The 72,089-nt window shown below is 46.1% G+C and overlaps 2 protein-coding genes across 2 annotated transcripts; both read right to left on the bottom strand.

Moving 5' to 3' along the window:
• Positions 1-737: 737 nt before the first annotated feature.
• LOC147121939 (low-density lipoprotein receptor class A domain-containing protein 1-like) lies at positions 738-5,867 on the bottom strand. The gene is made up of 4 exons (XM_085982517.1): positions 4,380-5,867; positions 3,693-3,830; positions 3,479-3,607; positions 738-1,357 (listed from the first exon to the last, which is right to left on the bottom strand). Exons 1-4 carry the CDS (start codon positions 4,585-4,587, stop codon positions 1,209-1,211), a joined length of 624 nt encoding a protein of 207 aa, XP_085838643.1. The 5' UTR covers positions 4,588-5,867; the 3' UTR covers positions 738-1,208.
• A 17,441-nt stretch (positions 5,868-23,308) lies between these two features.
• tmem59 (transmembrane protein 59) lies at positions 23,309-62,320 on the bottom strand. The gene is made up of 8 exons (XM_085982516.1): positions 61,989-62,320; positions 50,268-50,373; positions 47,843-47,937; positions 41,805-41,954; positions 32,743-32,824; positions 29,398-29,521; positions 26,706-26,823; positions 23,309-24,279 (listed from the first exon to the last, which is right to left on the bottom strand). Exons 1-8 carry the CDS (start codon positions 62,175-62,177, stop codon positions 24,127-24,129), a joined length of 1,017 nt encoding a protein of 338 aa, XP_085838642.1. The 5' UTR covers positions 62,178-62,320; the 3' UTR covers positions 23,309-24,126.
• Between the last annotated feature and the right edge of the window lie 9,769 nt (positions 62,321-72,089).

The raw sequence follows: 72,089 nt of genomic DNA, 5'->3' as shown, positions 1-72,089 counted from the left end.
ACAAGTATCTTCAATTTAGCAGGAGCATCCGCTTTACATTCATCCAGAAAATTCTCAAAAGTACGATACCAATGCTTCCATACCCTGCCAGCTGCTGGTGTATTCGGGTCCAAGTCCAGACGAATAGGTCTAAGGATTTTCTCCATGATGGGTGGTTCCCTGGATCCTTAACTTCCGAGTTTGTCTGAAGGTCTAGTATTTGTCAGTGTAAATATTTAAGTTACTTAAATTGATGTAAGAAAAAGGAGACTTACCATCAAGTAACTTTAAAGTAAGCTTTAAGTAACTTATATACACAAGAGAGGTCTTTACCATGCCTCTGGTAGAAGCCTCTTACAATACTGAACAGACCAGTATTTATACCAGTCCAACAGGAAGTGACATATGACAGGAAGTGAGGTATGTACACAGTTCATAGTTCATAGTTCACAGGAAGTGATGACATAACTTCCCGGAAGTTATCATTTTTATCACACCCACTAGTGTTTTTTTCCCCTTATTATTCCTTATCTCCACCCAAACTGTTTCACTATCCTGCTCCTTTGACCCAATATCATTTCTCTGCATTGTGCTGGGGATACCCTTTTGACAGCGCTACAATCAATTTAATGTCGAGTAACCTAAAGTTTTCGCTACAGACATCGTGAGGTCTTTGTGGGCAGCTTTCCTCGTGCTCAGTGGCGATTGCCGCTGCTGACTTTAAATTCCGGGCAATTGTTTCCCACCAAAAGATAAATATCTATTGTATGCATTACATGAAAAACTTTATTTCAAGGAAGCTTAACATAATGCAGCAAAAATCAGTTTACAGCATGTAATTGTGGAATAGCTGAAACTTAGCAACAGCAAACAAGGAGAAAACACTGGCACGAACGAATGGAATTTGATCAACACCGGTTACTGTTACTTTAAAATGTTATCACCACTTAAAGCTCTAAAGTACAATGATGATATTGAACAATGTTATCACAATTCAACAGCAGAGAGACTTGCAAATGTGTACATTTGGAGTCCATGACAACTTAAAAATGTTTTGTGTGCATTGACATGTTGCATTTTCCAAAGCCATCAGCAGAACAAAGCTGCATTTCTTGGGTAAAAGAACCACGAAACAGAAAAGTGTGTTGTTCTGGTTCAGTAATATGATGTTGTTGTTATTCGGGCTGCCATTCCCATTTGTGTAATGTCATTACAGTCCACTTCTGGTGTCAGTTTTCAGTACAGATGTACTCGTCCGACCAGTCCGCACAGTGCTGCACATCATCTCTGCACAGCTGCCTGGGAATGCAGTTACAATACTGAGAGACGGTAGACTCGCAGCTCCAGTACTGCGGTCCACATGGAGGACAGGCAGACACTGAAAACAATATTTTAAAAATCAAACAATAGTAACAACCGTTTGACACTAATCAGTGCATATTAGGGATGTTAGGGCTAGGAACAGAATGCTTTCTGTTTTGGGCATCTAATGGCAGTATCAAACACTCCTGGTCAAGTGCAGCATGGTTAGATACACAGTATAACCCCCTCTGCTCTACCCCAAAATAGGAGCTACTCCCAACCTCAGAGTGCCCACTGCACCAAGAGCCTGGATTAAAGATCCAGAGACGCGAGTTCAAATTCCACCACGGCAATTTAATTAAAAAAATCTGGAATAAAAAACTAGTGTCAGTAATGGTGACCATGAAACTACCGGATTGTCGTAAAAACTCATCTGGTTCACGAATGCTCTTTAGGGAAGGAAATCTGCTGTCCTTACTTGGTCTGGCCTATATGTGACTCCAGACCCACAGCATTGTGGTTGACTCTTAACTGCCCTCTGAAATGGCTTAGCAAGACACTCAGTTGTACCAAACTACTACAAAGAAGTGGGAGTACCTTCACCACATGGACTGCAGCAGTTCAAGAAGGCAGCTCACCACCACCTTCTCAAGGGCAATTAGGGATGGGCAATAAATGCTGGCGTTGCCAGCGACGCCCACATCCCATGAATGAATACATTTTTAAAAAGTCTCCCACTTCTCGGTTTCCCACACCAGCCTCACATGGTCTGTGACCTCTCTGGTGGATGAGATTGCCTTTGCCCTTTTTACATTTTTTCCCCTATGTATTGCAGCTTTTCTGTAGCCAGTATCATATCTAAGTTGTTATTATGACTTCTGTTCTATAATTATTACAAGTAGTTTATCTTTTAGTTATTTCTGTATGTGACCTGGAGAAGATTAGTCACATTCTTTATCCCATATCCGTGAAAAGGTAAACTATCAACACCAGAAATGAGTTTTCAGTCATCTATAGTGTTTGCAAAATGTATTCAAACAAATATTAGGCTGTAGGTTCTTCCCTAATAAACAGTAAATCATATTCCTCTGGGTTTGCTTGGGCAAGAGGATCCAAATGAGCTGATGTGATCTTGGCTGAGAGATGCAGGTACTTCACCCGAAGAGGCAGAATTGGAGGGTGAGTTTTGCCCAGCTTTAGAGGCCAGTGAAATAGAGGCATTTATGAATGTCAATCTTCTTGGCAGACCTCGAGGCCCGAGTACGCACGCAAGCAGGAAAGGAGAAAAGTTACTCCAATCGTCATTAAAGGTTGCTTTCCCCAGTGCTAACTTCCAAGAATTATACTTGTATAATGTGATCTTGTTTTCTTTTCATTGTTTATTGTAAGCATGTTCAGGAATGCATTTCTAACAGATTCTAACCTTTGTATTTGCAAAATTCATTAAATTGTTATAACAAGATACACACAACACCATAGGAGTTCATTAAAATGCTTGAAGTGGTAGACAGAATGGTGAGAATATGTAATGAAGGAAAAGCAAAGGAAGAATCGAAGGAGGAGAGCAGTGAAGAGATACTGATGATTGGTGAAGCAGTCAGTGAAACTAATAAAAGCGGTGCAGGGTAAAAAACAATGTTTGAAAGCAGTCTCAGCAATGGTACCTGAGACCTCTGCATCTGGGGTAAATACAGTCGTTCAACCAATGCCACACGTTTGAAAAACAGACCACTAAAACGTGAGTTAATCATAGTGTATAAGTGAGATAACAATGCTGCCTCGGGACCCACTAAAACAACTGGCAGCTCCATATGCAGCACCACCAAGGGCAACATAAACATCGCTGGCAGAGGCAAATGTGTTTCCCATCTGCTGGTGGGTTTACTAAGTGAGCCTATCCATAAGAGTCTAATTGTCACTGGCCCATGTGTACTTTCCCCAGCCAAGGTGCAGTGACTTATAAACAACTGCAAGCCCACAGTTGTTGCTCCTGATTGTTATCTGGTGACTCCGACTAAAAAGCGTGTGTGAATGGATCTCAAAGTGAGGATATGATCAGGCTTAGCTATGATACTGAACACTCACTCTAAGCTCGGGTAGGTGAGGTGCCAGAGGTCTCAAACCGTAGGGTGGGGGAAAGCAATGTAAAAGTCTAATGCTCTTGATCTACTAGGTCCTGGTATGGATTCATACTCACAGGGTCCAGTTTCATCCGAACAGTCTCCACAGTTGTTGAACCCGTTACACACTTCATCAATGTAAACCCGCGAGCTAGGATCGCCACATCTGAACACGAGATACCTCGGCAGATTGTGCGGCAAATCACCTGGCAGGACGGAGCAGGGCATCAGCTAAATCCACTTCAAAGGAAATTTAAATACAAAAAGAAAACTGCAATAAGGTTTACCTACTGCACATTGCAGGATCCTCATTCGCAACATCCAAACAGTCCTTGATCCTGTTACAAACTTGAGAAGATTGCAAACAGGTGATACCGTCGTCACACAGGAATCCTGAATGATTGTTTGCAGTTATGCAAAATCTGCTCTCTGGAAAATATATATTTTGAGTTTTAACATTGTTTGCTCTTCCACCCTCTTTTCTTCCAAACAGGCGGAATTTCCCTTTGGAGTATATAACAATTGCAAAAAAAGTACCAAAAACTGCCCAGCAAAACAAAGGCTAAGTGTGGAACTAAGAAGATCCCTAGTTTGTTCCCTGTCTGCGCCCTGGCGCAATCGCCGGAAACTTGCCATGCCGACCTGGGAGCATGGCCAGTATTATGGGCGTGGACTGCTTCGGGCAAACGGATTTTCGAACCAGCGCAAATGATCGGACACTCGGGCATAACGTGGTTATGGGCACGACTCACTTAAGTTTAAAATTCCACAATCTGTAGTGCTATTTAATTCCCAGGATACCTGGGTGTAAATAAGAACATAAGAAATAAGAGCAGGAGTAGGCCATTCAATAAGATCCTGGCTGATCTTCTATCTCAACTTCACCTTCTCGCACTATCTCTATAATCTCTTGATTCCCTTAGTATCCAAAATAAGAACATAAGAAATCATGCGAAACTTCAATCCTGTGTGTCTAACCTAGAGTACGTGCTGGGATGCCAAAGACCACAGTACACACCAGGGCAAGGACAATAACTCCCAGTATCAGCATCACAACCGCAGAGACCCAGCAGCACTGCCTGGAATAGCAGCAACAACGAGAGTCACTCCGGCTACAATCGCAACAATCTGTTAGGGTGAAGAAAAACACACAACATATCAATTCACATTCTCGTACAAAACCCATCCTTCAGTGAAATGTCCGGCGCATCGAAAACGCAGCCTGAATTTCCCACTCCCCACCTTTACCTCTCTTGTTGCTGCTGTTCGATACCATGGACACCGCTGAACCAAAAGAAGTGACATCAAAACTTCGCTATATGTTGGAGGAAAACAAAAGTAGAGATGGTTAGTAATGAGTATAACCCAGCATTGAATATCTCAGTACTACTGTAGGGGGTCGATTCTCTTCGATACCGTGCTGATATTTTCCGGGTGAGTCTTATTAGATCTCATTCTCTTCAGCCATAAAGGCTCGGGGTCGTGCGGCAGGGACTGGAGAGAATTTGGTTCACAGCTGCAATCCAGCGATTTCCGTTCTTTCAATGCTAGCCCGTCACTTAGCTACTAAGTAAAACACAGATAAAGAAAATAGATGGATGTCGTTTGTGCCAGGACTTCACCAAAGGAAATATTGTCCAGAACTCCAGCACACAAATCATGCGCCTCCCACGCCTGCCAAAACCGCCCCAGATTACAATCGAAATGGAACGAATTTTAATTCTCAGCAAGATTTAAACTATGATGGCACAGGAACTGAAAGAGTCTGAATACAAATGGGTTACAAGGTAAATGTAACTTTTTAAAACTGATTTTCCATATAGCTCATGTTTCAGTCCATTAGTTTAGTTTAGAAAATTAAATTTAGGTTTCAAAAAGATAAAGATTTTTCGTGGGCGGAGCATCAAGAACAATTAGATCTTCCATTAGATGCGGCGCATCTGTAGCTTTCAGTGAACCGAACAAGAAATTGAACGCAAAATAACAGAAAATGCTGGAAAAACTCAGCAGGCCAGGCAACATCCGTGGAGAGAGAAATAGAGTCAACGTTTCAGGTCGAAACCCTTCTTCCGAACCGAGAAAAAAAGACAAGAAATGAAAGAGATTAAAAGGCTGCAATTTCCGGACTCAATATCGAGTTCAACAATTTCAGATCATAACCTTGGCCCCCATTACATTTTTACATATATTTTATCCACACCTTTGTTTTGGCCCTTCCCCCTTTTTTTCCTCTCCCACATGGCAGCTGTCTCATTCTGCTAGCGCATTTCACACCTAATCTAGAGCCGTCTTTTGTCTGCACTAGTCCTATCACCATCTCGTCTCGTTTTGAATACCTCTTAATGTCTCTTCACCTCGCTTTTGTTTTCTCATCCCCATTTCCCAGCCCCCAAACTAGCCTTTTAATCGGTTTCATTTCCTGTGCTTTTTCAGTCCTAATGAAGGGTTTCGACCTAAAGCATTGACTATTTCTCTCTCCACGGATGTTGCCTGGCCTGCTGAGTTTTTCCAGCATTTTCTGTTATTTCGGATTTCCAGCATCCGCAGTATTTTGCTATCGAAGAAATTGAATGCATTTGTGGCGAGGATCACAGCAGAGGTGACAGTTTGAATGATCTAATCTAAATGTTTTGGATTGATTTCATGGCAACTGTCGTTTATATCGCCACACCAAGCCCAACTAAACCTTCCATCACAATCATTCGGTCTTGAACATCTCTAGTTTGCCCATTAACTAAAGAACTTGGCCTTTATACAGTGCCCTTTATGTGGGGATTTCTAAATGAGGCTTTATTTTACCACGCTGACCATACAATGTTGCAAATGCCTTGCAGTGTTAAAATGGTGTCTTCCTTACTCAACCCTCCCCCCTCCCCCCCCCAAATCGCTTATGAGTCAGATGGCTGTGTTCAATTCCACTCGAGAGACTTTAACACAAAATCTACCCCAACACTTAGTGCAGTACTAAGGGAGTGCTGTCGGAGGTGTCCAATGAGACGTTAGGTAACTTCAGTTTATTAGTACCCGTTAACCCGTCTGGCCTCACAGGTGGATGTAAAAGATTCCATGCCGCTATCTTTTACAGCTCATGTATACTGCAGTACCGGCAGTGACCACAGCTGTATATAGCACTGTGTAGTAATCTGTACAGATCAGTTCCACTGTGAGCCACATTGAGTAAATACCTGTTGTACCGTTCTCCTGCAGTCTGTGTCTTATAATACACGGACACAACATTGGCGACAAGGCAAGTTCGAACCTACCTGCACCTCTGCATCACCTCCCGGGGATTCGTTCCTGGAGGTCAGTGGATTGGAGGTCAAGGCCAGAGACTCGGGCATCGACCACGGGCAACCGCCCAGTCATCCAGCAGAGACTCGCGAATTGCGGGGGAGGCTGTCGAGAGCCAGGCTTGGCTTTCCAGTCGAGGTGGTCCAGTGACATGGGCTGGCAACAGGTAGTGCACAGACCCTTCCCGGACAGCGGCGGGCTAGAGCCTGACCGAGCAGCACAGCAAAGGGCCGAGCAGCGTCGACGGGGGAAGAGAGAGGGCAGAGCGCACAGGGCGCAGCCGGTGGTCCGGGGCCAAGCAGCGTTGAAGAGAGGGAGAGAGAGACGCACAGAAACCCGCGAGGCGCCGCCATTGCCATGAGGACCGCCAAGAGCGGCATTGGCAGCAGCGCAGGAGAAGCGCACGAAACCTACAGGGCGTCGCCATTGCCACGAGAACCGCCGGGAGTGGCGTTGGCAGCAGCGGGGGAGGAAGGAAAGCGTGGGAGACGCCATTTTAAACCACACCCAAAATACCGAAGAGTGGCAGTATCACCGCATTTGACAATGAAGTCGAAGATTGGACTACATATGTTGAACGAATAGAGGTATACTGCAAGGCAAATGAGGTGGCAGATGACAAGAAAGCGTCGGTATTGTTAAATTTAATGGGTGCAAAGACGTATGGTTTATTACAAAATCTAGTAACCCCACCGCAGCCAATGGAAAAGAGTTTTGAAGACATAGTAACGATACTACAGGAACATTTAAACCCCACACCGCTGCTGATAGCAGAAAGATTCAAGTTTCACAAACGGAACCAGCATAAGGATGAAAGCAATGCTGATTATTTAACAGAACTGCGCAAACTATCAAAACACTGCCAGTTTGAAGCGGGACTGGCAGATACCTTAAGGGACAAGTTTGTGTGTGGGCTTCAAAGTGAAGGAACCCAGAACCGGTTTTTATCTGAAAAGGACCTTACGCTGGAAAAGGCTTTCAGCATTGCGGTATCATATGAAGCAGCAGCACGGGGCGCTGCAGAGATACAACAGAGACCGCAAGAATATGGCACAAACGAAATGTCATATGGAACAGAGAAGTGCTATTGCTGTGGCAGAACAACACACGACCAGAATGATTGCTGGTTCAAAGACAAAGTGTGCAGACAGTGTGGAAAAGTAGGACACATAGCATGAGTCTGCAGGTCAGGAAAGAAAACCAGCAATAAGAAACCTAGCAAAGGAAAGTACAAGGTGGTACATAAGATGACGGAGAATAGTTCAGACGAACAAGAGTGATAACGACTCCGAAAGCAGGGAACTGAGTTGTCTGAAACTACATAATGACATCACAACGGAGGATCACCGAACCATTTGGGTCACACTCAAGATAGCAGGAGTCAAGGTAAAGATGGAATTGGACACAGGATCAGCCCTAACAGTCATAAACCGACGGGACTACGAGCAGCTATTCTCACACATACCCTTGAGAGACACAAAAATTATTTTGAAGACGTACACGGGGCAAAAAGTCTACCCCAAAGGAAAAATAAGGGTGAACGTTATATATAACGGCAAGGAAACACCAAAACTAGACCTGTATGTATTGCAAGATGGAGGACCACCATTACTGGGACGTGAATGGATCCGGAAAATACAACTGGATTGGCATTCCATACAGGCACTGACTGTGGCTGACAAAAAGGATGACGACGTCACACCTGGGCGACTGTCAAAGATCCTAACTGATGCGAAAGAAATGTTCCAGCAAGGACTTGGAACACTGAAAGGCATGACAGCGACGATTAAAATTGAAGAAAACGCAAGCCCAAAATTTTTTTAAGGCCAGACCGGTACCTTATGCGATCCGCCCAGCCGTCGAAGCAGAGCTGGAGAGTCTGGAACGTTCAGGTGTACTGTCCAAGGTAGACTGGAGTGAGTGGGCTACACCCATCGTCCCTGTGATGAAAAAGTCATTGAGCAGCACGCCTGGGGAACCAAGGAAGGTTCGCATCTGTGGGGACTTTAAAGTAACAGTGAACCTGGTCCTTCACACCGTACAATATCCACTTCCGCGGATTGAAGATATTTTCGCCTCGCTATCTGGAGGGAAATGCTTCACTAAGATTGATCTGGCCCAGGCGTATCTGCAAATGGAGGTAGAAGAAGCATCAAAAAAATACCTCACAATCAACACCCATAAAGGTCCCTACCAATACAACTGGCTGGTATTCGGGGTAGCATCAGCTCCGGCTATTTGGCAGAGGGCAATGGAACAAGTCCTGCAAGGGATCCCAGGGACCCAGTGTTATTTGGACGACATCCTGATCACGGGCGAAAATGACAGTGATCACCTTGCCAACCTGGAGCAGGTGCTCACTAGATTGCAGGAATATGGGCTCCGAGCTAACCGCCCCAAATGCGAGTTTTTTAGAAAACAGATCTCATATTGTGGCCACGTTATCGATAAAGAGGGGTTACATAAGTCCCCAGAGAAGATTGAGGCAATAGTCAAGGCTCCAGCACCGGAAAATGTGTCACAACTGAGGTCGTTCCTCGGGCTGGTAAACTACTACCATAAATTCTTGCCAAATTTGTCTACAATACTACACCCACTGAACACCCTACTGCAAACTGGGGTGCCATGGAAGTGGAGTGACGAATGTAGACGAGCTTTCCAGAAGAGCAAAACACTAATCACATCGAAAGAGGTATTGGCCCATTACAACCCGGCATTACCAATTCGGTTGGCATGTGATGCGTCACCCTACGGCATTGGAGCGGTGCTGTCACACAAATTCTCGGACGGCTCAGAGAGGCCAATAGCCTTTGCATCACGATCACTAGCCTCAGCTGAGCGTAACTACGCCCAGATTGACAGGGAGGCCCTCAGCCTAGTGTGGGGAGTGAAAAAGTTCAATCACTATCTGCACGGGCAGAAATTCACCTTGCTGACTGTCTCCATTTTTAATCCGAAGGGCGGCATTCCGGTGATGACTGCGCAACGACTACAAAGATGGTCACTTTTTCTAGGGGCGCACCACTATGAGATTGAATATAAGGGCACGAAACAGCATGGAAATGCTGATGGGTTATCACACCTGCCACTGCCTACTGCAGAGGAAGCACCAGCAGTGGATCCTGTCGAAATATTCCATTCGACTATAGTTGAATACTGATGCGCCATCAATTACTCAAAAGACTGAGGTTAAGCGAGTAACAACCAGGCTTTTATTAACTAAAGAATGAAGGTCTTGTCTCGAGTGGTCGACCCGTCCAGAATACTAAGGGACTGGGAGGTAGTCACTTATATACCTGGAATAGTGGGAGGAGTCAGCCGAGGCATGTCCAGACCTGTACCTAGTGGAATACACATACAGACAGGTATAACAGTGGTTTACCACATTCACCCCTTGTTTAAAAATGAGTCCGGCGGGGTGAAGTGTATTTAAAAGTTTGTGTATTGGAGTCTCTCCGGAGGTCTTGTCTGCCGCTGTGATCGACGTGGCGATGGCAGGGGTGGTGGGGCTTCCGGCGTCGCATCCCATGTAGGCTGGGGCCCTGGAGTGTAGTCCTCGTGGGTGACGGTCCAAGGCGAGCCGGCTGCTGGGGTTGGATATCGGGTCGTTGGGGGGGGGGGGGGGGCTGGTAATGGGTAGTGGGTTACAGCGGTCCCCGAGGGTGCGAGGTCTCGTATGGAGACTGTGTCCTCCCGCCCGTCCGGGTACGCAATGTAAGCGTACTGGGGGTTGGCGTGGAGGAGGTTGACCCTCTCGACCAGGGGGTCCATTTTATTGGCCCTCACGTGTCTTCTCAGTAGTACCGGCCCTGGGGACGTCAGCCATGGCGGTAATGATGTCCCCGATGTGGACTTCCTTGGGAAGACAAACATTTTCTCGTGAGGGGTGGCATTGGTGGCAGTGCAGAGCAATGACCGAATCGAGTGGAGCGCATCGGGGAGCACCTCCTGCCAGCGGGAGGTCGGAAGGCCCCTAGACTTTAAGGCTAGTAGGGCGGCCTTCCAAACTGTTGCATTCTCTCTTTCCACCTGTCCGTTCCCCCGGGGGTTGTAACTGGTGGTCCTGCTTGTGGCTATACCCCTAGCGAGCAGGTACTGGCGGAGTTCGTCGCTCATAAGCAATGAGCCCCGGTCGCTATGGATATAGCTGGGGAAACCGAACAGGGTGAAGAGGCTGTTAAGAGATTTAATGACCGTGGCACTGGTCATGTCCGGGCAGGGGATAGCGAATGGGAAACGGGAGTGCACGTCAATGATGTTGAGGAAGTACACATTGCGGTCGGAGGAGGGGAGAGGCCCTTTAAAATCAACGCGCAGGCGTTCGAAAGGGCGAGTGGCTTTTATCAGGTGGGCTCTGTCTGGCCTATAAAAGTGCGGTTTGCACTCAGCGCAGACTTGGCAGTTCTTGGTCATGGTCCTGACCTCCTCGATGGAGTAAGGCAAGTTGCGGGCCTTGATGAAGTGGAAGAACCTGGTGACCCCCGGGTGGCAGAGGTCATTGTGGAGAGCCCTCAGCCTATCGATCTGCGCGCTGGCGCAGGTGCCACGCGATAGGGCATCTGGGGGTTCATTGAGCTTCCCAGGCCGGTACAAGATCTCGTAATTGTAGGTGTGATATACCTATCAATTCATCCAATGAAAAGTGACGAGTTAAGAAAGTAACTATAGGTTTTTATTGGCTAAATAACTGAGCCCACCCTCGTGGGTGATCGGATCCAACAAGGAGGAATACCAGCCAGTCGACCACTTTTATACCTGGGCAGGTAGGTGGAGCCATGGGCGGAGTCAGCAGTGGTCAGCCCAGGTATAACAGCGTGACAAGAGGCGACCTCGTATAGTGATACAACAGTGTGAACAGTGATAACCATAGAGTAACGATATAACAGTGATAACTATAGTGTAACGATAGTGAACGACAAAAGTGGTTTACCACATTCACCCCTTGTTTAGATTTGAGTCCGGCGGGGTGAAGTGTACTACCAGTTCGGGTATGTCAGTCTGTCCGGAGGCCTCGTAAGCCTTTCTGATCGTCGCAGCGGCGGTGTTGCATTCTCCGGTGTTGATGCTGGTGTCTGCGTGGTCGGCGAAGGCTCGTGGGGTTCCGGCATGCCGTCTACCTGAGCTGGAATGGGGCGGGGGTGGGGGGGGGGGGGGTGGGTAAAGATGGTGTCTCCGGAATGCCCGAGGGTGCAAGGTCTCGTAAGGAGACTGTGTCCTCCCGCCCGTCTGGGTATGCCACATAGGCGTACTGGGGGTTGGCGTGCAGGAGGTTCACCCTCTCGACCAGGGGGTCCGTTTTATGGGCCCTCACGTGCTTTCGCAGCAGGACGGGCCCCGGAGAGGTCAGCCAGGTTGGTAGTGTGGTTCCCGTAGTCGACTTCCTGGGGAAGACAAACATTCGTTCATGGGGGGTGGCGTTAATGGCAGTGCAAAGTAGTGACCGGATGGAATGCAGCGCTGCCGGGAGGACTTCCTGCCAGCGGGAGGTTGGGAGGCCCTTAGACTTTAAGGCTAAGAGGACGGCCTTCCATACAGTCGCGTTCTCTCTTTCCACCTGGCCGTTCCCTCGGGGGTTGTAGCTGGTGGTCCTGCTTGCAGCAATACCTCTCGCTAGTAGGAACTGACGGAGTTCCTCGCTCATGAAGGAGGAGCCCCGGTCACTATGTATATAGTTTGGGAACCCGAACAAGGCGAAGAGGTCGTTCAGGCATTTAATGACCGTGGTACTGGTCATGTCTGGGCAGGGGAAGGCGAAGGGGAAACGGGAGTACTCATCAACGATGTTGAGGAAGTACACATTACGGTCAGAGGACGGGAGGGGCCCCTTAAAATCGATGCTCAAGCGCTCGAAGGGGCGGGTGGCCTTGATCAGGCTTGCTCTGTCCGGCCTAAAGAAATGCGGTTTGCACTCGGCACAGGTCTGGCAGTTCCTGGTCATGGTCCTGACCTCCTCGATGGAGTAGGGCAGGTTGCGGGCCTTAATGAAGTGGTGAAGTCTGGTGACCCCGGGGTGGCAGAGGTCGTTGTGGAGGGTCTGAAGTCTATCAATTTGCGCGTTGGCGCATGTAATTCGTGATAGAGCATCAGGGGGTTCATTCAGCTTACCTGGCCGGTACAAGATATCATAATCATAGGTGGAGAGTTCGATTCTCCACCTCAAGATCTTGTCGTTCTTGATTTTACCCCTCAGCTTGTTATTAAACATAAAAGCGACCGAACGCTGGTCGGTGAGGAGGGTAAATCGTTTGCCTGCCAGGTAATGCCTCCAGCGTCGTACAGCCTCCACGATCGCCTGGGCCTCCTTCTCGACCGACGAGTGTCGGATCTCAGGGCCCTGTAGGGTCCTTGAGAAGAAGGCCACCGGTCTCCCCTCCTGGTTAAGGGTAGCGGCTAGGGCGAAGTCGGATGCATCGCTCTCCACTTGGAAGGGGATGGACTCATCCACCGCGTGCATTGTGGCTTTAGCAATGTCTCCCTTAATGAGGGAGAAGGCAGCGCACGCTTCCTCCGTAAGGGGGAAGGATGTGGACTTCATGAGGGGTCTGGCTTTGTCCGCATAATTGGGCACCCATTGGGCATAGTAGGCGAAGAGCCCCAGGGTTCTCTTCAGCGCCTTTGGGCAGTGGGGGAGAGGTAACTCCACGAGGGGGCGCATTCTTTCGGGGTCGGGGCCGATGAGTCCGTCCTCTACTACGCAGCCGAGGATGGCAAGGCGTAAGGTGTTAAACACACATTTCTCCTTATTGTCGGTGAGGTTCAGCCGTTGGGCCGTACGGAGGAATCTCTCCAGATTAACATCATGGTCCTGCCCGTCGCGGCCGCAGATGATGACGTTATCTAGATAGGGGAACGTGGCGTGCAGCCCGTTCTGGTCAACCATCCGGTCCATCTCCCTTTGGAAGACCGAGACCCCGTTAGTGACGCCGAAGGGAACCCTAAGGAAGTGGTAGAGGCGGCCATTCGCCTCGAAGGCGGTATACTGGCGGTCTTCAGGGCGGATAGGGAGTTGGTGGTAGGCCGACTTAAGGTCGATGGTAGAGAATACTCGGTATTGTGCAATCTGATTGACCATATCAGATATGCAGGGAAGGGGGTATGCGTCCAGCTGGGTGTACCGGTTTATGGTCTGGCTGTAGTCGATGACCAGGCGGTTTTTATTGCCGGTCTTAACGACCACGACCTGGGCACGCCAGGGGCTGCTGCTCCCCTCGATGATGCCCTCCTTCAGGAGACGCTGCACCTCAGAGCTAATGAAGGCTCTGTCCCCGGCGCTGTACCGCCTGCTCTTGGTAGCGACGGGTTTGCAGTCGGGGGTGAGGTTAGCGAACAGGGAAGGTGGCGGGACCTCGAGGGTGGATAGGCTGCAGGTGTTACGTGGTGGGCGGTTTAAAGGCTGCTGGTTGTCGACTGAGTGGGGGGAGGGGTCCGCCGTACGCTAGAGTGACGCTTTGGAGGTGGGATTGGAAGCCCAGCCCTAGTAGGACGGCAGCGCAGAGCTGGGGGAGGACGAGGAGTTTAAAATTTTTATACTCCGTGCCCTTAACCGACAGGGTCACAACACAGTAGCCGCTGATGTCTGTGGCGTGGGACCTCGATGCCATAGAGATCCGGTTGCGCGTTGGCCGGACAATGAGTAGTGGCTCACCGTGTCTGGGTGGATGAATCACTCCGTGCTTCCGCTGTCGAACAGGCAGGTCGTGGCGCGGCCGTTTACTTTGATGTCCATCATGGACTTGGACAGGTGGTGCGGGCGGGCTTGGTCCAGTGTGACGGAGGCTAGTGTGTGGCTCAGCGAGCTGCTGTAGTCTGCGGGTGAGGCGGTGGTCGAGTCCGGAGGCGAGGTGGCGGTCAAGCGTGGAGGGTAAAATGGCGGCGCCCACGAGGTTGGACAAAATGGCGGAGAAGATGGCTGCCCCCACAACTCACATGAGGCACTGCTGGTGTCGGTTGCCTGGATCAAAGATGGCCGCCCCATGACTCACACGTGGGGATGCTGGCCTCTGTGGCCTTGATGGAAGATGGCCGCCCCCACAACTCGCATGAGGCACGGCTGGCCTCTGTTGATCTCCCTCTGCAGGCCTTAGCAAAGTGGCCTTTCATCAGGCAGCTGGAGCACGTCGCGTTTCTCGCTGGGCAGCGCGCCCTCGGGTGTTTCGGCTGGCCGCAGAAGAAGCAGCCGGCGGCCCGATCGCGGGGGTCCGAAGTCGCAGCCGGTACTGGGGGTGGCGGTCCCGATCGGGTCCGGGACGCCGACGCAGAGGTAGGTCCCAGGGGCGGCGCTGCGAGGGGTATCGTGGTCGGGGTCGGTCCCGAGTCCCAGGGTCGCAAATTACTGTACCTGGAGTACGCCTCGAGGTCCCGATGGGCCACTTCCAGGGAGCGAGCGAGGGCTGCAGCTGTGTTCAGGTCGAGGTCCTTTGCTTCAAGCAGTCTTTGCCGTGCGTAGTCGGACCGCAGGCCTTTCACGAAGGCATCGCGTACATTATCTTCAGTATTTTCTGCCGCTGATACCGCTTTAAAGTCACAGTCCCTGCCGAGTGCTTGTAGCGCCCGTAAAAATTCATCTACCGGCTCTCCTGGCTGTTGCGGGCGGGATCTTAGGAGGTGTCTGGCATACATGGAGGTTACCAGGCTCCGGTACTGTTGTTTCAGCAGGTTGATGGCGGCCTCGTATGTTTTAAGGTCCCGGATGAGCGCGAATACTTTAGGGCTCACTTGGGCGGTCAGAACTCTTAGCATGGATTTCTGAGGCACGCCGGATTCTCCCAGGTAGGCTTCAAAACAGCTCAGCCAGTGTTCGAAGTCGAGGGCTGAGTTTGCTGCCTGTGGGTTTAGGTCCAGGTACGGTGGTCGGAGGGCTCGCAGCCAGGCCGGCTGCTGTGGCTGTTGTAGCTGGGCGTCTGGCTGGTCGCTTGGCTGGTCGTTTGACTGCTCAAGTGTCGACATTTTAAAATTTAGCCAATAAAATTGATATACCTATCAATTCATCCAATGAAAAGCGACGAGTTAAGAAAGTAACTATAGGTTTTTATTGGCTAAATAACAGAGCCCACCCTCGTGGGTGATCGGATCCAACAAGGAGGAATACCAGCCAGTCGACCACCTTTATACCTGGGCAGGTAGGTGGAGCCATGAGCGGAGTCAGCAGTGGTCAGCCCAGGTATAACAGCGCGACAAGAGGCGACCTCGTGTAGTGATACAACAGTGTGAACAGTGATAACCATAGAGTAACGATATAACAGTGATAGCTATAGTGTAACGATAGTGAACGACAAAAGTGGTTTACCACAAGGTGGAAAGTTCGATTCTCCACCTCAAGATCTTGTCATTTTTGATTTTGCCCCTCTGCTTGTTGTTGAACATAAAAGCAACTGAACGCTGGTCAGTGAGCAGGGTAAATCGTTCTCCGGCCAGGTAGTGCCTCCAATGACGCACAGCCTCCACAATAGCCTGGGCCTCCTTCTCGACCGCGGAGTGTCTGGTCTCCGGGCCCTGGAGGGTTCGTGAGAAGAATGCCACAGGTCTCCCCGCCTGATTAAGGGTGGCGGCCAGAGCGAAGTCGGACGCATCGCTTTCCACCTGGAAGGGGATGGATTCGTCCACTAATGTGCATGGTGGCTTTGGCAATGTCCTCCTTGATACGGTGGAAGGCCAAGCGGGCCTCTGCCATCAGGGGAAAAGAGGTGGTTTTGATCAGCGGATGGGCTTTGTCTGCATAGTAGGGGACCCACTGAGCGTAGTAGGAAAAAAACCCTAGGCACCTCTTCAGAGCTTTTAGGCAGTGGGGGTTCCATAAGGGGACGCATCCAGTCCGGGTCGGGACCGATGACCCCGTGTTCCACAACACAGCCAAGGATGGCGAGGCGGTCTGTGCGGGATATGCACTTCTCCTTGTTATATGTCAGGTTCAGGAGTTGGGCGGTGCGGAGGAATTTCTCGAGGTTTGCGTCATAGTCCTGCAAGTCATGGCCGCAGATGGTCACATTGTCTAGGTAAAGGAAAGTGGCCTGCAGCGCGTTTTGATCGACCATCCGGTCCATCTCTCTTTGGAAGACAGAGACCCCGTTGGTAACACCGAAGGGAACCCTAAGGAAGTGATAGAGGTGGCCGTTTGCCTCAAAAGCAGTATACTGGCAGTCTTCAGGGTGGATGGGGAGCTGGTGGTACGCTGATTTCAGGTCAATGGTCGAAAAGACGCGGTACTGCGCGATCTGGTTGACCATGTCAGCTATGCGGGGGAGTGGGTAGGCGTCCAGCAGGGTGTAGCGGTTTATTGTTTGGCTGTAGTCGATGACCAGGCGTTGTTTCTCGCCGGTCTTAACGACCACAACCTGGGCTCGCCAGGGGCTGGAGCTGCCCTCAATAATCCCCTCCTTCAGGAGCCGCTCCACTTCGGTTTTGATGAAAACCCTGTCCTCGGCACTGTATCGCCTGCTCTTTGTGGCGATGGGCTTACAGTCGGGGGTGAGGTTAGCAAACAGTGGGGGGGGGGGTATGACTGAGTGTGGAGAGGTTGCATCTGGTGCGCGGCGGGCAATTTGGAGGCTGCTGGATGCGGACTGTGAGTGGGGGGAGGGGGCCACCGTACGCCAGCGTAACGCTTTTGAGGTGGCACTGGAAATCCAACCCCAGTAGGACGGCAGCGCAGAGGTCGGGCAGGACCAGGAGTTTAAAATTATTGAACACAGTCCCGTCTACTACTAGTGTCACCACGCAGTAGCCGCCAATGTCCGCTGACTGGGACTCGGAAGCCATAGAAATCCGCTGGTGCGCAGGCAGGACTGGGAGAGAGCAACGCCGCACCATGTCGGGGTGGATGAAGCTCTCTGTGCTCCCGGAGTCAAAAAGGCAGTTTATTGCATGGCCATTTACCTTAATGTCCATTTTGGACCGAGCTAGTTGGTGCGGTCTCGTTTGGTCCAGCGTAACAGAGGCCAGCGTAGGGGTCGGTGTGTCGCTGCGGGTATCAGAAGGGGGGGGGGGGGGTTGGCGGTCTGCTGCGTCCCAGCTGGTGTCCAAGATGGCGGCGTCCATGATTCCCATGTGGCTGGAGTCGTCCAAGATGGCTGCTGCTGCGGTGGTTCGCACATGGCTGGGGAGGCCCAATATGGCGACCCGCACTGCCCACACGCGGCGCTGTTGGGGGCCCAAGATGGTGGCTCGCACGGCCCACACGCGGCGCTGCTGGCGTTCGGGGTGGCTTTGGCCTTGCAGACGCTGGCGTAGTGTCCCTTTTTCCCGCAGCCCGAGCAGGTCGCATTCTTCGCCGGGCAGCGCGCTCTGGGGTGTTTGGCCTGGCCACAGAAGTAGCATTTCTGGCCTTGGGATACTGCTGTCTGGCTTTGGGACACTGCTGCGGTAGTTGGGCCGTTGTTGGGCTGTGGCTGGGGTGGCACGGTGCTATGGGGCTGTCCTACCGTGTCCCAGGTTGTCGTTCCCCGCGGCGTCCACGGTGCAGAGGAGTAGGCTTCCATGCCCCGGTAGGCTGTGTCCAGCGTTAGTGCGATTTCGGAGGCTTTGTCGAGAGTGAGGTCACTCTGCTCCAGCAGTCGCTGTCGGGTGTAGTTGGACCTGTGGCCCGCTACGAAGGCATCCCGGATCAGTTCCTCCGTGTACTTAGCGGGTGTTACCGCCTTACACCCACAGGCCCGGCCAAGCACGGACAGTGCTTGGAGGTATTCCTCAGTCAACTCCCCAGAAGGTGCCAGGCGTATACTTCGTTCACAGGGCGCGTGTACTGGGTCTTGAGGAGCTGGAGGGCGGCTGTGTACGAGGTCGCATCCCGGATGACTGAGTACACTCGGTGGTTCACCTTGGAGATCAGGACAGTTTGTCCGCATCCGTTACGACTGCAGTGGAGGCAGTCAGGAATGTCTCGAAGCACGTGAGCCAGTGAGCAAACTTGGTGGAAGCGTCCGCTTCCCGACTGTCCAGGTCCAGGCATGCTGGTGTGAGGATCTTCTCCATTATAAAAATTTAGTTAATAAAATTGATGCGCCATCAATTACTCAAAAGACTGAGGTTAAGCGAGTAACAACCAGGCTTTTATTAACTAAAGAATGAAGGTCTTGTCTCAAGTGGTCGACCCGTCCAGAATACTAAGGGACTGGGAGGTAGTCACTTATATACCTGGAATAGTGGGAGGAGTCAGCCAAGGCATGTCCAGACCTGTACCTAGTGGAATACACATACAGACAGGTATAACAGTGGTTTACCACAAATACCTACCAGTAACTAACGCTTGTATCGAAAAGGAAACCCGAAATGACCCGACACTGTCTCGGGTATATGATTTGACGGTGAAGGGATGGCCAGCACATGGCGACTCACTGTTGCCAGCATTCTCGACAAGGAGAGAACAGCTGTCAGTGTGCCGGGGGACCTTGATGTGTGGATCCAGAGTGGTAATTCCACCCAAGTTAAGAGCTTCATGAGGGTCATCTGGGAGGAGTAAAAATGAAAAGCTTGTGTGGTGGCCGGGAATCGATAAACAAATCGAGGACCTGACCAAGAGCTGCTCAGGATGCCAGAAAGTCCAAAATGCACCACCACAGGCCCCTCTACACCCATGGGAGTGGCCCTCATCTCCATGGCAACAGGTGCATATTGATTTTGCTGGTCCATGCATGGACTCAATGTTTTTAATAGCCATGGATGCGCACTCAAAATGTCCTCCACCACCATGGAGAAAACGATTGCAGTCCTACGGACCATTTGCCAGAACAGATTTGCTCCGACAATGGACCACAGTTTGTGCCCGAAGAGTTCCAGAGGTTCTTGAAAAAGAATGGGGTAAGGCATTACACATCCGCCCCGTATCATCCAGCCACAAATGGATTGGCTGAGAGGTTCGTACAAACCTTTAAGGAGGCAATAAAGGTTATGTACAATGACAACATTCCGCTGCAGCACAAGGTGGACAATTTCCTGTTCGCCTACCGGAATGCGACACATGCAGTCACCAACCAGGCCCCAGCCATGATGTTCTTTAACTGAAGGTTAAGATCTTGCCTGGATTTGCTCAGACCAAACGTACGAAGAGATGTTGAGAGTAAGCAATTCCAGCACATCCATGAGAAGCCAACAAGGAGCTTCAATGTAGGGCAACCAGTCTTGGCCCGCAACTACCGAACAGAAAAATGGCAGCCAGGAACGATATGCACACAGCAGGGCCCACTAATGTACACAGTGGACGTTGGGGAGAGCATCGTGAGACGCTATGCTGACCAGATCCTAGAGTCACAGGAACAAGTCAACCCCATGCCTCGCCCATACGTACCTGGTGATGAACCCGACGTACAGGTCGCATCTACCCCAGAAACAGTAGCATCGGAAGCTGATGAACCAGCCGACGACAGGGGGGCCAGAATCGCCTCCGCACCAAGAGCAAGACACTCGGGAAAGGCGCTGTCCAGAAAGGATCAGGAAGCCTCCCCAAAGACTGAATATATAAATAGACTATTTTCAGCTAATGTTCTATGTTAAATGAGTGTTATGGTACGGTTAATCTAAAAGGGGAGGAATTGTAATGTATATACCTTTAAGGGGGGGAACTATCTTTTACAGCTCCTGTATACTGCAGTACCAGCAGTGACCACACCTGTATATAGCACTGAGTAGTAATCTGTACAGATCAGTTCCAATGTGAGCCACGTTGAGTAAATACCTGTTGTACCGTTCTCCTGCAGTGTGTGTCTTATTATACACGGACACAACAATGATCACATTGGTGTTTGAGATCTGTGTGCGCAAATTAGCAGTCATGTTTTCTGCATCACAGTGACTACACACTTCAAAATGATTTAATTGGCTGTAAAGCCCTTTGAGATGTTCAGAGGTTGTGAAAGGAATTATATTAATGCAAGTCCTTTTCTTCTTTTAACTCTTCCAGCAATCCCAATGACGCTGCACCTGATTTTACCAGAGATACTTGTAAAGTTAAGCAGCAATCTGAGCTTCATCGTGTGATCCATGTACAAATAGTTATCTTGAGTTATGCAAATCTGTTTTCAACTTAATGGGCATGGTGGTAAATATAACTGGAGCACTGCAGTCTCAAAATAGGCAGAGTTATGCTTCAAGTTTAGGTAAAATTTTAAATGGGAATAATCTGACCTTCCCCCTCTCCCTCCACCCCTGTGCAATAAAAGACACGCAGGTTCCACTGGGAGGTTTAGAAGCTCACTTACCCCAACAGGCGGAGAAGCTTGGTCAGGGCAGTCACGTTTCAGGATTTCTGACCCCTTTTCGATAGAATGGATTTGGAAAAGCATTACATTTAAATGTCAGGGTTCAAAGCAATGTACTCTCAAGTTTGAAAAAAGGGCAATGAGAAAATTCTGATGGGCTGGGCACTGAAATTGTGTCCTCAAAGTCTATAGACAATATGCAATTGGTTAACTTGTCTCCGTAATTGGTAAACACTTCAAACGCATTGTGTTCAGAGGTCATTGGTGCCCCACAGAAATCGTCAGATTATGAACACTTGTAGATAAAAAAGACAGAAAACATTGAGTCGGGTTTTTAAAAAAAAACTTTGCAGCATTCTGGTTAAGAGTGTTAGAATGCAAGAGAGCAGGTAAAAGTTACTTTGTTTAAGTAAAGCAAGATAAATAACCCAGTGATTTCAGAAGTGTAGCACGTTCATTATTATGCAGAGAAGTTGTACTGATTGAACAAAGTAATCGTGGTCATAATCTATGTTCACTTGCTGTGAAGTAAAGGAGCTTAACAATTCATAACTGACCTTATCTTACAAAGTGCTTTCTTAGTCTACCTTCAAAAAGATTAGAGATGCATACACAAAAGACATGAAAATCCAGTTCATATCACACTGATGTACTACAGTTACACCCTTGGGTTACGCCATCATAGTTAGATAATGGGCAGTTCTAGGACACCCCAAACGTAAATCGCTCAAACGACATGGCTAGTACTGCTGTAACCAAGAGATTGTTTAAGGCTAGACCCAAACTTGTAACAAGGGCATTCAGGAACTGGTGAAGAATCAGAAGAGCATCAAGATTCAAACAAACAGCTTGACCGTCACAAACATGGAGACCTTGTTGGGAAAGGGGGCGGGGGGGGGAGAGAAAAGAGAGAAACTTTGAAATACTTTGCCATTCAGAGGAATTGAAGGCAGAGAATGGTCACCAAATGATTGGAAATGAGTATCAGGACATTGTGGCTTAAATTTAATAACAGAATCTAGAAAGGGTTAATGAGTACATTTCTGAATATTATTCATATGTGTCTTCCTCTTTAAAACACTGATATAATGCATTTTTGAAGATTTTCTGCACACCAAGAATGTACTTACTCCTGAAGGCAATGGGATATTATCCTGGCAATCTGATCATTTCAAATGCCACCCCATTAGAGAATTCAGTGAGGCCGCATGCCAGCTCTTTGTTCATCTGAGGCAGTGGATCTAGCAACATCGGTTCAGCCTCCTATGCTGAAAAAGAGCCAAATGATCCATTTCTGCCACTTCTATTGAATATCAGATCTACCCTGCCTGCTTGGAGAGTTCTAATGTACACTGGCCCAAGGCTAAGAGGCCCCAATATTAAATTCTGTATACAGAGTAAACAGCTGTTGGGGAGACCTGTCCCACGGTTTCAGTATATTCTTTCCCTTTAAAGTCATAGAAATTATTTTTAACTCTCAATTTATCTATCCTTTTGAAACTTCTGGTCTAGTTCATGATGCACACAATGGTTTTTTGGCCTTTTTTTTCCCCCCCATTGGTCATCTTACTTATGTTATCTCTGGAACTATGTTCTTCAATGCTGGCAATTTGTCATTGCCTTGGACATCTCCAAAGCCTTCACAAGAACATAATTAGAAGCAGGAGTAGGCCCATACGGCTCCTTGAGCCTGCTCCGCCATTCAGTAAGATCATAGCTGATCTTCGACTGCATCTCCACTTTCCCGCCCAATCCCCATATCCCTCGATTCCAAAAATCTATCTCAGCCTTGAATATACTCAACAATTCAGTATCCACAGCCCTTTGGGGAAGAGAATTCCAAAGATTCACAATCCTCAGTGAAGAAATTCTTCCTCATTTCAGTCTTAAATGGCTGACCACTTATCCTGAGATTATGCCCCCCTAGTTCTCGACTCTCCAGCCAGGGGAAACAACCTCTCAGCATCTATCCTGTCAATCCCCCCGAGAATCTTACATGTTTCAATGCTATCACCTCTCATTCTTCTAAACTCCAGAGCGTATAGGCCCCATCTATTTAACCTCTCCTCATTAGGACAACCCTCTCATCCCACGAATCTATCTAATGAACCTTCAATATGGCATTCTACATGACAAAACAAGTTACCATATGGTCACATATGAAACTTTTGTTTAAGGCTATTCATTTTCCTCTCAAATTAACTTGAGGATTCCCTAGGGCTTGGTTTTCTACACGCCCATATCAACAAATTCCATACTCATCCAATTCTAATTGCTGATTGTTCCACTCCAACATCCTTCAGATCACACGGCCTTAGTGCAGACAATACAGAGATCAGCAAATTCTGCTTGTTGTTGGGGAATAGAACCAAACATTTTAAATGTACTTTAAAAAAAACAGTAGAATAAGCGCAGTGCTGCAACAACTGACGAGAGGTGATCAAACCAATATTTATTTTATGATTCCTTGAGCAAAAGAAAAAAAAAAAATCTTGTCCACAAAACCAATGACAGGAAATATTACATTTGGATCAAAAACTACAAACACAAAAGCTGGAGTTTGATTATAATAAAGTAAAAATTTTACAGCAACTCAGAGCAAAAATATTTTAACTTGGAGGAAAAAAGGAAATGCACTAAGAAAACTCAGCAGAGCTGTAAAATAAAAGCCACAAGGTTTATTACCAATGAACTGCTGACCAATGAACACTTTAAACCATGTTCTGAGGTTACTGTGGCTCAATATTTACATAATGTATGTGTGAGCAACTGTTTCATATATCCAAGAGCATGATACGCCATGATGCAGGTACAGAAAGGGGATGCGAACAGGAGGGAAAATGTCAATACACCAGGTCATAAATTGATTAAAACTTCAGTTAAATGTCCATACTGATAGTAGAAATAGAAAACGCATCATATATTAAATGTTACAGGCAATGACATTTAATCTGTACAAAGGAACAACCAGTGCGATCGAAAAGGTCAGCTGCTAACAAGTTTTCAAACATGCGGACAAGAGTGGTGTGCAACATACAACTGTGCTATAGCTCAGATACCTTTAATAAAACAGGCCATATCTATAGGTCAATTAAAAAAAGTAGTTCCAATTACTCTTTATATCCAGGAATGTAACAAAAACAATATTTATCTTAATTTTGAAATTTCACCTCAACCAGACATTTGGCAAAAAGTACCATTTCAAATTTCAGAACAAAAAAGAGTCCAAATTTAATTCTGATGGTCTAAATCGTCGACTGGTCCAGGTTCACTTTAGTCGGTAAAGGTCCTGCCATGTCCTTTTCATCCTTGGATTTGATGATAATCAGAGAGGATGCTGGATACGGAGTTAGCTTCAATTCATTCATGAACTCCATGTCTCCGTATATGCTCAGTTTCTGTAACAGCAAGTCATACCTAGTCACTGAAAGCTTATGGATTTCTTCATTTGTCAATTCCACATGGGGATTTAAAAACATTTTTTATAAAAGGGGATTTTTTTTTTTTTTTTTTTTTAAAAAGCAGTATTTTATTCATTTATGGGTCTCAGCAGTGGCAGCAGGTTGGTGCAGCTGGTATGTCCTCACTCACCACCAGCACACCTGTGCAGGTTCCAGCAGGAGTTGCTGGCTAGCAGTCAATAGCGGGAACGTTTCACTGTCCAGGCGCACAGATGAAGAATGACTGCTCAAGCAAGGTATCAGAGGCTGCAAGCACCTATACCCTAACATGAGTCTTCATCTGCCGAACAGGAGGAGAGAAAATAAGGGAGAAAGAGAAGAGCCCTTCCTCCCAAGAGGATAATAGGACGATGTGATAAAATTGTAAAGTTACATTCAGCTCAGTGCTGGACTCAGTACCCAGCACTCACTCATCCTCCACGAATGTGTGACTGTTCAAGCTAAAGGCTGCAGATGATGCACTTCAGCTACTGGATAATTAAGTTTAAATTCATTTTCCGATCAAAAGAACTGCCAGGTACAAAGAATGTTTACAAAAACTGTAATTGTACTTTCCCAGTTTTGTCAACCTAGTTAATATCTGATTGAAATGTAACAAGTGAGTTAATGTAAATTACAAAATTAGGCTATACTGGTAAAAACCTCAACAAAAAAGCTTCAATAGAAAGATATGCAAATATCATAAGATTAACACCTGGCCTGAAAGCAGAAATGACCATGTAGTACTGTACTGTTAGTCTCAGTCTAAGGGCTGCAAAGCAGAGGCAACATACTTTCCTTTAAGGGGATACAGAACTGGGATTTTCTCATCAATGCTGCATTTCAATCAGTTCCCTTAAACCATCAGTTATAGGAACACTGCTCAGCCAGTGCATTCAATGGCAAGTGAAGGGTCAAACATTAGGAACAAAAATCAGAAGCAGGTCACTGCCAGGCACAGTTAAAACCAGAGTCAAAGTGCAACCAGTAAAAAGGTGGTGGGAAGAGAGAAGTGCACCTTGAATAAGCAAGTACAAGGAAACTTTAAAATATACACACCCATCTGAATATTATGGAAAGAGTTTTTCTTCCCCTTTGGAAGCACACTCATGCCATTTGCTCATTTCACACCCCCCACCCATTACCTCTTAAGTTGAGGGATTCCACAATTATGGAGCCTTACAGCAGAGTGAGATTTTGGCACAGTAATAAGTACTATTCTTATTCAAGGGAGTTCAACTGAGAGTTACGGTTGAGGAGTTGGCCTATAAATTGGTATATTCAAAAACATTTAAAATCCAACACTCCATACATCAGCAACTAAGCCAGCTGTGTGGGTCCTAGGCTTATGGTGTGTGACATGCAGGATGTCAGCCATCCTGGATCTTCAAAGTATCCAGAGGGAGTATGCTTGCATGGTGCCAAGTCTCTTGAAAAACTAACTGCAGGGCTTGAGGATCATCTGGAAATGCTGCTCATTGTGCAGGAGGAGAAAATGCATCTTCCAGATACTTTCCATGAGGCTTTCCCTAGCCAGATAGAAGGAACAGCAATATTTCGGCGGCACCCCTAGAATATGAAAAATAGGCAGAAACAGAGGGAATCCATGGAAGCAGAACCGTTGCAACAGATTTTTGGTACTGGAGTTGGACATGGATGGAAGTTCAGGGGCAAGTAACCAGGATCAGGTCAACGGCACACTGGTTACTCCAGGGGAATGGATAAGTTAAAGGACAGAGGTAGGGGACCCACCCAAGTAAAACTGACTAGAATAAAATTGCACTTCACCGTATTAGAACTCACCGATAATACATCTCTACCCACCTACTTTTGAGTGTTCCTACAGATAAATTATTTCACAGCAGCCAAGGAGAAGATTAAAAATCATGTAGAAAAATTGTGTTTTTTTTAAAAACTAGACTCCCTAAAATGATTGTAATGGGCTGGTAGGAGTTCAAATCACCAGGCAGAGGATGGGTTTTGCAATTACAGAAATAAATCCACTTTAAAAAAAACATGATGGAGCTCCTCTTCTATACACAACTGCAAATCACTCTGTTCCGATCTGTCTCCTCTACACCCCGACATGAGTAATGGTAAAATTCCCATCAAAAGTTCTTACTGTACTTTTCTTGTCTTAAGATGTTTGACAATTCAGCGTTGAGGGCTTCTTACAGGAGATACTACAAGGTGCCACGTGTAACAGCACCATGTGAAAAGAACGATCAAACATGGTGCAGAGCGCCAACCGCTTCCAAGTCCCCTACCCGTTTTCACATATACACTCCACAAATGCTCAACCTCCTTCAGCCTGAGTAACTACATTCAATCTGGAGGCATTTTCCTCAAAGGAGGTAGTATTAAGAAAATCACATCAGCCTTACTTCAGATGGAATGTGCTGCTCCACAGCCGTGGCAGCAGTAGCACAACAGATCCACAACAGCACCAGCACAGAGAGCACCAGGGTGGTGGTTAATATCCAGCGAGGTATCCCCGCATTCCTGAAAATAAAAACAATTAGAAAGTTTAGTAATCCTGTATTGTATAGCTCATTAGGGCTGGTGTAGGTTACTGAAAAACATGGGAACAAAAAAGCTTCTGTGAATGTATTTCTTTTGCTCTTTAGTCATTCCTTGCCTAAGGCATACAGTTTCCAGGCTTTTGCTGCGCAAGGTTGTACCGAGGCTGCAGCAAGAGCGGCCAAAGCAGGTCACCTGTCCTGCTTCCTTTCCGGTGGTGAAATACCCAGTCTCTGCGCAATGGGACAGTAGGGATTTGGCAACAGCTATGTTGCCAACTTGGAAAGTGCCCTCATACTTTCTGTATGGCACAAGGCACCATCATTTTTTCGTCTTAATTGACTCATTAAAAGGGAAACAAATTAAAGTTACAAATTTTATTTAAAGTAAAATTAATTCAACTTGTGATGTTTTACAATAGTCAATAGATCAAAAAAGTCTTGCTATAACAATTTTGTAATTATTTCTGTGCTTATACACTTTTTCTGGAAGTGGTGACTTACCCTGGGGCACAGTTTTCTAGTTATTGCCGATCATCTAGCTGCCAAAGTTCAAATCTAAGCCCAGAAAGAGAGTGCCAGTGGTCTATTCCCCATGGAGGAATCACAGCCGAGTTTGAAACAGTCTCCACCAGAGCTTAAACCTGCTACAACCTGACATCTACTCCCTTCTATTAGAAATCAGTGGACAACAATCAGAATCAGGAACCTTAGTTGATGAGTCAAGTAAATTTCAACTTGATCCTACAAGTTCAATATCACAGGAACAGAAGAACAAGAGTAGGCCATTCAGCCCCTCGAACCTGTTCCGCCATTCAATTAGATCATGGTTGATCTGGATCTTAAATCATCTACCCACCTTGATTCCGTAACCTTCAATACCCTTGCCCAACAAAAATAGGCAAGGGTTGCTCAGATGCGCCAATAAAGTTGGTAGGCATTTGGAGTGCTCGAAGAACCCGTGTTGAGCAGGCTGATCCCTCGCCCAGTTCTCCAATGCACTTCTGAATCCCTCCTCAGAGCCATTTGATGTGCGTTCGGAATACAGCAATGCTCTTTCCTGCTTATGCAACAACTCCATGGAACATTACTGGAAGATGGAGCTACCATAGCCCCTGCACACCGAATCTGATTTAAAGCAACTGGAATAGCCACACTTCCCAATCCTTGGAGCACTTGCTGAGTGCAATAACAGTGCTAGATTTTACACACTTCAGCTAGCCAAGGGCAGGGGAAAGGGCAAAGAAAGAGTAGAGAAGAGTTAGGGTAAACCACTTGGAGACACACGAGATTTCAGGGGAATGGATTGAGGAAGGGGGAGAATGCATCTCAAAAGTGAGCAGGGAACACGAGCCAATATCATTGCCCATTTTCCCAGGATTCAAATGCTGCCTCCTGTCAGAACTACATACACTGTCATCAGTGCTGTAAAGAGGGTCTCATTCTGGGATTTAATTAATTTGAGGAAAATTAAGAACCAGCAATAGGTGGCAAAACCGGTTAACTACTTACTTGAGGGCAAGTGTTCAAAATAGTTAAAAATCAATCTATCTAAAGAGACACTGACTGTTAAAACCGGGTTTGCTCATTTTATGAATCACAGGGTCTCAAGTAACTTATTTGAATTGTTGACCATCTGTGATTAATTTGCATTATACTGTGAAAAGTATATTCCCAGTAACTAGCTGCAGGAACACAATGACAGTGACCAATTCAAAAAAATACTAAGTGTGTTTCCCATAGTGCTGCCAGATAATATGCCACTTTGTAATGGCATGAGCATGATACCACATAACATTCAATGCATTACTTTGTTGGAGTTGCTGTAAGTTAATACAGTCGGACCAATCAGAGCTTATTCCTATTTGGCAAGGTTTGTAGATTGGAACATGCTTGTAAATTTTGGGTCTAGGTCTGAAAAACAGTATGCCCTTTCTAATTTGTTTAAAATACTTCTGACTGTCTGGTGTCACATACTATCAAAATTTTTATTTACAGTATGTAAAATGGATAAACAGCTCCCTGATGGAGTAGCATTAAGCAGAACGTCCCAGGTTCAATCCCTGGTTTGTCCCAAGTAAGCTGATCTCAGCCAGGATGGCTGCACAGCTGCTACAATTGGCTTTAGCATGCCTGGGCTAAGGAAGGGAAGAGTCATCTAAAGTTCCTGCTCCTGATTGTTATTCAATGACCCCATTCTGGAAAGCATTTGTATATTGATAGGATCCCCACACACTTGTACATGCTGCCAACGCTTACTGACTGGGGTCACATCATTTTCTGCTTTCAAACATGGCAACTATAATTTTCCTTAAAAGAAACTAAGAGTCAAAGGTTAGATTAGATAGGTGCCTGAAATCAATTGTAATTTGACTGATTTATGTCATCCATTCTTATACTACCAGTATGTAATTTTCAGAATAATTTTATTTAAAGCCAGAGGCTGAATTCCTGTGCACATTATATAACCCTCTACAAGCAACAATTGAGACTGACAGTGCATCACATCAATTGTCTGCCTTGATTTGTCTGAGCCACAATTCACCAAAACACCTACCTTGACAAACACTCCAAGACACTTTGGTTTTCCTGTTCATGACCCTCTTTCAAATACAACCCATTTCCATGTTCCTTTCTGAAAGCTTTTCGAGTATCATCATAAATAGCCTTGGCTATATGATCTATTGATAAACAACATGAGACACAGTTTTTAGGCACAGTCCTGACTGAAACTCTGTGCTAGTAACATTATTGTTAGAAACCTGGATGAAGGGCCAATATCCAAAGCTCAGGGTACCAAGGCTGAAGAGAGCAGGAAAGGAGACAAGGTAAACCAAGTAGTAGGTTTTAAAGACCTGATGATGGTTAGAAGTGGATGAGACTGAGGAAGGCAAGGAGATCCACAGTTTTGATCTGCAAGAGAATGAAATGAGTCTGTGATGAATCCCAATTTCAACACAGCGAGGATAGAGAAGCAAAAGAGAATGTACAGAATGGTGTGTTAGGAGGAACAAGACAGGAAAGCTCAGAGCAACAATGACCACAATAATGTCTCAGTAGAGAGAAACAAGATTGCTACACAGGCATTATAGTGGTTAGAGATGAATAAAAGAATCACCTATACGAATTCAAGCTGTGCAGAAGCGCAAGAGGGGTGCTGGAAGAACCTTTGTGGTTATGGGAGCAGTATTTCAAGTCCACAGCAGTTTTGGTGCATCATAATTAAACAACTTGCATTTATATACTTTTACCAGAGAAAAACATTCCAAGATGCTTCATATTAACTTACAGCACAGAAGGAGGTCATTCGACCCATCGTGCCTGTGCTGGCTCTTTGAAAGAGCAGTCATCCCACCTCCCCACTATTTGTCCATAACTCTAAGTTGTTTTTAATCTGTGTTTCATGTGGGGTAACTTTAGCTTTTGTTCTCATTTTTCTGCAGCTAACTTTAGAAACTTGTAACTAGAAATGAAAGTGCAAATTTTTATCTTTTCTGATTATTTCCAAAATCTACCAGAGTCATTAGTTTATGGTGACTAAATAAGTCAAATTCATGGAGGTTTTTACCCTTACGATTCCATCCCGTTTTCCAGAAAATCTGCAAATTAGTAACCTCGCCTATTATTTCTTCATGCCGTTTTCACATACCAGAGTTGTTCCAACACCATTAGCGGGATGTTCCAGTGTGTAGTTGAATGGACAGTGTAGTCCATGCCATCACTTTGGACTGGCAGCGGACAGAGCTCTGTGCATATATACTCAAACATATGCAGAAAGCATATGGTATAATCAGAAAAAAAGAGACACCAAGCTAAATGACAAGATATTAAGAGGGGTGACCAAAATCTTAGTCAAAGAAGTGGGTTTTAAGGAGGGTCTTAAAGAAGAGAGGTGGACAGGTTTAGAATGGGAATTCCAGAGCGTGGGCCCTAGATGACTGAAGGCACAGCCACCAATGGTGAGGCAAAGGGCCACAGAATCAGTGTTCAGGGAGGGGTTGTAGGGCTGGAGGAAGGTAGAGGTATGGAGTGGTGAGGCAATGAAGGATTTAAACACAAGGATGAGAATTTTAAATAAGAGTTGTTGGGGGACTGGGAGCCAACATAGGTCAACGAGGACAGGAATAATGGGCGAGCAGGACTTGGTGCCGGATAGGATACAGCTTATTTCCTCCTCCTATACCAACAAAAATAAACAAAGCTTATGGAACAGTGGGTTACATTTAATTGTACAGGGCGGAGACCAGAAAATTCAGGCAATTAGCCAAGCAAAACAGTGATCAAACTGAATGCAGACAGTGGTTTCCCATGGTTACTGCTGCACAAGTGCAGACTTGCAACATGTGGAAGAATTCTGGCATAGACTGGACTCAAATTAATCTAGGATATTGTGAAATATGCAATACAGTACAAGATTTTAAAAACTACCAAAATTATCTATACAAGGTTATGAATTTTAATTTTATTCAACCCATCAATAAAAAGCAATGTGCTACAGGAAAGTCCCATGCAAATAAAACTACATCAATGTGTGGGTCCCAATACAATTATAGTGACTACACTTTTTGGATTACAATCTACAAAACCAGCTTAGTCGTTCATGTAAACACCTCTATAATCTATTCTGGAACTCTACGATGTCCTCTTATTATATGAAGTTGTTAAGGCTCCAAAAGCCATGCGTTGGAATACCTTTAAAGTTAAAATGGTGTCCACCCCATACTCGAACATTAACACTTTAAGAGCCTTTTATTCCTGTTCTATTTATATAGCTGCAAAACACCAGTTTACAAACCAACTTGGCTGTTTTAGATTGGTGGTACCCCTAGCATCTCATTTTCAGGAGGAACTACATAGCCTCCATCGGGTACACTAGGTGAAAACAGAGCAGTAACTATATTTATGAGAAACATGAGCAGCATGATGATACTTCTCTCTTCACCACCCCCCCCCCAAAGCCTGCAGATGATGTTGCTAGGGGGCAGCATGTAGATGAGGAAGACAAGAGGCCAAGAACAGATCCTTGAGGAACTCTAGGGATGATGGTGAGCTGGCTAGCAAAAGAGGTCATTGGCAAAAATGCTCTGGCTACATACAATTGGATTGGCAAGAGTGAAACCAAGCAAGAGCAGTCCCAGCAAGCTGAACTACGAGGAGATGCATTGGAGGATGCTGTGTTTTGACCATATCAAAGGTTGCAGAGAGGTCAAAGAGGATAAGGAGGGATGGTCACAGTCACCAAGAATCTTATGCATAACTTTAGAGGGAGCCATTTCCATGCTATGGGACGGGTAGTAACCTATTTTGGAGAGATTTAAATAGGGAGGTGCAGGAGAGATGATCATGGATCAGAGAGGCGACAACACATTGAGAGAGTTTGGCGAGGAAGATGAAGTTGGTAAATGAGGCTTTAGTTTGCAAGGGAGGTTTTTTTGAGAGGCAGGGGTGGTGACAACACTCTTGAAATGGAGGGGGGGGACAATGAACAATCCCAGCTATGATCAGTTATGTCAGCACAAACCTGGGTTCACACTGGGACTGTCCTGGTCTGTAAAGTTCAAGCTGGCAGTGTATTTAGCCACAGAGTTACCAGGGTAGATAAGCGTGACTTTAAAAAATAAAAAAAAATAAAAGATGTGCCTTGCTGCTGGACTGGATCCTCCTCTGCTCAGTGTGTGGCAGCAGTATGTTGCATTTCAGATTTTTTAATCTTGGAATGCTGCAATTCAGGTTTGAATACTGTCAGCAAAACATTTAGCATTTAAACTTCTGCCTTACCACTGGGTTGGATAGCCACAACTATTTTCTGCCAAGGTAAATAAAGCCGCTTTGCCATGTACCTGAAAAATACGCCTTTTGTTATGCAACAGATATTAGTCCGGAGACTGGGAACAAAGTTTACCTGACAGTGCCTGAGAAGTTTCTTTTACATCATCTGTTTGCAGCTCAAATTGTGGAACCATAAACTGTACATCAGGCTCAGACTTAAAGGAAAGGGGAAAGAGAAATCACATTTATTATAGTTTAAAAGTTTCAACTTACAGGTAAAAACACAAAAATATTGTACATCTTCTGGAACAATGTGAAAGTCATTCATGAAATCAAAGACAGACCTGGGCAGAGGAAATTCAAAGTATTTAACTGCCAAATATTAGAGCTCACTACAAAAACCTTTGAACCCGGAGACTTCTGGCAGGTTCAGCAAACAAAAACCTTGGAACCCGGAGACTTCTGGCAGGTTCAGCAAAGTGACCATGTCATCCACGGTGATGCTGGTTCAAAAACTAATGTGACAATAATAAAACTAATCAAGTGCAAGTAGCTTTTCTACAATAGTAACCCTAAACTACAAGTTACCTAAAACATGATTTTAAAATCTAACTCTGCTCATCCCCTCATCTTCCCTCCACATTCTTGGTCCTATTTTAACTCATTTTTTCCAGTGTAATATAACCTTTATAATGTTTAATATATTATTTTGTTCGAGAAACAACTTTCAATTATTTTATGTACCATCTAGGTTTTCCTTCCTGGCTCCCACCAATCGTTTAGAAAGTGGAAGCAACTTTCAAAGAATCAGGTTTTCAACTACTGAAAGTTTTTCTACAAAGCCCATTTTCAGTCAATCAAATCACCTGACATCATACATGCCTTTAGGTCAATCGCTAAAGGGCTGTTTTGCCACGACTGATTCAAAATTTGTGTAACGGGCACTGATGTAAAAATGTCAAATACATGCTCCGATCATCAAATGCACACTTCAGTTTATGGCATTGCAAGTGTTAATTGAAACATTGCTCTCATCCAGTGCCAGAGGTAAAAAGTTTTTGAAGGATTACCCAATGGAAAATTTGTAGCAAGAGCTATGAAAGGAAGAAGTAAGAATAAGAGAGAAATCTTTAACAGTTAATTGGAGAACGAACAAATAAGCTGGTGTGTACGTATACATAATTCATGAAAAAGTGAGGGATGAGATCACTGTGCAGTTGACTAGTGTGGTTAAAAACATATACCTTCAACATTCATAGTTACTTGTACTTGGTTCATGGATCACAAACTTGAAACAATTACTTTTCAAAAGTTAGAACATAAGACATAGATTGATTTTGATTCGGGACCTAGTGATATGATTTCTGAGTTTAAATTTATAAAGTCATTCCAGCAAGAGTAGAATATTGATGCTGACAAATGTATGTGCATAAATTAGCCTCCAAGAACATTCAAGTACGCCAGGGCTACGCCTCATTGACAGCCAATCAAAGCACTGATATAGAAACCACTGAAGTGATATCACTTTTGTAGACAGTAAAGTATTGAAGGCTACACCTGAAAACTCATTAAACATCAAGATTCAACAGTGTGCCTTAGAGACAAGCAGCTCCTGGCTTCAATCCCCAGTCCACACCGAGTTAGCTGATCTAAGCCAGCGGAGAAATGAGCTACGAAGGGATTGGACAGAAAGGAGTGGGGAAGTCCTCACGCCTGGTAGCTGCTAGAAAAAGCATGTGTAGATGTCAAGTGAGGACACAATCAGGCTTAGCTGTGGTGCCCACTAAACTCACTCTAGTGTACACGACTGGTCTCACATTAACATCAGCCATTTGGGCAAGGTATCAGAGGGTTGCTGGCATCATGTAACCGTATCACAGGAAGACTTTGGGGAGATGGGGAGAAAACAGAGTGGTGCAGGTGATGGTGTGAAAATAATCAAATTTCTGATACACAACTCAAAAAACAGCCATTTTATCACATGCAAAGATTATAAATTGTCAAAGTTTTGTCATTGAAGTGTATTGTGTTTACTGTAGTTTAAAATGGCAGCCAAGGTAAAGTTTGAGTTAATTTATAGCTCAAGTGCGCTTACTCCAAGTGATTACATAAGGATATTCTGAGATTACATAAGGATATTCTGAGTGTAAAGTAGTTGGGAGGGTTTCTGGATACTCCTCTGAGCTGTGGGTGTGAAGGCAACATTTTTGTATAAAAATTTGCTACGGTATCAGAATTTAGTGGTCAACACTAATATTCTGGTAGTCAGAGGTCCTATCAATCACTTTGTTCACTTTCAGTTCTGTTATTGACTTCATTTCCATTTTTCTTCTAATTACTCTTAATATTTTCCTTCTTTCCCTTCAATCGCATTTATTTCTTTGGTGACATAATAGCTTCCCTCCCCCAACGATGCAGTGAATGTAAATTTACTAGGGAGATAGAACAGGTGGACATGACATTGGATCATTAAAAGGGGAGATATATTAAATAAACTCAGAGGAAACAAGCCCTGGTCCGGATGGATTGCATCCGCGCATTTTTAAAGCATCTAGGGAAGAGATAGCAGAGGCATTACCACACATATTTAATAATTCGTTGAAAAAGTGTAGTGCCAGAGGACTGGCGGATAGCTAACATAATACCTACATTTAAGAAGTGAGATAGAACATGCCAAGAAACTATAGACCAGTCAGCTTAACATCGGTGGTAGGAAAAATAATGGAATCCCTACTAAAGGAGAAAATAGAAAACATCTAGAAGCCAAAAATATAATAAAGAAGTCAGCATGGATTTCAAAAGGGAAAGTCTTGCTTGAACAACCTCATTGAATTTTTTGAAGAGGTAACAGAGAGCATAGATAAGGGTAATGCAGTAGATGTAACTGATCTAGATTTTTGAAAGGCCTTCGATAAGGTGTCACATAATAGACGAATGAATAAAGTCAGAGAATGCGGAGTCAGGGGACAAGGAGGTGGATAGCTAGCTGGCTTCAAGACAGAAAGCAGAGTGTTGGGGTAAAGGGTAGCTCCTCAGAGTAGCAGAAGGTGGGTAGTGGTGTTCCACAAGGAGCAGTGTTGGGACCACTGTTGTTCATAATTTATATTAACAATTTAGACTTTGGAATCAAAAACACAATTTCTAAAGTTGCGGATAACACCAAATTTATGGGAGGAGGGGGAGGGAGGAGATAGTCAATACGGAGGAGGACTGTAATAAATTACAGGAGGACATTAATAAACTTGTAGAATGGGCATATAATTGGCAAATGAATTTCAACACAGATAAATGTGAGGTATTACATTTTGGTAGGAAGAATAGGGAGGTCACTTATTACTTCGAGGGGGCGAGTCTGGGTGGGGTAGAGGAGCAAAGGGATATCGGAGTACAAATAGACAAATCACTGAAAGAAGCAACACAGGTTAACAAGGCCATAAAAAAGCAAACCAAGCGCTTGGGTTTATTTCTAGAGGGATAGAATTGACAAGTAGTGAAGTTATGCTAAACTGGTCACCATATTATAGAAAGGATATAGAGGCACTGGAGAGGGTGCAGAGAAGATTTACAAGGATGATACCAGTGATATACCTATCAATTCGTCCAATAAAAAGCGACGAGTTAGGAACGTAACTAAAGGTTTTTATTGACTAAATAACAGAGCCCACCCTCGTGGGTGATCGGGTCCAACAAGGAGGAATACCAGCCAGTCGACTACCTTTATACCTGGGCAGGTAGGTGGAGCCATGGGCGGAGTCGGAGGTGGTCAGCCCAGGTATAACAGCGCGACAAGAGGCGACCTCGTATCGTGATACAACAGTGATAACGGTGATAACAATACAACAGTGATAACTATAGTGTAACGATAAAAGTGGTTTACCACATTCACCCCTTGTTTAGATTTGAGTCCGGCGGGGTGAAGTGTACTACCAGTTCTGGTATGTCAGTCTGTCCGGAGGCCTCGTAAGCCTCTCCGATCGTCGCAGCGGCGGTGCTGCATTATCCGGTGTTAGTGCTGGTGTCTGCGTGGTCGGCGAAGGCTCGTGGGGTTCCGGCATGCCGTCTACCTGGGCTGGAATTGGGGGGGTGGTGGGGGGGGGGGGTAAAGGTGGTGTCTCCGGAGTGCCCGAGGGTGCGAGGTCTCGTAAGGAGACAGTGTCCTCCCGCCCGTCTGGGTAAGCCACGTAGGCGTACTGGGGGTTGGCGTGCAGGAGGTTCACCCTCTCGACCAGGGGGTCTGTTTTATGGGCCCTCACGTGCTTTCGCAGCAAGACGGGCCCCGGAGAGGTCAGCCAGGTTGGTAGAGTGGTTCCCGTAGTCGACTTCCTGGGGAAAACAAACATTCGTTCATGGGGGGTGGCGTTAACGGCAGTGCAAAGTAGTGACCGGATGGAGTGCAGCGCTGTCGGGAGGACTTCCTGCCAGCGGGAGGTTGGGAGGCCCTTAGACTTTAAGGCTAAGAGGACGGCCTTCCATACCGTCGCGTTCTCTCTTTCCACCTGGCCGTTCCCTCGGGGGTTGTAGCTGGTGGTCCTACTTGCTGCAATACCTCTCGCTAGTAGGAACTGACGGAGTTCCTCGCTCATGAAAGAGGAGCCCCGGTCACTATGTATATAGTTTGGGAACCCGAACAAGGCGAAGAGGTCGTTCAGGCATTTAATGACCGTGGTACTGGTCATGTCTGGGCAGGGGAAGGCAAAGGGGAAACGGGAGTACTCATCAACAATGTTGAGGAAGTACACGTTACGGTCAGAGGACGGGAGGGGCCCCTTAAAGTCGATGCTCAGGCGCTCGAAGGGGCGGGTGGCCTTGATCAGGCTTGCTCTGTCCGGCCTAAAGAAGTGCGGTTTGCACTCGGCACAGGTCTGGCAGTTCCTGGTTATGGTCCTGACCTCCTCGATGGAGTAGGGCAGGTTGCGGGCCTTAATGAAGTGGTAAAGTCTGGTGACCCCGGGGTGGCAGAGGTCGTTGTGGAGGGTCTGAAGTCTATCACTTTGCGCGCTGGCGCATGTAATTCGTGACAGAGCATCGGGGGGTTCGTTCAGCTTACCTGGCCGGTACAAGATATCATAATCGTAGGTGGAGAGCTCGATTCTCCACCTCAAGATCTTGTCATTCTTGATTTTGCCCCTCAGCTTGTTATTAAACATAAAAGCGACCGAACGTTGGTCGGTGAGGAGGGTAAATCGTTTGCCTGCCAGGTAGTGCCTCCAGCGTCGTACCGCCTCCACAATCGCCTGGGCCTCCTTCTCGACCGACGAGTGTCGGATCTCAGGGCCCTGTAGGGTCCTTGAGAAGAAGGCCACCGGTCTCCCCTCCTGGTTAAGGGTGGCAGCTAGGGCGAAGTCGGATGCATCGCTCTCGACTTGGAAGGGGATGGACTCATCCACTGCGTGCATAGTGGCCTTGGCAATGTCTCCCTTAATGAGGGAGAAGGCTGCGCACGCTTCCTCCGTAAGGGGGAAGGATGTGGACTTCATGAGGGGTCTGGCTTTGTCCGCATAATTGGGCACCCATTGGGCATAGTAGGCGAAGAGCCCCAGGGTTCTCTTCAGCGCCTTAGGGCAGTGGGGGAGGGGTAGCTCCATGAGGGGGCGCATTCTTTCGGGGTCGGGGCCGATGAGTCCGTTCTCTACTACACAGCCAAGGATGGCAAGGCGCGAGGTGTTAAACACACATTTCTCCTTATTGTAGGTGAGGTTCAGCCGTTGGGCCGTACGGAGGAATTTCTCCAGATTCACGTCATGGTCCTGCCGGTCGCGGCCGCAGATGGTGACGTTATCTAGATAGGGGAATGTGGCCTGCAGTCCGTTCTGGTCAACCATCCGGTCCATCTCCCTTTGGAAGACCGAGACCCCGTTGGTGACACCGAAGGGGACCCTAAGGAAGTGGTATAGGCGCCCATTCGCCTCGAAGGCGGTGTACTGGCGGTCCTCGGGGTGGATAGGGAGTTGGTGGTAGGCCGACTTAAGGTCGATGGTCGAGAATACGCGGTATTGTGCAATCTGATTGACCATGTCAGATATGCGGGGAAGGGGGTATGCGTCCAGCTGGGTGTATCTGTTTATGGTCTGGCTGTAGTCGATGACCAGGCGATTTTTATCGCCGGTCTTAACGACCACGACCTGGGCACGCCAGGGGCTGTTGCTCCCCTCGATGATGCCCTCCTTCAGGAGACGCTGCACCTCAGAGCTAATGAAAGCTCTGTCCCCAGCGCTGTACCGCCTGCTCTTGGTAGCGACGGGTTTGCAGTCGGGGGTGAGGTTAGCGAACAGGGAAGGTGGCGGCACCTTGAGGGTGGATAGGCTGCAGGTGTTACGCGGTGGGCGGTTTAACCTTCGCTGGTTGTCGACTGTGAGTGGGGGGAGGGGTCCACCGTATGCTAGGGTTACACTTTGGAGGTGGGATTGGAAGTCCAGCCCTAGTAGGACGGCAGCGCAGAGCTGGGGGAGGACGAGGAGTTTAAAGTTTTTATACTCTGTACCCTTAACCGACAAGGTCACAGCACAGTAGCCGCTAATGTCCGTGGCGTGGGACCTCGATGCCATCGAGATTCGGTTGCGCGTTGGCAGGACAGGGAGGGAGTAGTGGCTCACCGTGTCTGGGTGGATGAAGCTCTCCGTGCTTCCGCTGTCGAACAGGCAGGTCGTGGCGTGGCCGTTTACTTTGATGTCCATCATCGACTTGGACAGGTGGTGTGGGCGGGCTTGATCCAGAGTGACGGAGGCTAGCGTGTAGGTAAGCGAGTCGTTGTCGTCTGCGGGCGAGGCGGTCGTCGGGTCCGGGGGCCCGGTGGCAGTCGGGCGTGGTGGGTAAAATGGCGTCTCCCACGAGGTAGGACAAAATGGCGGAGAAGATGGCTGCCCCCATAACTCACATGAGACACTATTGGGGTCGGTTGCCTTGATCAAAGATGGCCGCCCCCATGACTCACGTGTGGGGATACTGGCCTCAGTTGCCGTGAAAGAAGATGGCCGCCCCCACAGTTCGCATGAGGCACTGCTGGCCTCTGAAGATCCGCTCCTGCAGGCCTTAGAGAAGTGGCCTTTCTTCCTGCAGGTTGTGCAGGTAGAGTTCCTGGCTGGGCAGCGCGACCTCGGGTGCTTCTCTTGGCCGCAAAAGAAGCAGCCGGCGGCCCGATCGCGGGTGCCCGATGTCGGAGCCGGTACCGGGGGTGGCGGGCCCGGTCGGGTCCGGGACGCCGACGCTGAGGTAGGTCCCGGGGGCGGCGCTGCGAAGGGTATTGCGGTAGGGGTCGGGGTAGGTCCCGGGGGCGGCGCTGCGAAGGGTATTGCGGTAGGGGTCGGGCCCGAGTCCCAGGGTCGCGAGCAGTACCTGGAAAACGCCTCCTGGTCCTGATGGGCCACCTCCAGGGAGAGAGCGAGGGCTTCAGCTTTGTCCAGGTCGAGGTCTTTAGCTTCAAGCAGTCTTTGCCGTGAGTAGTCGGACCGTAGGCCTTTCACAAAGGCATCGCGGATATTATCTTCCGTATTTTCAACAGCCGTCACCGCTTTAAAGTCACAGTTCCTGCCGAGTGCTCTTAGCGCCCGTAAAAATTCAGCTACAGACTCTCCTGGCTGTTGCGGGCGGGATCTTAGGAGGTGCCTGGTGTACATGTAATTTACCGGGCTGCGGTACTGCTGTTTCAGTAGGTTGATAGCGGCCTCGTACGTAGTCGTGTCCTGGATGAGTGCGTATACTCTCGGGCTCGCTTGGGCGTTCAGAAGTCTTAGTTTGGATCTCTGCGGGGCGCCGGATTCTTCCAGGTAGGATTCGAAGCAGTCCAGCCAGTGTTTGAAGTTGAGGGCTGCGTTTGCTGCCTGTGGGTTTAGATCCAGGTACGGTGGTTTGAGGGCTTGCAGCCAAGCCGGCTGGTGTGGCTGTGCTTCTGGGAGGGCTTCTGGCTGGCCAGTAGTAGACATCTTTAAAATTTAGTCAATAAAATTGATATACCTATCAATTCGTCCAATAAAAAGCGACGAGTTAGGAACGTAACTAAAGGTTTTTATTGACTAAATAACAGAGCCCACCCTCGTGGGTGATCGGGTCCAACAAGGAGGAATACCAGCCAGTCGACTACCTTTATACCTGGGCAGGTAGGTGGAGCCATGGGCGGAGTCGGAGGTGGTCAGCCCAGGTATAACAGCGCGACAAGAGGCGACCTCGTATCGTGATACAACAGTGATAACGGTGATAACAATACAACAGTGATAACTATAGTGTAACGATAAAAGTGGTTTACCACAACCAGAAATGAGGGTATACCCATCAGGAAAAATTGAACAGGCAGGGTCTCTTTGCTTGAAAAAAGGCTGAGGGGTGACCGAATAGAGGTCATTAAAACTAGGAAAGGTTTTGATAAGAGTAGAGACAGAGAGTGTTTCCACTTATGGGGAAGAGAATAACTGGAGACCATCAATATAAGACAGTCACCAACAAATCAAATAGAGAATTCAGAACAAAACTTCTTTACCCAGAGGGTGGTGAGAATGTGGAACTCACTACCACAGGGAGTAGTTGAGGCAAATAGTATAGATTCATTTAAGGGGAGGCTAGATAAGCATATGAGGGAGAAGGAAATAGAGGATTGTGCTGATAGAGTTAGATGAGGAAAGACTGGAGGAGGCTCAAGTGGAGCATAAATGCCAGCATACCTGTGGAATACTCTCCACAGAAGGCTGTAGAGGCCAAGTCACTGAATATATTTAAGAAGGAGATAGATAGATTTCTAGACACAAAAGGCATCAAGGGGTATGGAGAGAGAGCGGGAATATGGTATTGAGATAGAGGATCAGCCATGATCATATTGAATGGCGGAGCAGGCTCAAATGGTCGAATGGCCTACTCCTGCTCCTATTTTTCTATGTTTCCATGGACTGGTTGGGCCAAATGGCCTGTTTCTGTGCCGTATATCCCATGTAAATCTCCTTTCAATACATAAACCAATAATTTTGTACATTAGAGAAAAACAAAAACTACAAAAGGTGGAAATACACAGCAGATCCATCAACATCTGGGAAGAGGTTAACATTTTCCATGTAGACCCTTTGTCAGGATAGCTAAAGAATCTAATCCATAGATGTTAGCCTATCTTATTTCAGATGCTGGTGGACCTGCTGTACACTTTCATCACCATTTGCTTTTATTTGTGCACCTCATTTAATTCACCAGCGAGTGCTGAATGTGCAACACTGTTACCTGGAATACAACTACTTTGCCGTCATCAGTTTGCAGGTAGAAGGTCCACGAGGTGAAGAAGCTCTGAGCCGAATTCATTAAGTCACTGCAGAAAGCAGACATTATGCTGATGGGGTAAACAAAGTGGATTTTTGGCACCATGGACATGAGCTGTGGGAAAGAGGATAAACTGTCATGCAAAATATAACAAAATCATATACTGCAGTCAGAGTTGAAACAGAAAAGGGAACAAAGTTTATATTTAGAGATGATCACTTGTTAACAATCCCTACGTAATTGAAATTACATAACATGGCTGATACAGCATGTGTTCTAGATTAGATCTGTAGTTCTTAAATTTTTCAGGCTGGGACCCACCATCAAATTCTATGAGTCTCCCATAGCTGACAAGCTGTGGATACGGTCTTAAAAGCATTCACTGTATTCATTGTTGCTTTTCTTTTTCATATCTATACTCCCCTCTCCTCCACACCTATGAACATTATCTTTTCGCTCCCTCACCATTACTTTAAAAAAAAAATTAAGCTCTCCTGTTAGTCGCTGCAACATTTTCTCCCTTTATTAACTGTAACTTTCCCCATGAAGAGACTGTAGTCTGGGAGTCAGTCAGGGGGCAGATTGGCTGTAACACCTCATAAATCAAGGTAACAGCCAACAATCACTGTCTACAATTATAAATGAAGAATGGTCATTCAGGCAATGTACTCAAGGAAAGCAGGCACCTATAGAACTGTGTCCCAGCAATGAGGCACTTCCTTCAGGAGACAAGAAAATACAAAACTTCATTATCCTGTAATAGTGCTGAAGGAAGCCAACAGCTGCACTCCTCCTCCCCAACAAAAGATAAACAGAAACAATCTGCCCTTCCCTGCTGCATTCCAAAAAACACCTTACGCCTACAGGGCTCCTGCAAAAATGAGCCCAAAAGCAAGAGAACATCTACACACACAAAAAATCTATGGGTCCTGTTGGCAGTGGAAAAGGCTGAAATTTACCACATTATTGGGAAGCACCAATTGAAAATGTCGGCTATTCAGCTGTTATGCCTCAGTGCTTGCACACCCCATATTCTGAATTCCAAGAGTACCCCTTTGTCCACCAGCCTGCAGATGCCAACATTTATGCTGCACTCTCCAGTCAACAGTTGCAACAGGATGTCAAGCTGGTGGACCAGCAAATAATAATTTTTTTTTTTTTTTTTTTTTTTTTTTAAAAACACATTTATTGCACTTATGAGCATGCACAATGCAAGGACCTACTGCTCCCAGGCAAACAGGCTATGGGTTATGGAGGATACATTTGGATTGAAACATTTAACCCCGACAGATCAGGAACAAAAACCATGCAATCTACACACTTTTGAGGAGCTGGGGCTCAGACTTGCTCAGGAGGTAGAGAGATAGCAGGGAAGGTGGGCATCAAGACTCAAATTTGGATTGCACTATGACATGACAATTTACTTGAGGTATCAGATATGGCCATCAGCAACATTCCCTCTAATTTATTTTTGGGTACATGGCCTCTTCAATGGGCCGCTCAACCCATTCAAATTTCCACACACGCACAGTTTTTCCATTTAAAAGCAGCTGAGCGGCCTGCGCAGGACCTCTAGACCGCTGTGCAGCTTAATAGGAACATTGGCAATCAGTGTCTGCTTCTACAAGTATACCAAGTTGGATACTGTTGAGGGGGATGACTCACCAGGGGAAGGCAGCAGCAGCCAGCTTCCTGGCACCAGGGACGTTTCTGCTGCTCAGAAAGGGAGGAAAAAGAGTGGGAGAACAATAGTGGTAGGGGATTCTATCGTAAGGGGAACAGATAGGCGTTTCTGTGGCCGCAAACGTGACTCCAGGATGGTTTGTTGCCTCCCTGGGGCCAGGGTCTGGGATGTCACTGAGCGGCTACAGGGCATTCTTAAGGGGGAGGGTGAGCAGGCAGAGGTCGTGGTCCACATTGGGACCAACGACATAGGAAGGAAGGGGGATGAGGTCCTGCATCAAGAATTTAGGGAGCTAGGTAACAGATTAAAGAGCAGGACCTCGAAGGTTGTAATCTCTGGATTACTCCCAGTGCCACGTGCTAGTAAGTATAGGAATGGGAGGATAGAGCAGATGAATGCGTGGCTAAAGAGTTGGTGTAGGGGGGAGGGTTTTACTTTCCTGGATCACTGGGCCTGCTTCTGGGAAAGGTGGGACTTGTACAAGTCGGACGGGTTGCACCTGAACCAGAGCGGGACAAATATCCTTGCGGGGAGGTTTGCTAGCACTGTTGGGGGGGTTTAAACTAACTTGGCAGGGGGATGGGATACAGAGGGGAGCTGAAATAGGGGGTGATGTGCTGCCAATTATAGAGAAAAAAACAAGTCAGCTTGGTAGACAGGGCAAATATATAAGGGCAAGGCTGGATGGCATCTATTTTAATGCAAGGAGTCTTGCAAATAAGGTGGATGAACTGAAGGTGTTGATAAACACATGGGAGTATGATATTGTTGCTATCACGGAGACATGGTTGAGGGAGGGGCAAGACTGGCAGCTCAATATTCCGGGGTACAGAATCTTCAGGCGAGACAGAGGGGGAGGTATAAGAGGAGGGGGTGTCGCAATATTAATTAAGGAGTCAATTACTGCAGTAAGGAGGGATGATATATTAGCAGGTTCCTCTAATGAGGCCATATGGGTGGAGCTTAAAATCAAAAAGGGGGCAAGCACTTTGCTGGGAGTGTACTATAGGCCTCCAAACAGTCAGGGGGAGATAGAGGAACAGATATGTAGGCAAATCTCAGAGAAATATGCAAATAATAGGGTAATAATAATGGAGGATTTCAACTTCCCCAATATTAACTGGGATAGTCAGAGTGTGAAAGGCTCAGAGGGTGTAGAATTCTTAAAGTGCATCCAGGAGAGCTTTTTGAGCCAGCATGTAGAAAGTCCTACAAGAGAGGGGGCGGTACTGGACCTAATTCTAGGGAATGTGGCCGGCCAAGTGGAAAAAGTGCTAGTAGGTGAGCACTTTGGTGATAGTGACCATAATACGGTAAGATTTAAGGTGGTCATGGAAAAGGACAGGGATGGGCCGGAAATAAAGGTTCTAAATTGGGGGAAGGCCGATTTTAGTAGGATAAGGCAGGATCTGGCCAAAATGGACTGGGATCAGCTACTTGTTGGAAAATCCGCATCGGAGCAATGGGAGGCTTTCAGAAGGGAGATTGAGATCATACAATGGCAACATGTTCCCGTAAAGGTCAAGAGTGGTTCCAAAAACCACAGGGAACCTTGGATGTCAGGGGATATACGAGAATGGATTAGGAAAAAAAGGAGGGCTTTTGGTAGATACAAAAAAGGCTAAAGACAGAGGAAGCCCAAGAGGAGTACAAAAAGTGCAGAGGGATACTTAAAAAAGAAATTAGGAGATCAAGGAGGGGCCATGAAATAACACAGGCGAGCAAAATAAAGGAAAATCCTAAGATGTTTTATAAGTATATTAAGGGTAAGAGGATAACTAGGGAAAAAATAGGGCCCATTAGGGACAAAAGTGGCAATCTGTGTGTGGAGCCGGAAGATGTAGGAGGGGTTCTAAATGAATTTTTTGCATCTGTCTTCACTATGGAGAAGGACGATGTAGACATAGAAATAGGGCGGGGGGACTGCGATATGCTTGAACATATTAACATCGAGAGGGAGGAGGTATTGGCGGTTTTAGCTGGCCTAAAAATGGATAAATCCCCAGGCCCGGATGAAATGTATCCCAGGCTGCTGTGTGTGAGGCAAAGGAAGAGATTGCGGGGGCTCTAACACATATATTCAGGACCTCTCTGGCCACAGGGGATGTGCCAGAGGACTGGAGAACCGCTAATGTAGTACCATTATTCAAGAAGGGTAGTAGGGAAAAACCGGGGAACTACAGGCCAGTGAGCCTAACATCAGTGGTAGGAAAATGATTGGAAAAAATTCTGAGGGACAAAATTTGTCTCCACTTGGAGAGGCAAGGATTAATCAGGGATAGTCAACATGGCTTTGTCAAGGGAAGATCATGTCTGACTAATTTGATTGAATTTTTTGAGGGGGTGACTAGGTGTGTGGATGAGGGTAACGCAGTGGATGTGGTATACATGGATTTCAGTAAGGCCTTCGATAAAGTCCCGCACAGGAGACTGGTCAAGAAGGTAAGAGCCCATGGAATCCAGGGTGCCTTGGCACATTGGATACAAAACTGGCTTAGTGGCAGAAGGCAGAGGGTGATGGTCGAAGGTTGTTTTTGTGACTGGAAGCCTGTGGCCAGTGGGGTACCACAGGGATCGGTGCTGGGTCCCTTGCGGTTTGTGGTCTACATTAATGACTTGGATATGAATGTAAAAGGTATGATCAGTAAGTTCACGGATGATACAAAAATTGGTAGGGTGGTGAATAGCGAGGAGGGTAGCCTCAGTCTGCAGCACGATATAGATGGGTTGGTCAGATGGGCGGAACAGTGGCAAATGGAATTTAACCCGGAAAAGTGCGAGGTGATGCACTTTGGGGGGACTAACAAGGCAAGGGAATACACAATGAATGGAAAGACCCTAGGCAAGACGGAGGGTCAGAGGGATCTGGGCGTGCAAGTACACAGATCCCTGAAGGTGGCGGAACAGGTGGATAAGGTGGTAAAAAAGGCATATGGGATACTTGCCTTCATTAGCCGAGGCATTGAATATAAGAGCAAGGAGGTTATGATGGAGCTGTATAAAACACTGGTTAGGCCACAGCTGGAATACTGTGTGCAGTTCTGGTCGCCACACTACAGGAAGGATGTGATCGCGTTAGAGAGGGTGCAGAGGAGGTTCACCAGGATGTTACCAGGGCTGGAGCGCTTCAGCTATGAAGAGAGACTGGGCAGATTGGGTTTGTTTTCCTTGGAGCAGAGGAGGCTGAGGGGGGACATGATTGAGGTGTACAAAATTATGAGGGGCATAGATAGGATGGATGCGGAGGAGCTTTTTCCCTTAGTAGAGGGGTCAATAACTAGGGGGCATAGATTCAAGGTAAAGGGCAGGAGGTTTAGAGGGGATTTGAGAAAGAACTTTTTCACCCAGAGGGTGGTTGGAGTCTGGAACTCACTGCCTGAAAGGGTTGTGGAGGCAGAAACCCTCACAACATTTAAGAAGCATTTGGATGAGCATTTGAAATGCCATAGCATACAAGGCTACGGGCCAAATGCTGGAATATGGGATTAGATTAGACAGGGCTTGATGGCCGGCGCGGACACGATGGGCCGAAGGGCCTCTATCCGTGCTGTATTACTCTATGACTCTACTTGTCAAAATAATAAAGAATGGACATTTCAAGCACAGATTTATAAGTGTGGGAGAACTTCACAAAATGTGTACTTCTACATATATTTAAAATAACATTTGTGGTAGGCGAAAAGGTGCGGGGTCTAGGAGTTGGACTTTGGTGGGGGGGGGGGGGGGTAAACAGCAACGAGTGTCAGCCATAGGAGGACACTGCATCTGACAACTTTCTCTTAAAATCTGAAATGCGGTACGGAAATGTTCTGGCTGATTTTAACCACTGGGATGTGCACTGCTCTAGATGAACATTTCACCATTCTGGTTACTGGTTGTGGGTTTTGTTAAGGTGGGAGAAATCAAGTTACCTATCAGCTACCACTACTCTTATGCCAGAGATCATATCCATTTATTTTCCCTTGCCAACATTTCTGCAACTTCTGTTCATTTTTACTTCACTTCTTTCATACCTTTCCTTTTTTTAAAAATTCTCCCAAGGTCTAATTTTTCCCTTTCTCATCAGTGCATATTACACACACATGGAACACAAACACCATCACTGTTTGCAACAGGACAAAACTTCATTAATTCAAATCTTTTATTCACATAAGTTCCATTAGGATTTTGTTCTTCAGTCTTGTCTTTTTCCACCTAATTCTCTTCCATCCCTCATAATTTTACACCATGCCATATCTATTCACTTTCATTCTTCCCAATCCTAACTCTGGTGCCTATTCGATTTGTACATTCTCTCTTTTCCTATTTTTTTTCTTACCTGTTTCTGTCTCTGTTCAGCAAATGGAAGCTGGTTTTCACATCCCAAGTTGCAAGCATATTGTTCATCTTGCTGTTTATACGCTTCAGCACATGCTAAAAAGGGAATGCAAATTGTAAAAAGCATAGGACCAAAGTTAGATCCAGACTGTATATGCATCAGTCTTGTACAAAAGGTGTCCACACTGTTGTCAATGGGCTACATAGAATTCCTGAAGTCCAAGAACCTTGTCCAATTTATGCTCAATATTGTAATAAAGCTACCCCTCACATTTGATTAGTTTTATTATGGTCAGGTATTGGTTTTTGTTTAGCACCAGTGCATGAGGAGTTCAATAAATCATAATGGGTGTGTGAAATTCCATACCATGTCCACTTGAACTGAGAAAAATACCCAACTGTACAATTACAGATTTTTGCCCTTCTAAACATGAGCTGCATCTGGAGAGAATAGAGTTGTTTAACACTAGGGTAGGGTACTGGTGATTACAGATTAGCCACTGGTGGTGATGGAAGAAATTCCAGGTGAGGAATTAAACAGCATCACACAGGAAGGATATTTCACAATATTAAGTTGTACTGTCTTAAGTACATTTTTTCCCCTATATAGTGTATTTGTAGCAATACATTAAATAAATATAACACCCCCCTCGTAAACTATGATAATTTGGTCCAACTAAGTTCAGATCTGTAGTGGAGGAGGAGACGTGATGTGTGATCAGGGTACAAATTAAATCATGAATTCCAAGGGCAATTAAACACCCTAAACTAAATCCATGCAATCTATAGCCTCCATTTGACTTCCAGAGAAAGTGTTAATAGCTAAAATAAACACATGCCATATTATTACCAGAGAGCTGATTAATTTAGACTCAGAACTCTGATCCACACTATTGAAACAAACACTATTACACTGGTTAAGTCACGCAAATGTCAGGAGTGGTTTTATTACAGCAATATTACATTTTCAATAAGCACACAATAAGTAAAAACCCAAGTATTTAAGCACTAATTATGCTCAGCATGTTCTTTTCCATTCATTATGTGTCCTTTAAGTTTTACATTTTATTTCTGATTTATATATTCTAACTTTAAAAATACTTTTTATGCCTGCCACCTTCTTTCTCCTGATGCCCACCATATTTTGCAAAGTAGCACATTGTTTTAAGAAGGTGGTTTTTCATTGAAAAAAATCTGGTCAGTCAGTCAAAAGACCAGAATGTAAGAATGGCATGGTCACATCACAGATCTACAGCATGCAAAAACACAAACATGGAAGGGGCTCTGGCAAACAGGTACACTAACCATCAGCCTCAGAGTCCAACAGTACCTTGAACAAACTCACCTATGACACTGAAAACGTCAATAGCTGAGTCACACAGAATTTCCAGTGGCTTGTGTATTTGAAGAAGAGTAATAAAGACTCGTCTGTTCTCACAAGCCCTTCTGCTCTGCAACAACACTGCCAAATATCCAGAGGCTGGTAGATTGTGTGCCCATGTCTCACAAATGAATGGTAAGTGACCCACGAAAAACATTTTTTTTTTTTTTTTTTTTTATAAATAAGAGACAGGAGGCATGATTCCTCTATGGTTCAGTTGGCAAAGACAGCGTGTGACTTGAGTCACAGATTTAATTCATAAAAGCATTATTCGAATCAGCAACTACACCCCAAACATGCCCCATTTTTAATGTTATTGTTGACATGCTATTGGTTAACCAAAAATAGCTTTAGCTACAGTGAAGAAATTAGGCACCAAAAATGCTACATAAAAATGTTATATGACTGCCTGTGGCAACATAATCACTGTTTTTGTTCTGGATGTGTAAGATGGCTAGTCACCACAGTTGGTACTCAAAGAACAGAGCTCTTACCAGTGACCATTTCATGCTATTTCCTCATAATATCAGTAAGCCAAGTGGACAATGTACTGAAAGACTGGCTTATAGGTCAGTTATGTGACAATTCTGTTGTCAATGAGGCTAAACCACTTTGCATAGACAAAATGTGGAGTATAGCTTGAGAGTCAAGTCACTGAAAAAACTGCGTTACATCTCTGGCGCTGCATAACTTTCTAAATTTCACTTTTGACCTTAATGGCTGAAAAGAGCTGACTATTCGGTAGTTCTTCGTTAATGTTAAAAAATTAATTTACAAATGGATGTCACCAATCAGAGCTCTGTGCACATGTGCTTGTGTTAACTGTCTAAATGGTGATGCAGAGCTAGCAGTATAACTCAGAAGGTACCAGTTTCAAAATGGTTTTTGCAGTATAAATCTTTAAAGATGTTGGCTCGACTAGTTTTTTTTTTTTTTTAAACAATTTAAAAACTAACATGATCCACACAATTATCAGGTTCTAGTTTAGCCAAAAGTTCTGTACATCACAGCACACCGTGGCAAACCGCACAGTTCAAAGTCTTACCAGATTCACATTCATTCTTGGTTCGGTTTAAGTCAGCGCCATCATCCACGAACTGACAGATGGAGAAGAGCCTGCAGCCTCTCTGACAAGCGTAGAGTTCCTCCTCCTGCCATTGTGGGGAAAAGAAAGACAAAAATGAAAGACGTCCTTTTAAATGATACACTCAAGTGCAGAGGTCAGTGCTACCAGCAGCAATTGGTATTCAATTCTAAGATGCATTGCCCAAAGTTAAAATTGGGAAGAAAAATTGAAAAATGAAGATCCACACTTCTACAAATACTAAAACTTAACATCCGTTGATATTCGAGGCAAAAGGGGGAAAAAAAGACAAGTGTTGAAATTGCACAGGTCAGTCAGCATCCGAAAAGACTAACGTAAATTAATGCTTCCGGTATTCCGATGAAGATTACACTTGTTTAACTCAGTTTAAAGTCTCTCAAAAGACGGCACCTCTAGAGCAGGGCTTGAACCCACAACCTGCTGACTCAGAGGAGTGTGCTACTACTGAGCCACGGGGACACAAGAAATGATTCATTAGAAAACACTCAAATAAAAATGCAAACATTTCAAATTCAAACTTTTATAAGTTCGCATCTCAACCAGAAATCTTCCTGCAGTTATGCAGGTTCTTAGTGGGAGTATCATTAAAAAAAAACTGCATGAATGTTGTGCTTAAAGCAAAGGATAGTAATGCTGGGTTCATACTCAGCACAAACAGCAACCTGAACCAGGGACTTTCAACAACAACTTCTTGTATTTATATAGCACCTTTAATGTAGTAAAACATCCCACGCCGCTTTACCGGCATATATAGTCTATATATTTCAGTTACTCATAGGGTAAACTCATTGAATTATTAAAGGATTTGTATGGATTTCTTAACCAGAGTTGACAAAGATTCCAGGATGATTCCTGTTAACAGTACCTGTAATAACTTCTCTGAATATGCTTAATCAAAAAGATCAGATTACTATGGACAAAGTGTTACAGGAAACTGTGCTATGCACTGTAGATTTCTAAAGTATTCCAATGACAAAGCTGAAAATTGATTGAGCAGACATTTAAGCTTTGCAATAAAGACGAAAGGTCAGCGACCTGAAGCGTTAACTCTGTTTCTCTCTTCACAGATGCTGCCTGACCCGCTGAGTAACTCCAGCATTTTCTGTTTTTATTTCAGATTTCCAGCATCTGCAGTGTTTTCTTTATGTTTAAGCTTTGCAAGCTTGTCAGTGAAGTCTTGGACTGCTCCTCTCTTACGCCCTGCACGATACGATCCAAGAGCCAATCCTATTTGAATGATTTAACAGAACTCTTGCAGACATTTTAGAAACCTTGAGTAATTAGATTGGAGGCAATGGGACTGTTAGTATAGGCTGATTATACCCATGATCACATCACAAGAGAATCTCAAGGTAGAGTAGAACCCCATGAGATTGGTACTGATACAAGTCCATCTAGTCAAATACATCAGCAAAGCATAAAACAGCTGTAGAAGAATATTTGATATGCTGATCAGCTGGCTTGGGAAAAGGTTAAGAACTAGTTTGCAAATGAGTTGGTTGTTAAACTGTTAACATATTGAGCAAGATAACAGGTGCTTGAAAGAAAAGTGTCAATGGCTTAGTGCAAAATGCAAGGCCTGTTGGGATACTGGGCAACACAGATTAGGAAGTCCCAGGTTCGATCCCTGGTTTGTACTGAGTTAAATAGTCTCAGACAGGACAACAGTGGTTTACAGTAGGGAAAAGGAAAATTATCCAATGTTCAAATTCAATTGCAATCCAATGACTTCTGATGGAAGCCTGCTTGTGGATGTCAGGTGAGAAAATGATTGCGTTTAGATGATGCCCTCCACGGCCAAATAAACTGCCTGCTTGCCATTAAAGATTATGCAAATGATGGACACTTGGATGAGGAGTCAAAGGCTGTGAATCACAGCCCAGGACAAGTCAGCATCTGCACGAAAAAGGGGAGTGGGAGAGAAAACTTACTAACCAAGGGAAGTCAATTGTGCAAGAAGAATGCAAGCATGAGGCAATGAAATAAGAAAATGGAAAGGATTTAGAACAAAGTACTTCATCACAAACTTATCATGCAAATTTTAATTCTCAGTGGAATTTTATGTACAGAAAATACAGGCTATAAGCAATCAAATCCTAGTCACATTAGAGCCAGACACGAAGTCATGATTCACTGTAATTCAATCCTGAAAATGCACAGCACTTCAAGCATGCCTAATCATAGTCCAGTATTGCCTGAACTCAAGATACAGCATTTTGGTGCTACTGCTGACTATAAATCAAGTCTTCTGGCATAAGAATTTTACTAAAAGAATTACACAGCTGGCTTTACCTGGGTCACAAAACACACAACCCCACCTGATGGACTGAACTGTGAAAAGCTTGGAAAACAGACCTACTCTTGCCTGGAAACATGCAACTAAGTGCAAACTGTTCATCGGTAATGATTTTTTATTCCTACTTTCTGGAAAGGCAGGAAGAAACTATTTATAGCCAGAGAGAGATAATTGAGATCAACTAAAAAAGGAACAAAAAAGGAGGGAACTTTACGACGACAGGACTGGTTAGAGTTTAATTAAATGCACAATTCATATAAATTTCATTAAAAAGTGAATGTTTTTTCCTTCTAACTCTGAAATTAGTTCCATGGGCCTCAATTTTAAGGATAAATAATATAGCAATTGTTAAAATAAGCTGGGAGGGGGGAGTGAGTGAGTATGCTGTCAGTTTTGAACCCAAGTTCAAATACAGCCAGACTGATGGGATGAAAGTCTCAGATGTCTGATAGTTGCAAGGGTCCCATGTAAAATGAGTTTGGACAATCTCAATGCACTTTGTAGTGAATGTAAACATACAGCAGAAAACTGTCCCTAATTCGGCACTAATTGGCAATCATACAAGAGGCTGGTGCGAGCAGTGGAAAAAATGTCACACTGGTGCAGTAGAAGGTGCTTTGTGACTGGGGCTGAGCTGTTGTGGAATGTTTGCTTTATGGCAAACATTTAAAGAAATAATTAATAATTCTCAACAAATATACATCCCCTTGAGGAATAAAAACACCACAGGGAAAATGGTCCAACCATGGCGAACAAGAGAAATTAAAGATAGTATTAGATTAAAGGAAGAGGCTTATAATGTTGCCGAAAAGAGTAGTAAGCCTAAGGATTGGGAGGATTTTAGAATTCAGCAAAGGAGGACCAAGAAATTGATAAAGAAAGGGAAAACAGAATACGAGAGTAAACTAGCAAGAGACATAAAAACCAGACTGTAAAAGCTTCTTATAGGTATGTAAAAAAGGAAAAGATTAGTGAAAGTAAATGTGGGTCCCTTACAGGCCGAGACAGGAGAAATTATAATGGGGAATAAGGAAATGGCAGAGAAATTAAACAAATACTTTGTGTCTGTCTTCACAGAAGGCGCAAAAAACCTCCCAGAAATAGTGGAGAACCAAGGGTCCAACAAGAATGAGGAACTAAAAGAAATGGGTAAAAAAAAAATAGTACTGGAGAAATTAATGGGACTGAAAGCTAATAAATCCCCTGGACCTGATGGCCTACAGCCTAGGGTTTTTAAAAAGAGGTGGCTAGAGAGATAGTGGATGCATTGGTTGTCATCTTCCAAAATTCCATAGATTCTAGAACAGTTCCCGTGAATTGGAAGGTAGCAAATGTAACCCCGCTATTTAAGGAGGGAAGAGAGAAAACGGGGAACTAGACCAGTTAGCCTGACATTAGTAGGGAAAATGCTAGAATCTATTATTAAGAACGTGGTAACACGGCACTTAGAAAATAATAATAGGATTAGGCAGAGTCAAACATGGATTTATGAAAGGGAAATCATATTTGACGAATACGTTAGCGTTTTCTGAGGTTGTAACTAGCAGAACAGATAAAGGGGAACCAGTGGATGTGGTGTATTTGAATTTTCAGAAAGCATTCAATAAGGTGCCACAGAGATTAAACTAAATTAGGGCTCATGGGATTGAGGGTAATACACTAGCATGGATTGAGGACTGGTTAACGGACAGAAAACAGAGTAGGAATAACGGGTCATTTTCAGGTTGGCAGGCTGTGACTAGTGGGGTACCGCAAGGAATCAGTACTTGGGCCTCAACTATTCACAATCTAGATCAATGATTTGGATGAGGGGACTAAATGTAATATATCCAAGTTTGTTGATGATACAAAGCTAAGTGGGAATGCAAGTTGTGAGGAGGATGTAAAGAGGCTTCAAGTTGATAGACAGGCTAAGTGAGTGGGCAAGAACATAGCAAATTGAATATAATGTGGAGAAATGTGAAGTTATCCAATTTGGTAGGAAAAATAGAAAAGCAGAGTACTTTTTTAAATGGTGAGAGATTGGGAAATGTTGGTGTTCAGAGGAACCTGGATGTCCTTGTACACAAATCACAAAGTTAATATGCGGGTACAGCAAGCAATTAGGAAAGCAAATGGTAGGTTGGCTTTTATTACAAGAGGATTTGAGTATACTCCCCCATCCCAGGAATCAGTCTGGTGAATCTTCGCTGCACTCCTTCCATGGCAAGAACATCCTTCCTCAGATAAGGCGACCAAAACTACACACAATACTCAAGATGTGGTCTCACCAAAACCCTGTACAACTGCAGCAAGACATCCTTGCTCCTGTACTCGAATCCACTCGCTATGAAGGCCAACATACCATTTGCCTTCTTAACCGCCTGCTGCACCTGCATGCTTACCTTCAGCGACTGGTGCACAAGGACACCCAGGTCTCGTTGCACCTCCACTTCTCCCAATCTATTGCCGTTCAGATAATAATCTGCCTTCCTGTTTTTGCCACCAAAGTAGATAACCTCGCATTTATCCACATTATACTGCATCTGCCCAATCACCCAACCTGTCCAAATCATACTGGAGCTTCTCGGCATCCTCCTCACAGCACACACGCCCACCTAGCTTTGTAAAGTTGGAGATATTACATCTAGTTCCCTCGTCTAGATCATTAATATATATTGTGAATAGCTGGGGTCCTAGGACCGATCCTTGCGGTACCCCACTAGTCACTGCCTGCCACTCGGAAAAAGACCCGTTTATTCCAACTCTTTGCTTCCTGTCTGCCAACCAGTTCTCTATCCAAGTCAGTAGCTTACCCCCAATCCCATGTGCTTTAACTCCATACGCTAATCTCTTATGCGGGACCTTATCGAAAGCCTTCTGAAAATCCAAATACACCACATCCACTGGTTCTCCCTTATCTATTCTACCAGTTACATCCTCAAAAAATTCCAGTAGATTAGTCAAGCACAATTTACCTTTTGTAAATCCATGTTGACTTTGTCCGATCCTGTCACTGTTTTCCAAGTGCTCTGCTATTACATCTTTTATAATGGACTCTTAGCATTTTCCCCACTACCGATGTCAGGCTTACTGGTCTATAATTCCCCATTTTCTCTCTACCACCCTTTTTTGAACAGTGGGGTTACATTAGCTACCCTCCAATCCATGGGAACTGTTCTAGAGTCTATAGAATTTTGGAAGATGACCAGCAATGCATCTACTATTTCTAGGGCCACTTCCTTAAGTACCCTAGGATGTAGATTATCAGGCCCTGGGGATTTATCTGCCTTCAATCCCGTCAATTTCCCTAACACCATTGCCCTACAAATACTGATTTCATTCAGTTCCTCCCTCTCATTAGACCCTATGTTCCCCAACATCTCTGGGAAGTTATTTGTGTCCTCCTTTGTGAAGACAGAACCAAAGTATGTATTTAATTGGTCAGCCATTTCTTTGTTCCCCATTATAAATTCCCCTGATTCTGACTGCAAGGGACCTACGCTTGACTTCACCAATCTTTTTCTCTTCACATATCTATAGAAGCTTTTACAGTTAGTTTTTATGTTCCCTGCAAGCTTACTCATACTCTATTTTCCCTCTCTTAATTAATCCCTTTGTCCTCCTTTGCTGAATCCTAAACTGCTCCCAATCCTCAGGTTTGCTGCTTTTTCTGGCCAATTTATATGTCCTCTCCTTGGATCTTATGCTATCCCTAATTTCCCTAGTTGGCCACGGTTGAGTCACCTTTTTTGTTTTATTTTTATGCCAAACAGGGATGAACAAATTCTGTAGTTCATCCATGCGATTTTTAAATGTTTGCCATTGCCTATCCACCGTCAACCCGTTCCCCAATCCATCCTACCCAACTCGTGCCTCATACCATGTTCTTAATAGGGGAGCTTTTTTCTGCATCTGGCTGGAAATTGCTTGATGCTGATACTAGGTGCCTGAAATAGGAAGAGTTTCATTCCCCAACACCAACATCCCTGATCTTGATGAGCATAAAATGAGAAAATGTCTTCATTTCTATTATGTTTCCTGCATTATCGATAGTGAAGTTGTATTTGAAAGTTCCTTTTATGGTAAATAATTATGGCTGTACAATGCACCTTTAAGGGCAAATTACTGTTGGATATTGCCTGTAGGAGAACAGTCTTGTGCTCTGCAGCTTTACAATTCTCAGTAATTGTTACGATCCTATAAAAAGGTTCAGCTCTTTTACTTTGCATATTATGATTTTTTGTTAGTTTTCTACCCTCAATCAGTAGCACATAAATTGAGCAGCTTCTGAGGATTGAGCCTATTTTAATTGGACCAGTGGGGGGTGGCACTGGAAACCTCGGTCACCTGCCAGAATCAGTACCACAAGTGCCCCCTCAGGATTGAGTCATCTTTTAATAACAGAATTCTTGAATTTCCTCCCCTCCTTTCCTGAAGGCACTCATTTGTGTTAGTGTATGATTGCATGCACATCGGCAGCACTGCTGTACCTCACCCAAGTTGTCAGTCTTCATACAGAAGCGTAAACATCAACTGTCACCAGGTTATTTGACAATAGGTCAGAGTGGAACAGTTCACAGCCAGGATCCAATCACACATACCATGAAATTTGAATCACAAGATCCGAAACAGAACAGACACCCTGGCTGATTTCCCTATCACCACCACCACCCCTCCCCTTTGTTCGTAGGGGCACAGAGAACAATTGTAGCCTCTCCCCAATTATCATCCTGGTTAAAATTAGCTAACTCAGCACAGATCAGGATCAAACCAGTGCTGCCAAGGACTGAAACTAACATACTTACTGATAGCTCTCCTGGTTTACCTGGAGCTTCAAATTCAAGAAATTATTCAGGTGCTATAAACACACAGAAATTCTATGCTAAAAGTAGACAAAAACACTGTTCCACTGTGTTGTACTTTTGTAGCCAAGCATGTAAATTGCAACAAATTTCAAATTACTCAAGCTCCTTGCCTCACAAAGACCACAGTCAAGTTCATTACAATTGCATGGTTACTTAGAATGGAGTAAGAGGAAATAGAACTTCCTGCAGCTTTTCACATTACTGTAAACATTTTGATAATCCAATCCACCCCAAGTATGGAAGCAACACAGTGTGCAGAAACATGGTGGAAAGTCTAGAGGTTGCCATCACTCTGTCTTGGAACTAACTGGTTAATTACGCTTTGAAAACTCAAGTTTGGCATTACCTGCAAAAGACAAGGCTGAAGCGGTTGCAACCATCTTCAGCCAGAAGTGCCGAGTGGATGATCCATATCGGCCTCCTCCTGAGGTCTCCATCATCACAGAACCCAGTTTTCAGCCAATTCGATTCACTCCACATGATATCAAGAAGTGGCTGAGCGCACTGGATACTGTAAAGGCTATGGGCCCTGACAACATCCCAGCTGTCATGCTGAAGACGTGTGCTCCAGAACTAGCCGCGCCTCTAGCCAAACTGTTCCAGTACAGCTACAACACTGGCATCTACCCGACAATGTGGAAAACTGCCCGGGTATGTCCTGTCCACAAAAAGCAGGACAAATCCAATCCGGCCAATTACCGCCCCATCAGTCTACTCTCAATCAGCAGCAAAATGATGGAAGGTGTCGCCGACAGGGCTATCAAGCGGCACTTACTCACCAACAACCCGCTCAACAATGCTCCAGGACCACTTGGCTCCAGACCTCATTACAACCTTGGTCCAAACATGGACAAAAGAGCTGAATTCCAGAGGTGAGGGGAGAATGACTGCATCATGGCAACATTTGACAGTGTGGTGTCAAGAAACCCTAGGAAAATTGAAGTCGATGGAAGTCAGGGGGAAAGCTCTCCACTGGCTGGAGTCATACCTGCACAAAGGAAGATGGTTGTGGATGTTGGAGGTCAATCATCTCAGCCCCAGGACACTGCTGCAGGAGTTCCTCAGGGCAGTGTCCTAGGCAACCATCTTCAGCTGCTTCATAGATAGAAACATAGAAAAATAGGAGCAGGAGTAGGCCTTTCGAGCCTGCTCCACCATTCAATATGATTATGGCCAATCCTCTAGCTCAATACCGTATTCCCGCTCTCTCCCCATACACCTTGATGCCTTGTGCCTAGAAATCTATCTAGCTCTTTCTTAAATATATTCAGTGACTTGGCCTCCACAGCCTTCTGTGGTAGAGAATTCCACAGGTTCACCACACTCTGAGTGAAGAAATTTCTCATCTCAGTCCGAAATGTCCTACCTTGTATCCTGAGACTGTGACCCCTCGTTCTAGACCCCCCCAGCCAGGGGAAACATCCTCCCTGCATCCAGTCTGTCAGAATTTTATACATTTCAATTAGATCCCCTCTCATTCTTCCAAACTCTGGTGAATATTTTCTAAGTGTCCTGTTATCACATCCTTTATAATACTCTAGCATTTCCCCTACTACTGATGTTAGGCTAACTGGTCTGTAGTTCCTGGTTTTATTCTCTCCCTCCTTTTTTAAATAGTATTTAAATAATGACCTTCCCTCCATCATAAGGTCAGAAGTGGAGATGTTCACTGACAATTGCAGTGTTCAGTTCCATTCGCAACTCCTCAGATAATGAAGTAGTCCATGCCCACATGCAGCAAGACCTGGACGACATTCAGTCTTGGGCTGATGTGTGGGGCGAATGGTACTTGCCACTTAAGTGCCAGGCAATGACTATCTCCAACAAGCGAGAGTCTAATCACCTCCCCTTGACATTAAACGGCATTACCATCGCCGAATCCCCACCATCAACATCCTGGGGGTAATCTTTGACCAGAAACTTAGCTGGACCAGCCACATAAATACTGTGGCAACAAGAGCCGGTCAGAGGCTGGGTATTCTGCAGCGAGTGTCTCACCTCCTGGCTCCCCAAAGCCTTTCCACCATCTACAAGGCACAGTCAGGAGTGCGATGGAATACTCTCCACTTGCCTGGATGAGGGCAGCTCCAACAACACAAGAAGCTCGACACCATCCAGGGCAAAGCAGCCCACTTGATTGGCACCTCATCCACCAACTCAAACATTCACTCACTCCACCACCAGTGCACCGTGGCTGCAGTGTGTACCATCTACAAGATGCACTGCAGCAACTCGCCATGGCTTCTTCAGCAGCACCTCCCAAACCCACAACCTTTACCACCTAGAAGAACAAGGGCAGCAGGCGCATGGGAACACCATCGCCTCCAAGTTCCCCTCCCCAAGTTACACACCATCCGGACTTGGAAATATATCGCCGTTTCTCCCTCCCTAACAGTACTATGGGAGTACCTTCACCATATGGACTGCAGTGGTTCAAGAAGGCAGCTCACCACCACCTACTCGAGGGCAATTAGGGATGGGCAATAAATGCTGACCTTGCCAGCAACACCCACATCCCATGAACAAATTTTTTAAAAACCTAATACCATTTATCCCACCTTCTCTCCTTTTTTCCCCCCAACTGGGTCGAATCATACTTCCTGGAACATGCGCAAGTCTTCTGATTTCAAGATTAAATCCAAATACCTCACAAAATGGAGTTGCAAAACTGCTGTTAAACCCATTAAATGCAGAATCAACATTCTGTAGCTCAAGTGCGACACATGCAACAAATTTTCTTGTTTGAGGCAAGGAGCACTTCATCTACTCTCCAAATCAATGTGCAGTACTAATGTAGTATGCACCTTACATGATGCAGGCAATTACAGAAGAGCTGAAAAATATTCTCTAGGGGAAGGTGACACTGAGAATGCAACTAATGATGCACATCAACTCTTTTTTCATATTATACTAAATGAAGTAAGCATTTATTATTTAAAATAATTAATTTGGTCCTTACAAATTTAAAAATCAGACAAACTCTTTTGAAAACAGAAAATTTGGGATTTACTGTTTATTTTTGACCCAAAAACCACACATTTGCTTGCAACTGATGTTTCATAACTTATTTTCCAAAAGGCACAACTATGGGTCGTGACCCTTCACCTAGATTTCTCAATAAAAATACTATGACAGCACAATAATAGCAATGTCACAAACCAGCTTAAATTTTCCTGAACAACTACAAACTTCAATATTTACCTTTAAAATATACAGAATATAAACACAGTATTTCACAGCCTGTGCCAATTGTTTGGCCAGCTTCACAAAGATATCAATATTTATGCATAGCTATGACACATGCTTTGTCTCAAACTTCAACATATAGCTGATGTTTTGGTCAACCAGGTTTCTGATACACACTTAAACCCATCACTATAGTTAAACCCATCACTATATTTAAAAGTCTCCAAAACAAGCTATTGAGATATCCATACAAGTACAGCTTCTCTTGGGCAGTGTAGGGTTAAATCCAGAGTGTTTAAGCACAGGTTGGCTTAAAGTGTGTAACGTGTACTTCTGGAGCATTACCAAGTAAAACCACAAATCTATTAGCACAGGGCACAGGAAAGTAATTGCACTAATTGACTCTCAGAATTTGAATAAGTTGCTGGAAGCATTAAATTATGATTTGCACATTTTTTTTCATAGTTCACAAAAAAAATGGTATTGCAAAAATACACAATTTCTATCTTGTGGGAAATTGAATTCAGACCTCCACTGATAACTCACAATGCAAAAATGGCATTAAAAACGTTGACTCTTCCTGGAGATATATGAGTCCATTTTTTTGCAACACCTTTTGGTATTTTCGTAACTTCAAGGGGACAATAATACATTTATTTCAGATTAAAACACAAGTGACATGCAGTGAATAGATATCAATGCCTTGTGTACATGAGATAAATCTAGAGTCATGATTCAGTGACTGATGAATTAAACCAATTTCACAAGTAAACATCTGCTAATGACGATACATCAGATAGGGGGAAAACTGGCTGTTATCTCAAAAATTATATATAATTCAATTTGCTATATATAGCAAATCGAAAGCACATTTATTACTCAATAAACCTACAGCGATAGAACGGTCAACAGGACAGAAAATAAATTAAACTACAAGAACGTTTTTTGTAAAGCGACTTCAAGGTTCAGATTACAGTTAAAAATCATTCCCGTCTCGATCTCATGAGTTACAGTACAATAACTACTCAGCTCGTTATTACCTCAACCATTCTGAGGTTAATTATTTCTCTGTAACCAGCCTCGTAGTGCGGCCTTTTTTGACACTTCATGGGATCCATCGACTCAAATTTTAACAAACAGAACGCGTTTTTTAATTGTTTGGATCACAGAAGCTACCTGCGTTGTTAAAGTGAAACCCAAACAGGATAACAATTAGAAATAACAATACACAGTGACAGACTTTTTTAAAAAAAACACAGGCCCCGGCCTTTGGCTCAGCTGCTCCAAGCAAGCAAGCAAGCAAGCCCGCTTCGCCCGCCGGCCGGTCCCTACCTTCGGATAAGTGTGCAGGGTGTAAGTCATCTCGCAGGTTCTTTGACACGACGCCGTGTCGCCCAAAACTGCCTCGAATGCATCGGAAGCCAGTGACACGGTGAAGAAGGAACACAGGCCGAGTCCGACAGCCAGACCAAGACTGAAAGCAGAGCCGCGTCGAGCGCAGCCTCCAGCTGCCGCCGCCATCTTCCGTCTGTTTGTTGTGATCCGTAGTCACCGCCTCACGTCACCTAACTGCGCCTACGCTCCAACACCCACATACATTTTTATCCTCAGTCTTTTTATACAACTTCCGCCTTCACTATAATCGCATCGAGTTACAATCCGAACACTTGCTATCGCGATTGTGTTATTTATATACTTTTTTAAAATCAGCAATAATACCGGAAGCTGCTGTCTGGTCTGGCGCAAGGGGGGCCGGGAATTGTAGTTGTTGCTCAGGTTACTACAGCTCCCAGAATGCAGCGGTAAAGAGGCGCGGGAAGCGGGAGCCAACCTTTTACCCCGAGACTGCCTCTCTTTGCAACACAAGTCGGTTGGACTAGATTTCTGATTCGTCCCATTGGCAGCACGGTGGCATAGTGCTTAGCACTGTTGCCTCACAGCGCCAGGGACCCGGGTTCAAATCCGGCCTCGGGTGACTGTGTGGAGTTTGCATATTCTCCCTGTGTTTGCGTGGGTTTTCTCCTGGTGCTCTGGTTTCCTCCCACAGTCCAAAGATGTGCGGGTTAGGTTGATTGGCCATGATAAAAATTGGCCCTTAGTGTTAGGGGGGATTAAATACGTGGGGTTACGGGGATAGGGCTTGGGTGGGATGGCTGTCGGTGTAGGGACCGGGTGCTAGGGTTTGGATGATCAGCCATGATCTCGTTGAATGGCGGAGCAGGCTCGAAGGGCCGAATGGCCTACTCTTGCTCCTAGTTTCGATGGAGGACAAGACACCCACAACAGTTTACAGTAACAAGATGCTGGAAATCTGAAATAACAACTGGAAGTGTTGGAAACACTCAGCAGGTTAGGCAGCATCGAAGAGAGGAGAAACATTTCTCCTCTCTTCGATGGTACGTGTTGCAGCACTTTCTGTTGTTATTACACACAACAGTTTGTCTGGAATGTGTCATTTGATATTGTTGCTGTAGAGTAGCTCAAGGTCTCTGCAATGTGTAACTTGATCCTTCTTCTTAGGCAGTCCCTCAGAACCGAGGATGACTTGCTTCCACATTTAAAATGAGTTTGCAGGTGACTGATGAGTCCAATGTGGGACCTACAGCCTCTGTCACAGGTGGGGCAGACGGTGGTTGAAGAGGCGGGTGGGTGGGGTGCTTGGGTTAACGTGCGCTGCCTGCACTTGGCTTCCGCTTGCTCTCGGCGAAGAGACTCGAGGTGTTCGGCGCCTTCCTGGATGCTTCTCCTCCACTTTGTGCGGTCTTGGGCCAGGGATTCCCAGGTGTCGGTGGGGTGTTACACTTTTTCAAGGAGGCTTTGCGGGTGTCCTTGAAGCGTTTCCTCTGCCCACCTGGGGCTCTCTTGCTGTGCCGGAGCTCCGAGTACAGCGCTTGTTTTGGGAGTCTCATATTGGGCATACGGACAATGTGACCCGTCATTGTCAGGCAGGCTAATGAGTGGACAGTGGCAACACTACTGCTTTCAGAGGACAGACAGCGCTCACACTCCCGGGTTAGGAGCACGCACAGTGCTCACACTGCCGAGTTCAGAGACTGCACAGCGCCCACACTGCTGAGTTCAGGGAACGCACAGCGCACACACTGCCGAGTTCAGGGAACGCACAGCGCCCACACTGCCGAGTTCAGGGAACGCACGGCGCACACACTGCCGAGTTCAGAGAACGCACAGCGCCCAAACTTCCTGTTAAGTCCGTGAATGATTGAGACACGGACCAGCAGGAGTGAAAACAAACAAGTCTTTACTGGTGGAAGTCAATAGTGAAAACTAACAAACAGAGGCTCTCTAGCGCCTTTTATACAGGGGTGGTCACTGCCGGTACTGCAGTCTGAGACCAGTTATTCTCTTAAAGGTACATACACAACAATTCCTCCCCTTTTAGATAAACAGTACATAACATTCATTTAACAACTAAATGATAACTAGTTACAATCACAATTACTGTTGCTAGATACATTGGTTAAGTTTAAGCAATTATAAGTTCAGTCTTTGAGGAGGCTTCCTGATTCTGTCTGGATAACGCCTCTTTGGGGTATCAGGTTCTTCTGGCAATGTTGCGTCGGGATCAATGTCTTTGGTTCATCTGCTTCCAATATTACCGGTTCTGCGGTAGCTGCAATTGGAACGTCAATTTCATTACCAGGTGTATCAGATCGTGGTGTGGAGTTGACGTTTTCCAGTGACTCTAGAATCTGGTCAGCATGGCGTCTTACAATGCTCTCCCCAACGTCCACGGTATACATGAGAGGTCATTGTCGTGTACAAATCGTTCCTGGCTGCCATTTCTCAGTGCGGTAGTCCCGGGCCAAAACTGGTTGACCTATCTTGAAACTCCTGGTCGGCCTTTCATTCATATTCTGAAACTGCCTGTTCTCCACATCTCTTCGGACGTTTGGCTTAACCAAATCCAAGCGGCATCGTAGTCTTCGATTGAAGAACATCATGGCTGGAGTTTGGTTGGTAACCGCATGTGTCGCATTCCGGTAGGCAAACAAGAAGTTGTCCACCTTGTGTTGTAGGGGTATATCTTCATTACACATTGCCTTGATAGCCTTCTTGAAAGTTTGGACAAACCTCTCAGCCAATCCATTAGTGGCTGGATGATATGGGGCAGATGTGTAATGCTTAACGCCATTGTTCTTTAAGAACCTCCGGAACTCTTCAGACACAAACTGTGGTCCATTGTCAGAGCAAATCTGTTCAGGCAGCCCATTCCTGGCGAATATGGTTCGCAAAACTGTGATAGTTTTTTCCGTGGTGGTTGAGGACATTTTTATTACCTCTGGCCACTTTGAATGTGCATCCACCGCAATTAAAAACATCGAGTCCATGAAGGGACCAGCAAAATCAATGTGCACCCGTTGCCATGGAGATGAGGGCCACTCCCATGGATGCAGAGGAGCTTGTGGTGGGGCGTTTTGGCACTTCTGGCATCCTGCACAGCTCTTGGTCATCTCTTCGATTTCTCTATCGATTCCCGGCCACCACACAAACGCTCTGGCTAAGTTCTTCATTTTTACCCCACCCAGATGACCCTCATGAAGCTCATTGAGTACTCTATCTTCAACGTAGGTGGAATTACTACTCTGGATCCACACATCAAGGTCCCTCTGCACACTGACAGCTGTTCTCTTCTCGGCGAGAATGCTGGCAGCAGTGGTTCACCATGTGCTGGCCATCCCTTCACCGTTAAATCATAGACCCGTGATAGTGTCTGGTCATTCCGTCTTTCGTTTTCTATGTTTGCATTCGTCACGGAGACATTCGACTATGGTCGAGTGGAATAACTCCATTGGATCCACTGCAAGGTCTTCTTCTTCCACCGTCGGCAACGGTAGGCATGACAATCCATCAGCATTTCCATGCTGTTTAGTTCCTTTGTACTCGATGTCATATTGGTGTGCCCCTAGGAAAAGGGACCATCTCTGCAGCCGTTGTGCCGTCATTATCGGTACACCCTTCTGAGGGTTGAAAATGGAGACAAGAGGTTGATGATCGGTTAGTAGAGTAAATTTTTGACCGTGCAGGTAGTGATTGAACTTCTTCACCCCCCACACTAGGCTGAGGGCCTCTCTGTCAATCTGAGCGTAGTTACGCTCGGCAGAAGTTAACGAGCGTGACGCAAAAGCTATCGGCCTCTCTAACCCATCAAGGAACTTATGTGACAGTACCGCCCCAATGCCATAGGGAGACGCATCACACGCCAGTCTGATCGGCAGTGCTGGGTTGTAGTGAGCCAATACTTCCCTTGAAGTGATTAAGTCCTTACTCTTCTGAAAAGCACGCTTACAATCATCGCTCCATTTCCATGCTACCCCCGTTCGTAGCAGGGCGTTCAGTGGGTGCAAAATTGTCGACAAATTCGGCAAAAACTTATGATAGTAATTCACCAATCCGAGGAATGACCTCAGTTGCGACACATTTTCAGGCGCTGGGGCCTTAACAACCGCTTCAATTTTGTCAGGGGACTTATGTAACCCCTCTTCATCAATCACGTGGCCACAATACGATATCTGTTTCTTAAAAAATTCGCACTTGGGGCGGTTGGCTCGCAGCCCATGTTCCCGTAGTCTAGTGAGCACCTATTCTCGGTTGTTAAGGTGTTCACTGTCATCTTCACCTGTTACAAGGATGTCGTCCAAGTAACACTGAGTCCCCGGAATCCCTTGCAGGGCTTGTTCCATCGCTCTTTGCCATATCGCCAGAGCTGATGCTACTCCGAATACCAATCGATGATACTGGTAAAGACCTTTGTGAGTGTTTATCGTGAGATACTTCCTAGAGGACTCTTCAACCTCCATCTGCAAATATGCTTGTGCTAGGTCAATTTTTGTAAAACGCTTCCCTCCAGACAGTGAGGCGAAGATGTCTTCTATCCTTGGAAGAGGATATTGTACTGTGTGAAGGACAGGGTTCACCGTCACCTTGAAATCCCCACAGATGCGAATCTTCCTTGGCTCTCCGGACTTATTGCTTAACGTTTTCTTCATGACAGGAACGATGGGTCTCGCCCACTCGCTCCAGTCGACCTTAGACAACACGCCCGCCTTCTCCAGATTCTCCAGCTCTGCCTCGACGGCTGGGCGAATTGCATATGGTACCGGTCTTGCTTTGAAAAACTTGGGAACTGCATTCTCTTCTATTTTTATCGAGGCGGTTATGCTTTTAAGCGTGCCCAGTTCGTGTTGAAATACCTCTTTGGCGTTAGCTAAGATTGTTGACAATCGTCCAGGAGTGACGTCTTCATCTTTTTTACCGTCCACCGTCATTGCATGAATGGAATGCCAATCCAAGTTTATCTTCCTGATCCATTCCCGTCCCAATAATGGTGGTCCACCATTTGGCAGTATGTAGAGATACAATTTCCGTATTTTCTTGCCATTGTATTCGACAGGCACCCTTATTTTTCCTCTGGGGTATACTTTTTGCCCCGTATACGTCGTCAAGACGATGGATGTCTCTCTCAAGGGTATGTGTGAAAATAGCCGCTCGTAGTCTTGTCGATTCATGACGGTTAGCGCTGATCCTGTATCCAATTCCATTTTAACTTGGGACCCTGCTATTGTGAGGGTGACCCAAATGGTTCGGTGATCCTCTTTTGCGATTACATTGTGAAGTTCGAGACAGCTTAGTCTCCTGTTCTCGGATTCACTATCGCTCATCTGGTCTTCGGAACTACTGTCCGTCATCTTTTGTACTTTCTTGTACGGTTCCTTAGTAGCCTTTTTGTTGTCGCTGGTCTTCTTCCCAGACCTGCAAACTCGTGCAATGTGTCCAATCTTCCCGCTGTGGTAAACCACTGTTATCGTTTTCATTGTTGTTCACTGTTGTTCACTACTGTTATCGTTATTACACATTGTCACCTCTTGCCACACACTGTGTACCAATGCATGCCTCAGCTGGCTCCACCCATGGCTCCGCCTACATGACCTGGTATAAAGGTGGCTGCTCGGCAACCCACTTCCTTCTTGGAACCAGTCATCCACGAGAGGCATGCTCTGTTCTTTAGTTAATAAAAACCTTTTCATTACTATCATAATTCATCGCTTTTTATGGATTAATTGATAAGCGTATCACCCGCATTGTCTGCATATTTTGTCTTTGGACCAGCAGTCCTTCTGGTCATGGTTAGTTCTGCCGCAGCGATAACATTTTGCAAATCCCCGTGTCATTTCGTGGGTGCCGTATTCCTGTGGTTTTTGTTGAATTTCTGCAGCTCCCCTGGCTGCTGCTTCATACGATACTGCCACGCTGAAAGCCTTATCTAGCGTCAGCTCTTTTTCTGAGAGTAACTTCTGTGTTCCTTCACTCAGGAGTCCACAGACAAATTTGTCCCGTAGGGTATCTGCCAGTCCTGCTCCGAACTGGCAGTGCTTTGATAGCTTGCGTAGTTCCGTAAGATACTCAGCATTGCTCTCATCTTTGTGCTGAGTTCTCCTGTGGAATTTAAATCTTTCTGCTATTAACAGCGGTGCAGGGTTTAAGTGTTCCTGTTGGACAGCAACAATTTCGTTAAAACTCTTCGCCTTCGGTTTGGCTGGAGTAATCAGGTCCCGCAATAGGCCGTACGTTCTAGCGCCCATTAAGTTTAGCAATATCGATGCCTTTTTCCCCTCCGCTATTTCGTTTGCCTCGGAATATACCTCGACTCTTTCCACATATGTGGTCCAGTCCTCTAATGTATTATCAAAAGCAGTGATACAGCCAGTCTTCGGCATCTTGCAAATCTAAAATGGCGCCTCCCGCGCTTTGCCTTCTTCCCCGATTTAACAAAATGGCGCCTCCCGCGCTTTGCCTTCTTCCCCGCTGTTGTTAGCGCTGCTTTCCATGGTTTCTTGCGCGTTAAATATTGATTCTTTTTCTTTTATTATTTTCCCGTCGTGGAGCGGACCCTCTGGGACACTTCCCTCCCTCTTCTTAGGTCCGAACGCTGCCCGGTTTCGAAGCACCGGCCGCGCCCTGTGTGCTCCACCCTCTCTCTCACTCTTTGCCTCCCGACTCGCTGCCTGGCCCCGTTGAAAAGCCACCCGATCGAGCTTCAGCCCGCCGCAGCCCAGGAAGGATCAGAGCACTACCTGCCACCAGCCCGACTAGCTGGGAAACCACAGACTGGTGAACCGAACCTGGCTCTTGACAGTCTCTCCTGCAAGTTTTCAAACCGATGATTGACGGTCGACGCCCGTTTCTCGAGTTTCTTTGGACTCAATTTTTTTTTTTCTTTCTTCTGGCTCCGACCTTCAACAACATCATCTGAGGTGCTGCCGAGTTGCAGGTAAGTTCGTTTCTTACTCGTCGCCAGTGTTAAGTCCGTGAATGATTGAGACACGGACCAGCAGGAGTGAAAACAAACAAGCCTTTACTGGTGGAAGTCAATAGTGAAAACTAACAAACAGAGGCTCTCTAGTGCCTTTTATACAGGGGTGGTCACTGCCGGTACTGCAGTCTGAGACCAGTTATTCTCTTAAAGGTACATACACAACACTTCCGAGTTCAGGGAACGCACAGCGCTCACACTACTAATGTCTACTACTATGCAGACGACGCTTGCGTCTGCGCACACTCTGAGGTCGAATTCCAAACCATCGTCAACACCTTCGCCGAAGTGAACGAGAGCATGGGCCTTACCCTAAACATCCGTAAGACAAAGGTCCTCTACCAACCTGCCCCTGCCACACAGTACTGCTCGTCGATTATCAAAATCCATGACGAGGCCTTGGACAACGTGGTCCACCTTCCATACCTCGGGAGCCTACTGTCAACAAGGGCAGACGTCGATGACGAAGTCCAACACCGCCTTCAGTGTGCCAGTGCAGCCTTTGGTCACCTGAGGAAGAGAGTGTTTGAAGACCAGGACCTCAAACCCGGCACCAAGCCCATGGTCTACAGAGCAGTAGTGATACCCGCCCTCCTGTATGCTTCAGAGACATGGACCATGTACAGCAGGCACCTCAAAGCATTGGAGAGGTACCACCAACGCTGCCTCCGCAAGATCCTACAAATCTATTGGCAGGATAGGCGCACCAACGTCAGTATTCTCGCTCAGGCCAACATCCCCAGCATCAAAGCTTTGACCACGCTCGATCAGCTCTGATGGACGGGCCACATCGTCCGCATCCCCACCGACACCTGGGAATCCCTAGCCCAAGACCGCACAATGTGGAGGAGAAGCATCCGGGAAGACGCCGAACACCTCACCGGAGCAAGTGGAAGCCAAGCGCAAACAGCGGAAGGAGCGCACATCAACCCAAGCACCCCACCGACCCGCCACTTCAACCACCGTCTGCCCCACCTGTGACAGAGACTGTAGGTCCCGCATTGGATTTATCAGTCACCTGAGAACTCATTTTTAGTGTGGAAGCAAGTCATCCTCGGGTCCAAGGGACTGCCTAAGAAGAAGAAGAATGTTAAAAAATGCACAGCGCTCACACTGCCAAGTTCAGAGAATGCACAGCGCTCACATTACCGAGTTCAGGGAACGCACAGTGCTCACATTGCCGAGTTCAGAGAATGTACAGCGCTCACACTACTAATGTCAGAAAATGCACAGTGCTCACACTACTGATTTCAGAAAATGCACGGTGCCCACACTGCCGAGTTCAGAGACCGCACAGCGCTCATGCTGCCGAGTTCAAAGAACGTACAGCGCTCACACTGCCGAGTTCAGAGAACACACAGTGCCCACACTGCCGAGTTCAGAGACCGCACAGCGCTCACGCTGCCGAGTTCAAAGAACGTACAGCGCTCACACTGCCGAGTTCAGAGAACACACAGTGCCCACACTGCCGAGTTCAGAGACCGCACAGCGCCCACACTGCCGAGTTCAGAGACCGCACAGCGCTCACACTGCCGAGTTCAGAGACCGCACAGCGCCAACACCGCCGAGTTCAGAGACCGCACAGCGTTCACACTGCCGAGTTCAGAAAACACACAGTGCCCACACTGCCGAGTTCAGAGACTGCACAGCGCTCACACTGCCGAGTTCAGAGACTGCACAGCACTCACATAGCCGAGTTCAGAGACCGCACAGCGCTCACACTGCCGAGTTCAGAGACCGCACAGCGCTCACACTGCCGAGTTCAGAGACTGCACAGCGCTCACACTGCCAAGTTCAGAGACCGCACAGCACTAATGCTGCCGAGTTCAGAGACCGCACAGCGCCAACACCGCCGAGTTCAGAGACGGCACAGTGCCCACGCTGCCGAGTTCAGAGACCGCACAGCGCTCACGCTGCCGAGTTCAGAGACCGCACAGCGCCAACACCGCCGAGTTCAGAGACCGCACAGCGCCAACACTGCCGAGTTCAGAGAACACACAGTGCCCACACTGCCGAGTTCAGAGAACACACAGTGCCAACACTGCCGAGTTCAGAGACCACACAGCGCCAACACTGCCGAGTTCAAAGAACACACAGTGCCCACACTGCCGAGTTCAAAGAACACACAGTGCCCACACTGCCGAGTTCAGAGACTGCACAGCGCCAACGCTGCCGAGTTCAGAGAATGTACAGTTCTCTCACTGCTGAGTTCCGAAACCGCACAGCGCCAACACTGCCGAGTTCAGAGACTGCACAGTGCCCACACTGCTGATTTCAGAGAACACACAGTGCCCACACTGCCGAGTTCAGAGAACACACAGTGCCCACACTGCCGAGTTCAGAGACTGCACAGTGCCCACACTGCCGAGTTTGGAGACCGCACAGCGCCAACACTGCCGAGTTCGGAGACCGCACAGTGCCCACACTGCCGAGTTCAGAGACTGCACAGTGCCCACACTGCCAAGTTCAGAGAATGTACAGTTCTCACACTGCCGAGTTCAGAGACTGCACAGCGTCAACACTGCCGAGTTCGGAGACCGCACAGCGCCAACACTGCCGAGTTCAGAGACCGCACAGCGCCAACACTGCCGAGTTCAGAGACCGCACAGCGCCAACACTGCAGAGTTCGGAGACCGCATAGCGCCAACACTGCCGAGTTCGGAGACCGCACAGCGCCAGCACTGCCGAGTTCAGAGACCGCACAGCGCCAACACTGCCGAGTTCAGAGACCGCACAGCGCCCACACTAGTGAGCTCAGAGAACACACAGCACTGACATTCTGGAGTTCAGATAGGAAGGGGTGAGGCCATGAACGGATTTCAACAAGAGAATGAGAATTTTAAAATCAGTGTGTTGGTGGACCATAAGCCAATGTAAGCCAGCGAGCACAGGGGTGATGGGTGAACAAGACTTGCTGCGTGTTAGTGATGTGCCTCAATAAATCCGAGACTCAATGTTAACTGAACAAAGCAAGGCTTTTATTAACTTAGAAGGTAACACACAGTGGAGAAGTGTCTCCCATCCAGAGGTCGGCTGTACTGGATATGAGACACGCTGGGCCTGCTTAAGTAGGGGCCAGGTATGGGCGGAGCCCTACACAC

This window comes from Somniosus microcephalus, chromosome 3, assembly GCF_052327205.1.
Source record: "Somniosus microcephalus isolate GS21.2 chromosome 3, FLI_Smic_1.0, whole genome shotgun sequence".
Lineage (NCBI taxonomy): Eukaryota > Metazoa > Chordata > Chondrichthyes > Squaliformes > Somniosidae > Somniosus > Somniosus microcephalus.
This window is presented reverse-complemented; position numbering and strand designations above follow the sequence as displayed.

Coding starts and splice junctions, on each gene's coding strand:
- LOC147121939 (XM_085982517.1), bottom strand. CDS start 4,587: ATGGGTTTTGTACGAGAATGTGAATTGATATGTTGTGTGTTTTTCTTC. Junction 3,831..4,379: donor CATCCCAGCACGTACTCTAG/GTTAGACACACA, acceptor TATATTTTCCAG/AGAGCAGATTTTGCATAACT. Junction 1,358..3,478: donor TTCGGATGAAACTGGACCCT/GTGAGTATGAAT, acceptor TATTGTTTTCAG/TGTCTGCCTGTCCTCCATGT.
- tmem59 (XM_085982516.1), bottom strand. CDS start 62,177: ATGGCGGCGGCAGCTGGAGGCTGCGCTCGACGCGGCTCTGCTTTCAGT. Junction 50,374..61,988: donor CCCTGCACACTTATCCGAAG/GTAGGGACCGGC, acceptor CCACAATGGCAG/GAGGAGGAACTCTACGCTTG. Junction 41,955..47,842: donor CTGAACAGAGACAGAAACAG/GTAAGAAAAAAA, acceptor TCTTTCCCACAG/CTCATGTCCATGGTGCCAAA.